The sequence below is a fragment of the Coregonus lavaretus genome (genome assembly GCF_964263955.1).
Source record: "Coregonus lavaretus genome assembly, contig: HAP1_SCAFFOLD_413, whole genome shotgun sequence".
NCBI classification, from domain to species: Eukaryota; Metazoa; Chordata; class Actinopteri; order Salmoniformes; family Salmonidae; genus Coregonus; species Coregonus lavaretus.
In genome coordinates, this window is record NW_028164202.1 from 21,196 (window position 1) to 93,284 (window position 72,089).

General features: G+C 46.1%; 2 protein-coding genes across 3 annotated transcripts in view; one reads left to right on the plus strand and one right to left on the minus strand.

Moving 5' to 3' along the window:
- The first annotated feature begins 1,516 nt into the window (after positions 1-1,516).
- On the plus strand, positions 1,517-53,861 carry LOC311117327 (NIPA-like protein 2). 2 transcript variants are annotated; one of them, XM_084192289.1, is made up of 11 exons: positions 1,517-1,830; positions 28,482-28,550; positions 28,762-28,933; positions 30,231-30,290; positions 32,025-32,146; positions 35,390-35,486; positions 35,607-35,742; positions 38,678-38,766; positions 43,614-43,677; positions 45,156-45,253; positions 53,222-53,861. In XM_084192289.1, the coding sequence occupies exons 1-11, from the start codon at positions 1,714-1,716 to the stop codon at positions 53,326-53,328; spliced, it is 1,131 nt and encodes a 376-aa protein (XP_084048415.1). In that variant the 5' UTR covers positions 1,517-1,713; the 3' UTR covers positions 53,329-53,861. The 2 variants fall into 2 exon arrangements, with proteins under 2 accessions (XP_084048415.1, XP_084048416.1); XM_084192290.1 differs by lacking the exon at positions 28,482-28,550 and having other exon boundaries at positions 1,575-1,830.
- Positions 53,862-67,034: 13,173 nt separating this feature from the next.
- Positions 67,035-72,089, minus strand: part of LOC311117332 (ribonucleases P/MRP protein subunit POP1-like) — a 21,186-nt gene continuing 16,131 nt past the window's right edge. Inside the window, exons 12-15 of the mRNA XM_084192295.1 lie at positions 71,304-71,492; positions 70,376-70,530; positions 69,855-70,043; positions 67,035-68,357 (exon numbers count right to left, since the gene is read on the minus strand). Of these exons, the coding sequence (XP_084048421.1) occupies positions 67,622-68,357; positions 69,855-70,043; positions 70,376-70,530; positions 71,304-71,492 (1,269 nt within the window). The 3' untranslated portion in view covers positions 67,035-67,621. The remainder of the gene's footprint in view (positions 68,358-69,854; positions 70,044-70,375; positions 70,531-71,303; positions 71,493-72,089) is intronic.

Here is a 72,089-nt window from a genome sequence, read left to right on the forward strand (position 1 = left end):
CTCATTAAAATGCAAATCAATTTATAACATTTTTGACATGCGTTTTTCGTTGTTATTCTGTCTCTCACTGTTCAAATAAAAATTATAGACTGATCATGTCTTTGTCAGTGGGCAATCGTACAAAATCAGCAGGGGATCAAATACTTTTTTCCTTCACTGTAGTATCATATGGAGGCTATTATCTCTACATTATGATGATCTATTCTCCATCCTCTGTCACTACATTATGATGATCTATTCTCCATCCTCTGTCTCTACATTATGATGATCTATTCTCCATCCTCTGTCTACATTATGATGATCTATTCTCCATCCTCTGTCTACATTATGATGATCTATTCTCCATCCTCTGTCTACATTATGATGATCTATTCTCCATCCTCTGTCTACATTATGATGATCTATTCTCCATCCTCTGTCTACATTATGATGATCTATTCTCCATCCTCTGTCTACATTATGATGATCTATTCTCCATCCTCTGTCTACATTATGATGATCTATTCTCCATCCTCTGTTTCTACATTATGATGATCTATTCTCCATCCTCTGTTTCTACATTATGATGATCTATTCTCCATCCTCTGTCTGCAGCTGCTGCTCTCCAACAGGACCATGAGATGACTGTTTTATTAGAAAGTACAGAGAAGTCTCCTCCATCTGGACAACAGACAGGATGACAGACAGGACAACAGACAGGATGACAGACAGGACAACAGACAAGACAACAGACATGACAACATACAGCACATCAGACAGGACTGGCATACAGGACAACAGACAGTATTGTCAGTATAACATACAGTACAACAGACAGGACAACAGACAGTATAACAGACAGGACAACAGACATTACAACAGACAGGACAACATACAGTATTGTCAGCACAACAGACAAGACAACCGACAGGACAACAGACAGGACAACAGACAGGACAACAGACAGGACAACAGACAGGACAACATACAGTATTGTCAGCACAACAGACAAGACAACAGACAGGACAACAGACAGTTTTGTCTGTTTGATATTAAATTGTTAGTTTTTTCAATCCTTATTATTTGGGTCTATACCACTACAGATTCTGTCATTAATTCTTGACAGATATTATTTGGGTCTATACTGCTATAGATTCTGTAAGAAATTATGTTCACGTTTCTCTAATTGTCCGCCAGATGGCGACTGCTATGATGTTCAATGGCAATCAGTGGCATAATGGTAGATTACGTTGATTTATTAATTAAATAAACTTGAAGCATAACTCGCTAAAACATTCCTTAGATTTCTATTTTATTATATTGTAACGATCCTCGCTATATGAGCCACGTTACAATTCCCACTAAGTGGGAAAGCCCTATTGGCGTGATGCATAGGATGTCTGCCTTTCAAGCCAGAATCCCGGGTTTGCTTCCCATTCGACACAATATTCTATTATTATTATATTGTAAAAGATTAGATTAAAATGATTCTGTCTACAAGTGACAACTGACAAGTGCGCCACTGTCTGCCACTGGTCACATCCGGGGAGCGCTCTGCTGTCTGCCACCTGTCTGTCGTTTAGAAGACGTGACCCGCAGAGAGCCATTTCGGATTCTGCCCGTTGACGGGGCATGAAACACTCAAACTCACGGATATCAAGACTGGAATCGGCCAAAGATGTGAAAAGGGGAATCTTGAGTTGCGATTAAGTAGCCTAGTTGGAAGGAAAGGCTATGATAGAGGAAAAGATGGCGAATAACTCAACTTTAGAAAGCGTGTTTTCTCACAGAACAGGACACAATTCATCTCAACCATCTCCATTCACTGAAATCCGGGAAAATCCACTAAAGGTAGGCGACTAGTATCTAACTGATTCTTAAAAGTCGGGACAATCCTTGTCCGGCAGGGAAACGTTATTTTTTATAGTTGAAAAAAAGATCCCAATTTCGAACTCTCTCAAAAAAAGTTGTAAAGTTCGAAAAACGGTCAATAATTAACATTAACTGGAAAAGGATCTTCTGTAGTTTCTTGCAATGACGTCAGAATCCGAAAGGAATCAGGTCAGCCCTTCTTCATGTCATACAGAAAGACCACTCATGTTCTGGAAGGTTCTCTACTTCTGATCCATTTAAACAAACCATATCAACATCACCATGGTCACAACCAGAAACTGTCAGCTCCTTCTCCCTGAACGATTAAGATATAATATGCATTTTGGTTCAAATATGCTTATTTTAATTAGGTTTTAGTCATAAAGCAACTGAGAAAAATCAAAAATGCAACTTTGTGTACCACTTAAATGAATAAGAAAAATGCAATTTTTGTCAACTCAGATTTTTTGTTTAACGTAAACAGGGCTGAAAGATCTGATAGAATAGTTTTGTTTTTATTGGGGATTTTTTAAATTAATCATTTTCCATATTTTACAAATGTTTGTATTTAACTTGTATTTTTAGTGGCAAAAATATGTCTGTTTTGACTATCTGTTGTCAACTCCATCAGTGGCTTGTGAACTGATGGCTAACCCTCTTAAGATAGTTCTTTTTTTGTATTTTATATTCTGAAAAATATCTGAATCACTGTTCTGCAACATATGCTTAAACTATTGAAGTATTTGCTGTGCTAAACCTAAGGGTTAATGTTTGCTAGAAAAACATACCAAATGCTAACGGAATTAGCCCTGGAACATTATATAGTGCTATACAACAAAACAAAAAGAAGTTTGGAGATTTGTATTGGGTCATTTTCATGTGAAATGACCCATGAGCACCAACATGTGAAGTTTATAGAAGCATATCAAATTAAAGCTAACAGTCTATATTTTTGAGAAATTAAGGCATAAATAAATGTTTCAACCATTGTCCATCCTAAAAATTAGGAATAAGCAAAGGCTTTGATATCTGGACAAACTGATGGAAAGGGGTCTTAGAAAACATCTACCAGAAAACGTCTTAAAAGATATTAGAAATACATCAAAAAACAGTAATGTTGAAGTAAAGACTCCTGCCAACTAAAATCAATACTTAGACATTTGTCTGCCTTCTGTAAGTTTAATAAACATCGCCTTGTGCCTTGTAATTCCGTTACCAAAAACCCACATCTTTAAGATATTTTTTAATTTCTCTCCCTCATGAGGAGGGAGGATAATGAAAGTTCACAGAAGTAACAAGTAAAGGTAGACCTACCAGTTAGTTAGTGGTTTTACTGATATACATTTTGTTTATGAACTATTAAGTGATTAAAACTCGAAATTCCGTTACGAAATCGCTAACAGAATTTCAGAAAAATCGTTAATGGAATTTCTGCAATTGAATTGGCTACAATAGGAAATCATAGTAGTCACAAACCACAGTTGGGTTCACAAGTTTGGACAGCACAGTACAGTACAGTAGAGTATAGTAGAGTATAGTTCAGTAGAGTATAGTTCAGTAGAGTATAGTTCAGTAGAGTATAGTTCAGTAGAGTAGAGTATAGTTCAGTAGAGTAGAATAGAGTATAGTTCAGTACAGTAGAGTATAGTTCAGTAGAGTATAGTTCAGTAGAGTAGAGTAGAGTATAGTTCAGTAGAGTAGAGTATAGTTCAGTAGAGTATAGTTCAGTAGAGTAGAGTATAGTTCAGTAGAGTAAAGTATAGTTCAGTAGATTAGAGTTCAGTAGAGTAGAGTAGAGTATAGTTCAGTAGAGTAGAGTATAGTTCAGTAGAGTAGAGTATAGTTCAGTAGAGTATAGTTCAGTAGAGTATAGTTCAGTAGAGTATAGTTCAGTAGAGTAGAGTAGAGTATAGTTCAGTAGAGTATAGTTCAGTAGAGTATAGTTCAGTATAGTAGAGTATAGTTCAGTAGAGTAGAGTTCAGTATAGTTCAGTAGAGTATAGTTCAGTAGAGTATAGTTCAGTAGAGTATAGTTCAGTAGAGTATAGTTCAGTAGAGTAGAGTATAGTTCAGTAGAACAGAGTATAGTTCAGTAGAACAGAGTATAGTTCAGTAGAGTATAGTTCAGTAGAGTATAGTTCAGTAGAGTAGAGTATAGTTCAGTAGAGTATACAGTAGAGCACACTAGAATGTTCTGTACTCTACTCTACTGAACTCTACTGTACCGAACTACACTACCGTTCAAAAGTTTGGGGACACTTAGAAATGTCCTTGTTTTCGAAAGAAAAGCAAAAAAAATGTGTCCATTAAAATAACATCAAATTGATCGGAAATACAGTGTAGACATTGTTAATGTTGTAAATGGCTTTTGTAGCTGGAAACGGCTGATTTTTAATGGAATATCTACATAGGCGTACAGAGGCCCATTATCAGCAACCATCAGTCCTGTGTTCCAATGGCACGTTGTGTTTGCTAATCCAAGTTTATCATTTTAAAAGGCGAATTGATCATTAGAAAACCCTTTTGCAATTATGTTAGCGCAGCTGAAAACTGTTGAGCTGATTAAAGAAGCAATAAAACTGGCCTTCTTGAGACTAGTTGAGTATCTGGAGCATCAGCAATTGTGGGTTCGATTACAGGCTCAAAATGGCCAGAAACAAATAACTTCCTTCTGAAACTCATCAGTCTATTCTTGTTCTGAGAAATGAAGGCTATTCCATACGAGAAACTTCCAAGAAACTGAAGATCTTGTACAACGCTGTGTATTACTCCCTTCACAGAACAGCGCAAACTGGCTCTAACCAGAATAGAAAGAGGAGTGGGAGGCCCCGGTGCACAACTGAGCAAGAGGACAAATACATTAGAGTGTCTAGTTTGAGAAACAGACGCCTCACAGGTCCTCAACTGGCAGCTTCATTAAATAGTACCCGCAAAACACCAGTCTCAACGTCAACAGTGAAGAGGCGACTCCGGGATGCTGACCTTCTAGGCAGAGTTGCAAAGAAAAAGCCATATCTCAGACTGGCCAATTAAAAGAAAAGATTAAGATGGGCAAAAGAACACAGACACTGGACAGAGGAAGACTGGAAAAAAAGTGTTATGGACAGACGAATCGAAGTTTGAGGTGTTCGGATCACAAAGAAGAACATTTGTGAGACGCAGACCTAATGAAAAGATGCTGGAGGAGTGCTTGATGCCATCTGTCAAGCATGGTGGAGACAATGTGATGGTCTGGGGGTGCTTTGGTGGTGGTAAAGTGGGAGATTTGTACAGGGTAAAAGGGATCTTGAAGAAGGAAGGCTATCACTCCATTTTGCAACGCCATGCCATACCCTGTGGACGGCGCTTGATTGGAGCCAATTTCCTCCTACAACAGGACAATGACCCAAAGCACAGCTCCAAACTATGGAATAACTATTTAGGGAAGAAGCAGTCAGCTGGTATTCTGTCTATAATGGAGTGGCCAGCACAGTCACCGGATCTCAACCCTATTGAGCTGTTGTGGGAGCAGCTTGACCGTATGGTACGTAAGAAGTGCCCATCAAGCCAATCCAACATGTGGGAGGTGCTTCAGGAAGCATGGGGTGAAATCTCTTCAGATTACCTCAACAAATTGACAACTAGAATGCCAAAGGTCTGCAGGGCTGTAATTGCTGCAAATGGAGGGTTCTTTGAGGAAAGCAAAGTTTGAAGGACACAATTATTTCAATTAAAAATCATTATTTCTAACCTTGTCAATTTCCTATTCATTTTGCTGTATTTCCTATTCAAACTCATTTCATGTATGTTTTCATGGAAAACAAGGACATTTCTAAGTGACCCCAAACTTTTGAATGGTAGTGTATACTGTACTGTTCTGTACTGTTCTGTACTGTTCTGTACTGAACTATACTGTGCTACAGCCACGTTGTCAGGGCCTGGGCAGAGAAGAGGTGTATTCTGTCAGCCACGTTGTCATGGCCTGGGCAGAGATGAGGTGTATTCTGTCAGCCACGTTGTCAGGGCCTGGGCAGAGATGAGGTGTATTCTGTCAGCCACGTTGTCAGGGCCAGGGCAGAGATGAGGAGTGATGTGTATTCTGTCAGCCACGTTGTCAGGGCCTGGGCAGAGATGAGGAGTGATGTGTATTCTGTCAGCCACGTTGTCAGGGCCTGGGCAGAGATGAGGAGTGATGTGTATTCTGTCAGCCACGTTGTCAGGGCCTGGGCAGAGATGAGGAGTGAGGTGTATTCTGTCAGCCACGTTGTCAGGCCCTGGGCAGAGATGAGGAGTGAGATGTATTCTGTCAGCCACGTTGTCAGGGCCTGGGCAGAGATGAGGAGTGAGATGTATTCTGTCAGCCACGTTGTCAGGGCCTGGGCAGAGATGAGGAGTGAGATGTATTCTGTCAGCCACGTTGTCAGGCCCTGGGCAGAGAAGAGGTGTATTCTGTCAGCCACGTTGACAGGGCCTGGGCAGAGATGAGGAGTGAGATGTATTCTGTCAGCCACGTTGACAGGGCCAGGGCAGAGATGAGGAGTGAGGTGTATTCTGTCAGCCACGTTGACAGGGCCAGGGCAGAGATGAGGAGTGAGGTGTATTCTGTCAGCCACGTTGACAGGGCCAGGGCAGAGATGAGGAGTGAGGTGTATTCTGTCAGCCACGTTGACAGGGCCAGGGCAGAGATGAGGTGTATTCTGTCAGCCACGTTGACAGGGCCTGGGCAGAGATGAGGTGTATTCTGTCAGCCACGTTGACAGGGCCAGGGCAGAGATGAGGAGTGAGGTGTATTCTGTCAGCCACGTTGACAGGGCCAGGGCAGAGATGAGGAGTGAGGTGTATTCTGTCAGCCACGTTGACAGGGCCAGGGCAGAGATGAGGTGTATTCTGTCAGCCACGTTGACAGGGCCTGGGCAGAGATGAGGTGTATTCTGTCAGCCACGTTGACAGGGACAGGGCAGAGATGAGGTGTATTCTGTCAGCCACGTTGTCAGGGCCAGGGCAGAGATGAGGAGTGAGGTGTATACTGTAGAAATAGGAGGAGAGACCGTTCTGCAGGATAATGGGTATACTGTACTGTAATGCCTGAACAGCTGGCCGTTGTGATAACTCAACACCCCAGCCTCCTCCCTCCTCCCTCCCTCCCAAGTCAGAGGCCACGGATCAGCCCATCTCTCTATCAATTCCTCCATCCCCAGCCAGTCACAGTTCTCCATTGTCCCCTAGCACAAAGAAACACGCTGTCCGCCCCCCTGGACACTGAGACAGTGGGGGAGGAGAACCTCAGTCTCATTCTGTTCTGTCACCTCTTCAGACCCAGAGAGAGGGTTCTGTTCTGTCACCTCTTCAGACCCAGAGAGAGGGTTCTGGTCTGTCACCTCTTCAGACCCAGAGAGAGGGTTCTGTTCTGTCACCACTTCAGACCCAGAGAGAGGGTTCTGTTCTGTCACCTCTTCAGACCCAGAGAGAGGGTTCTGTTCTGTCACCTCTTCAGACCCAGAGAGAGGGAGAGTTTTGTTCTGTCACCTCTTCAGACCCAGAGAGAGGGTTCTGTTCTGTCACCTCTTCAGACCCAGAGAGAGGGAGAGTTTTGTTCTGTCACCTCTTCAGACCCAGAGAGAGGGTTCTGTTCTGTCACCTCTTCAGACCCAGAGAGAGGGAGAGTTTTGTTCTGTCACCTCTTCAGACCCAGAGAGAGGGTTCTGTTCTGTCACCTCTTCAGACCCAGAGAGAGGGTTCTGTTCTGTCACCTCTTCAGACCCAGAGAGAGGGTTCTGTTCTGTCACCTCTTCAGACCCAGAGAGAGGGGGAGTTCTGTTCTGCCACCTCTTCAGACCCAGAGAGAGGGTTCTGTTCTGTCACCTCCTCAGACCCAGAGAGAGGGAGAGTTATGTTCTGTCACCTCTTCAGACCCAGAGAGAGGGTTCTGTTCTGTCACCTCTTCAGACCCAGAGAGAGGGTTCTGTTCTGTCACCTCTTCAGACCCAGAGAGAGGGTTCTGTTCTGTCACCTCTTCAGACCCGGAGAGAGGGTTCTGTTCTGTCACCTCTTCAGACCCAGAGAGAGGGTTCTGTTCTGTCACCTCTTCAGACCCGGAGAGAGGGTTCTGTTCTGTCACCTCTTCAGACCCAGAGAGAGGGTTCTGTTCTGTCACCTCCTCAGACCCAGAGAGAGGGTTCTGTTCTGTCACCTCTTCAGACCCAGAGAGAGGGTTCTGTTCTGTCACCTCTTCAGACCCAGAGAGAGGGTTCTGTTCTGTCACCTCTTCAGACCCAGAGAGAGGGTTCTGTTCTGTCACCTCTTCAGACCCAGAGAGAGGGTTCTGTTCTGTCACCTCTTCATACCCGGAGAGAGGGTTCTGTTCTGTCACCTCTTCAGACCCGGAGAGAGGGAGGGTTCTGTTCTGTCACCTCTTCAGACCCAGAGAGAGAGAGGGTTCTGTTCTGTCACCTCTTCAGACCCGGAGAGAGGGAGGGTTCTGTTCTGTCACCTCTTCAGACCCAGAGAGAGAGAGGGTTCTGTTCTGTCACCTCTTCAGACCTGGTCAGAACCAGAGAGATAGAGGAGATGCAGGAAGCAGCACTCACATTAGATTAGGTGAAACAGCTTGTGTTAGGCCCTATAGAGAACACTCTGGGGTAGAATGTTAGGGACAGGGTTAGAATGCTCTGGGGTAGAATGTTAGGGACAGGGTTAGAATGCTCTGGGGTAGGATGTTAGGGACAGGGTTAGAATGCTCTGGGGTAGAATGTTAGGGACAGGGTTAGAATGCTCTGGGGTAGAATGTTAGGGACAGAGTTAGAACGCTCTGGGGTAGAATGTTAGGGACAGAGTTAGAACGCTCTGGGGTAGAATGTTAGGGACAGGGTTAGAATGCTCTGGGGTAGAATGTTAGGGACAGAGTTAGAATGCTCTGGGGTAGAATGTTAGGGACAGGGTTAGAATGCTCTGGGGTAGAATGTTAGGGACAGGGTTAGAATGCTCTGGGGTAGAATGTTAGGGACAGAGTTAGAACGCTCTGGGGTAGAATGTTAGGGACAGGGTTAGAATGCTCTGGGGTAGAATGTTAGGGACAGGGTTAGAATGCTCTGGGGTAGAATGTTAGGGACAGGGTTAGAATGCTCTGGGGTAGAATGTTAGGGACAGGGTTAGAATGCTCTGGGGTAGAATGTTAGGGACAGGGTTAGAATGCTCTGGGGTAGAATGTTAGGGACAGGGTTAGAATAGTCAGGAATGAAGGTGGAACTTCTTGGGAATCTGTGAAACGACTGCAGAATCAGTGTCTGTTGAGTGGAAAACAAAACATGATCATTATCTGCTGTTACATGTGATCTATTGCTAAGATATTGACCTCATTATGGAGGTTACAAGTATCAGATTGCCTCCTCCTGTTTGATACCAAATGTTTCTATTAGTAGTGGAAGGTATTCTAACTGGGCAGACTATTGTAAGGAGCACCATGACCAGAACGGACCTGCCAGGCCAATTAGGTCATGTTTGTAATGTTTGCCAAGTAGGACACTCCCCAGTGTGCCAGCCTGCCTGTGGCCTTGGTTATGTTTCCCTTCCTGCTACACGAAAGCCAGACCTCTCTGTTCCTTCTGAGTGAATGTGACTGGGCTGATGAATACTACAGGGCATTTCCATGTAAAAGGACCCATGAGAGGCAACATGTGAAGTCCATAGGAGCATGTTCAATTGGGTGTCAAATGAAAGCTAGGAGTCTATAATTTTTTGTTATTTTTTTATTAAGGCATATATACATTTTTCAACCATTTTCCATCCAAAAATTTGGAATAAGCAAAGGGTTTTTATTTGTGGTCAAAAAGATGGGAAATGGGTCAAAAGAAGACAAAGTCTTAAAAGATATTAGAAATACATAAAAACACAATAATATTGAAGTAAAGACGCCTGCCAACAAATATCAACACATATTTAAACTGAACAAAAATATTAACGCAACATGAAACAATTTCTAAGTTCAAATAAAGAAATACGTCAATTCAAATAAATTCATTAGGCACTAATCTATGGATTTCACATGACTGGGAATACAGATCTGTTGGTCACAGATAACTTTTTAAAAAGGTAGGGGCGTGGATCTGAAAACCAGTCAGTATCTGGTGTGACCACCACAGGCACATGCACACACACACGATAACATACGCACTATACACACCTACACATGGCTTTTGTGTTGTAGATATGTGGTAGTGGAGTATGGGCCTGAGGGCTCACACTTAATATGTTGTGAAATCTGTCATTAATGTATTTTAATGTTTTTAAAATTGTAAAACTGCCTTAATTTTGCCAGACCCCAGGAAGAGTAGCTGCTGCCTTGGCAGGAACTAATGGGGATCCATAATAAACCCCAGGAAGAGTAGCTGCTGCCTTGGCAGGAACTAATGGGGATCCATAATAAACCCCAGGAAGAGTAGCTGCTGCCTTGGCAGGAACTAATGGGGATCCATAATAAACCCCAGGAAGAGTAGCTGCTGCCTTGGCAGGAACTAATGGGGATCCATAATAAACCCCAGGAAGAGTAGCTGCTGCCTTGGCAGGAACTAATGGGGATCCATAATAAACCCCAGGAAGAGTAGCTGCTGCCTTGGCAGGAACTAATGGGGATCCATAATAAACCCCAGGAAGAGTAGCTGCTGCCTTGGCAGGAACTAATGGGGATCCATAATAAACCCCAGGAAGAGTAGCTGCTGCCTTGGCAGGAACTAATGGGGATCCATAATAAACCCCAGGAAGAGTAGCTGCTGCCTTGGCAGGAACTAATGGGGATCCATAATAAACCCCAGGAAGAGTAGCTGCTGCCTTGGCAGGAACTAATGGGGATCCATAATAAACCCCAGGAAGAGTAGCTGCTGCCTTGGCAGGAACTAATGGGGATCCATAATAAATACAAATTCAAATTTGCCTCATGCAGCATGACACATCTCCTTCACATAGAGTTGATCAGGCTGTTGATTGTGGCCTGTGGAAATGTTGTCCCACTCCTCTTCAATGGCTGTGAGAAGTTGCTGGATATTGACGGGAACTGGAACACGCTGTCGTACACGTCGATCCAGAGCATCCCAAACATGCTCAATGGGTGACATGTCTGGTGAGTATGCAGGCCATGGAAGAAGAGGGACATTTTCAGCTTCCATTAATTGTGTACAGATCCTTGCGACATGGGGCCGTGCATTATCATTCTGAAACATGAGGTGATGGCGGCGGATGAATGGCACGACAATGGGCCTCAGGATCTCGTCACGGTATCTCTGTGCTTTCAAATGACCATAGATAAAACGCAATTGTGTTAATTGTCCATAGCTTATGCCTGCCCATACCATAACCCCACCACCACCATGGGGCACTCTGCTGACAACGTTGACATCAGCAAACCGCTCGCCCACACAACGCCATACACGTGGTCTGTGGTTGTGAGGCCGGTTGAACATACTGCCAAATTCTCTAAAACGACGTTGGAGGTGGCTTTACAGGGATGTAAACAAATTTGTGCACATAATTTTGGAGAAATAAGCTTTTAGTGCGTATGGCACATTTTTGGGGATATTTTATTTCAGCTCAGGATGGGATCAACACTTTACATGTTGCGTTTTTTATACACTGCTCAAAAAAATAAAGGGAACACTTAAACAACACATCCTAGATCTGAATGAATGAAATAATCTTATTAAATACTTTTTTCTTTACATAGTTGAATGTGCTGACAACAAAATCACACAAAAATTATCAATGGAAATCAAATTTATCAACCCATGGAGGTCTGGATTTGGAGTCACCCTCAAAATTAAAGTGGAAAACCACACTACAGGCTGATCCAACTTTGATGTAATGTCCATAAAACAAGTCAAAATGAGGCTCAGTAGTGTGTGTGGCCTCCACGTGCCTGTATGACCTCCCTTCAACGCCTGGGCATGCTCCTGATGAGGTGGCGGATGGTCTCCTGAGGGATCTCCTCCCAGACCTGGACTAAAGCATCCGCCAACTCCTGGACAGTCTGTGGTGCAACGTGGCGTTGGTGGATGGAGCGAGACATGATGTCCCAGATGTGCTCAATTGGATTCAGGTCTGGGGAACGGGCGGGCCAGTCCATAGCATCAATGCCTTCCTCTTGCAGGAACTGCTGACACACTCCAGCCACATGAGGTCTAGCATTGTCTTGCATTAGGAGGAACCCAGGGCCAACCGCACCAGCATATGGTCTCACAAGGGGTCTGAGGATCTCATCTCGGTACCTAATGGCAGTCAGGCTACCTCTGGCGAGCACATGGAGGGCTGTGCGGCCCCCCAAAGAAATGCCACCCCACACCATGACTGACCCACCGCCAAACCGGTCATGCTGGAGGATGTTGCAGGCAGCAGAACGTTCTCCACGGCGTCTCCAGAAGGTCACGTCTGTCACATGTGCTCAGTGTGAACCTGCTTTCATCTGTGAAGAGCACAGGGCGCCAATGGCGAATTTGCCAATCTTGGTGTTCTCTGGCAAATGCCAAACGTCCTGCACAGTGTTTGGCTGTAAGCACAACCCCCACCTATGGACGTCGGGCCCTCATACCACCCTCATGGCGTCTGTTTCTGACCGTTTGAGCAGACACATGCACATTTGTGGCCTGCTGGAGGTCATTTTGCAGGGCTCTGGCAGTGCTCCTCCTGCTCCTCCTTGCACAAAGTATACTGTTATGTTCAGCTCATAGGGTCTCCTGCTACTGTCCTCCTTCCACTGGTATACTGTTATGTTCAGCTCATAGGGTCTCCTGCTACTGTCCTCCTTCCACTGGTATACTGTTATGTTCAGCTCATAGGGTCTCCTGCTACTGTCCTCCCTTCCACTGGTATACTGTTATGTTCAGCTCATAGGGTCTCCTGCTACTGTCCTCCCTTCCACTGGTATACTGTTATGTTCAGCTCATAGGGTCTCCTGCTACTGTCCTCCTTCCACTGGTATACTGTTATGTTCAGCTCATAGGGTCTCCTGTTACTGTCCTCCTTCCACTGGTATACTGTTATGTTCAGCTCATAGGGTCTCCTGCTACTGTCCTCCTTCCACTGGTATACTGTTATGTTCAGCTCATAGGGTCTCCTGCTACTGTCCTCCTTCCACTGGTATACTGTTATGTTCAGCTCATAGGGTCTCCTGCTACTGTCCTCCCTTCCACTGGTATACTGTTATGTTCAGCTCATAGGGTCTCCTGCTACTGTCCTCCCTTCCACTGGTATACTGTTATGTTCAGCTCATAGGGTCTCCTGCTACTGTCCTCCTTCCACTGGTATACTGTTATGTTCAGCTCATAGGGTCTCCTGCTACTGTCCTCCTTCCACTGGTATACTGTTATGTTCAGCTCATAGGGTCTCCTGCTACTGTCCTCCTTCCACTGGTATACTGTTATGTTCAGCTCATAGGGTCTCCTGCTACTGTCCTCCTTCCACTGGTATACTGTTATGTTCAGCTGATATCTGTAGTACCTGAGTTTCAAGGACAAAGTAGCTGTTCTGGAAAGAGCCAAGAATTTAAGAGGAACTTATATCTTCCTCAACGAGGACTATCCTGAAGCTGTGCGCCAGAAGAGGAAAGAACTTATCCCAGCCATGAAAGCTGCCAGAGCGCGTGGGGACATTGCTTACATCCGCTATGACAGGCTCATTGTCCACCATCCCTCCCAGAAGCCTGGAAGGGATGAGAGAGCCAAGCCTATGGGTTTGTAGCTTCAACCCCGCAGCACACACACACACACTTACACACACCAACTGATCAATGGACTGCTGAATGGTTTATTTTTTCTCTTGCTTTGTTTGCTCTTTTCCATATTATGTCTATCTCTGATAAGCTACCCAGGAAAGGGCTGAAAATAGCCCATATTAATATATGTAGCCTTAGAAATAAGGTTAATGAACTCAATAACTTGCTAACATCAGATAACATTTATAAATTAGCCATTTCTGAGACTCACTTAGATCATTCATTTGCTGATACAGCAGTAGCCATACAAGGATATAACATCTATAGAAGAGACAGGAATGCTTATGGGGGAGATGTTGCTGTATATATTCAGAGCCATATCCCTGTAATGCTTAGAGAAGATCTCATGTCAAGTGTTATTGAAGGGTTGTGGTTGCAGGTTCACCTGGCACATCTAAAGCCTTTTCTTTTGGGGTGTTGCTATAGGCCACCAAGTGTTAACAGACTATCTAAATAATATGTGTGAAATGCTTGATAGTGTATGTGATGTCAACAGAGAGGTCTACTTTCTTGGGGACCTGAATATTGACTGGTTTCCATCAAGCTGTCCGCTCAAGAGGAAGTTTCTCACTGTAACCGGTGCCTGTAATCTGGTTCAGGTTATTAATCAACCTACCAGGGAGTCTACAAACACTACAGGAACAAGATCATCCACATGTATTGATCACATTTTTACTAATACTGTAGAACTTTGTTTTAACACTATATCCGTACCCATTGGATGCAGTGATCACAATATAGTGGCTATATCCAGGAAAGCCAAAGTTCCAAAAGCTGGGCCTAAAATAGTATATAAGAGATCATACAAGATTTTGTTCTTATGTGGATGATGTTAAAAATATTTGTTTGTCTGACGTGATTAATAAGGAGCATCCAGACACTGCACTTGATGGATTTATGAAATTGCTTCTTCCAATTATTGATAAACATGCACCTGTTAAGAAACTGACTGTTAGAGCTGTTAAGGCTCTGTGGATTGATGAGGAATTGAAAAACTGTCTGGTTGAAAGAGACGGGGAAAAAGGAGTGGCTAATAAGTCTGGCTGCACATCTGACTGGCTGACTTACTGCAAATTGAGAGATGATGTGACTAAACTCAACAAAAAGAAGAAGAAACTGTATTATGAAGCCTAGATCAATGATACTTTGGAGTACTTTAAATGAAATTATGGCCAGAAAGACTAATTCAACTCCATCTTTCATCGAATCAGATGGCTTATTCATCACAAAACCATTTGATGTTGCCAATTATTTTAATGATTACTTCAATGGCAAAGTGGGCAAACTTACGCAGGAAATGCCAACAACGAACAGTGAGCCATCGTATTCATGCATTTAAAAAAAAACAAATAATGAAAGAAACGCATTGTAAGTTCGAATTTTGTAAAGTTAGTGTGGGAGAGGTTGAAAAATAATTAATTGTTATCGATCAATAATGACAAACCTCCTGGCATCGACAACTTAGATGGAAAGCTTCTGAGGATGGTAGCTGACTCTATAGCCACTCCTATCTGTCATATCTCTATTCTGAGCCTAGAGGAATGTCTTTGTCCTCAGGCCTGGAGGGAAGCCAATGTCATTCCGCTACCCAAGAGTGGTAAAGCGGCCTTTACTGGTTCTAACAGCAGAACTATCAGCTTACTGGTAATGAATGGTGTGGCTGTTGAACAAGTTGAGGATACTAAATTACTTGGTGTTACCTTAGATTGTAAACTGTCATGGTCAAAACATATAGATTAAATGGTTGTAAAGATGGGGAGAGGTCTGTCCGTAATAAAGAGATAAATAAAGAGCTTTTTTGACACCACACTCCACAAAGCAAGTCCTGCAGGCTCTAGTTTAATCTGATCTTGATTATTGTCCAGTCATATGGTCCAGTGCTGCAAAGAAAGACCTAGTTAAGCTGCAGCTGGCCCAGAACAGAGCGGCACGTCTTGCTCTTCATTGTAATCAGAGGGCTAATATTAATAATATGCATGCCAGTCTCGCTTGTCTAAGAGTTGAGGAAAGACTGTTGTCACTTGTTGTTTTTATAAGAAATATTAATGTTGGAAATTCCCAATTGTTTGCTAAGTCAACTTACACACACAGCACTGACACACACTTACCCAACCAGACCTGCCACCAGGGGTCTTTTCACAGTCCCCAGGTCCAGAACAAATTCAAGGAAACGTACGGTATTATACAGAGCCATGAGTACATGGAACTCCCTTCCATCTTATATAGCGTAAGTAAACAGCAAACCTGGTTTCAAAAAACAAATAAAGCAACACCTCACAGCACAACGCCTCTCCCCCATGTGACTTACTTGTTGTGTGTATGTACTGACATGTACAGTGCCTTCGGAAAGTGTTCAGACCCCTTGACGCTTTCCACATTTTGTTACGTTACAGCCTTGTTCTAAAATGGATTTTTTATTTTATTATATTTTTTATCAATCTACACACAATACCCCATAATGACAAAGTGAAAACAGTTTTTTAGAAATTTTAGCAAATGTATTAAAAACTTAAAACGTATTTACATAAGCATTCAGACCCTTTGCTATGAGACAATTTTGCTCAGGTGCATCCTGTTTCCATTGAGCATCCTTGAGATGTTTCCACATCTTGGTTGGAGTCCACCTGTGGTAAAATCAATTGATTGGACATGATTTGGAAATTCACACACCTGTCTATTTAAGGTCCCACAGTTGACAGTGCATGTCAGAGCAAAAACCAAGCCATGAGGTCGAAGGAATTGTCCATAGAGCTCCGAGACAGGATTGTGTCGAGGCATAGATCTGGGAAGGGTACCAAAAAATGTCTGCAGCATTGAAGATCCCCAAGAACACAGTGGCCTCCATCATTCTTAAATGGAAGAAGTTTGGAACCACCAAGACTCTTCCTAGAGCTGGCTGCCTGACCAAACTGAGCAATCGGGGGAAAAGGACCTTGGTCAGGGAGGTGACCAAGAACCCGATGGTCACTCCGACAGAGCTCCAGAGTTTCTCTGTGGAGATGGGAGAACCTTCGAGAAGGACAACCATCTCTGCAGCACTCCACCAATTAGGCCTTTATGGTAGAGTGGCCAGACGGAAGCCACTCTTCAGTAAAAGGCACATGACAGCCCGCTTGGAGTTTGCCAAAAGGCACCTAAAGACTCTCAGACCATGACAAACAAGATTCTCTGGTCTGATGAAACCAAGATTGAACTCTTTGGCCTGAATGCCAAGCGTCAGGTCTGGAGGAAATCTGGCACCATCCCTACGGTGAAGCATGGTGGTGGCAGCATCATGCTGTGGGATGTCTTTCAGCGGCAGGGACTGGGAGACTAGTCAGGATCGAGGCAAAGATGAACGGAGCAAAGTACAGAGATCCTTGATGAAAACCTTCTCCAGAGCACTCAGGATCTTAGACTGGGGCGAAGGTTCACCTTCCAAAAGGACAATGACCCTAAGCACACAGCCAAGACAACGCAGGAGTGGCTTGAACCCGATCTAACATCTCTGGAGAGACCTGAAAATAGCTGTGCAGCGACGCTCCCCATCCAAGCTGACAGAGCTTGAGAGGATCTGCAGTGAAGAATGGGAGAAACTCCCCAAATACAGGTGTGCCAAGCTTGTAGCGTCATACCCAAAAAGACTTGAGGCTGTAATCGCTGCCAAAGGTGCTTCAACAAAGTACTGAGTAAAGGGTCAAAATACTTATGTAAAAGTTATATTTCAGTTTTTTATTTTTAATAAATTAGCAAACATTTCTAAAAACCAGTTTTTGCTTTGTCATTATGGGGTATTGTGTGTAGATTGATGAGGGGGGAAAAAACCATTTAATCAATTTTAGAATAAGGCTGTAACCTAACAAAACGTGGAAAAAGTCAAGGGGGTCTGAATACTTTCCGAAGGCCACTGTATGTGGAACTTCTAGATGTGATGTGTCGGACCCCAGGAAGACTAGCTGTCACCATTTGGTGTAGGCTAATGGGGAGCCTAATAAATCAAATCAAAACCCACTGAGCACCAACCGACCAGCGTCATTTCAATCACAGAAATAGAATTCATGGAACGGACGTATCCCTTCAGACCACTGCAATTTAGCTGCTACACCACAAACACCTTCGCTGATGTAAAATAGGGTCTAGGCAAGTTAATATGAATGATAAAATAGCTTGACAACCCTGTTTGTAAGCTTTTTAAGTTATATCAAACTCAACCATTTTATCTTTCAAATGATGAAGACATGGATGTCTCACGGTAGGGTGGGGTATGCAAAATAGGTAAACCTTGAGCACCTCTACCTCCTAAATGTTTTGGCATTCAGATCCAAATAGCAGGTGGGTTACTTTCTGACCTTCTACCGTAGACAAATATGTAACAGAAGTTTTTGTTTAAATCAAAATGGATGCTGTCAAAAAGAGATTGAATTCTAATGGATTTACCCTACCAGCTATAGTATCATCATCATCATCATCTGGGGAAAAGCACGAGGCAGAATGACTCTGTGCAGCAATTTAGTGTTGAGGTGTTTTGTTGGTAGTATGGTTGGCCCATTGGAACTAAGGTTGACGATCTCTTATCATTGTTATCTGACCCTCAGCTGTGAGTGGTCCAACCTGTTAATACCACTGACCCTCAGCTGTGAGTGGTCCAACCTGTTATTACCACAGCTAGCCCCTCTACCAGGACCCTCAGGGTATGGAAACAACCCTGGAGTCTAGTGTTCTCTATGGATGATGTTACTAGTCTAGTGTTGTTCTCTATGGGATGATGTTACTAGTCTAGTGTTCTCTCTGGGATGATGTTACTAGTCTAGTGTTGTTCTCTATGGGATGATGTTACTAGTCTAGTGTTGTTCTCTATGGGATGATGTTGCTAGTCTAGTGTTCTCTATGGGATGATGTTGCTAGTCTAGTGTTCTCTATGGGATGATGTTACTAGTCTAGTGTTCTCTATGGGATGATGTTACTAGTCTAGTGTTCTCTATGGGATGATGTTGCTAGTCTAGTGTTGTTCTCTATGGGATGATGTTACTAGTCTAGTGTTGTTCTCTATGGGATGATGTTCTAGTGTTCTAGTCTAGTGTTCTCTGTGGGATGATGTTGCTAGTCTAGTGTTGTTCTCTATGGGATGATGTTACTAGTCTAGTGTTGTTCTCTATGGGATGATGTTGCTAGTCTAGTGTTCTCTATGGGATGATGTTGCTAGTCTAGTGTTCTCTATGGGATGATGTTACTAATCTAGTGTTCTCTATGGGATGATGTTACTAGTCTAGTGTTGTTCTCTATGGGATGATGTTACTAATCTAGTGTTCTCTATGGGATGATGTTACTAGTCTAGTGTTCTCTGTGGGATGATGTTGCTAGTCTAGTGTTGTTCTCTATGGGATGATGTTACTAGTCTAGTGTTGTTCTCTATGGGATGATGTTCTAGTGTTCTAGTCTAGTGTTCTCTGTGGGATGATGTTGCTAGTCTAGTGTTGTTCTCTATGGGATGATGTTACTAGTCTAGTGTTGTTCTCTATGGGATGATGTTGCTAGTCTAGTGTTCTCTATGGGATGATGTTGCTAGTCTAGTGTTCTCTATGGGATGATGTTACTAATCTAGTGTTCTCTATGGGATGATGTTACTAGTCTAGTGTTGTTCTCTATGGGATGATGTTACTAATCTAGTGTTCTCTATGGGATGATGTTACTAGTCTAGTGTTCTCTGTGGGATGATGTTGCTAGTCTAGTGTTGTTCTCTATGGGATGATGTTACTAGTCTAGTGTTCTCTATGGGATGATGTTGCTAGTCTAGTGTTGTTCTCTATGGGATGATGTTGCTAGTCTAGTGTTGTTCTCTATGGGATGATGTTACTAGTCTAGTGTTCTCTATGGGATGATGTTGCTAGTCTAGTGTTGTTCTCTATGGGATGATGTTACTAGTCTAGTGTTGTTCTCTATGGGATGATGTTCTAGTGTTCTAGTCTAGTGTTCTCTGTGGGATGATGTTGCTTGTCTAGTGTTGTTCTCTATGGGAGGATGTTGCTAGTCTAGTGTTGTTCTCTATGGGATGATGTTGCTAGTCTAGTGTTGTTCTCTATGGGATGATGTTACTAGTCTAGTGTTGTTCTCTGTGGGGTGATGTTGCTAGTCTAGTGTTGTTCTCTATGGGATGATGTTGCTAGTCTAGTGTTCTCTATGGGATGATGTTACTAATCTAGTGTTCTCTATGGGATGATGTTACTAGTCTAGTGTTCTCTGTGGGATGATGTTGCTAGTCTAGTGTTGTTCTCTATGGGATGATGTTGCTAGTCTAGTGTTGTTCTCTATGGGATGATGTTGCTAGTCTAGTGTTGTTCTCTATGGGATGATGTTGCTAGTCTAGTGTTCTCTATGGGATGATGTTGCTAGTCTAGTGTTCTCTATGGGATGATGTTACTAGTCTAGTGTTCTCTATGGGATGATGTTACTAGTCTAGTGTTCTCTATGGGATGATGTTGCTAGTCTAGTGTTGTTCTCTATGGGATGATGTTACTAGTCTAGTGTTCTCTATGGGATGATGTTGCTAGTCTAGTGTTGTTCTCTATGGGATGATGTTACTAGTCTAGTGTTGTTCTCTATGGGATGATGTTCTAGTGTTCTAGTCTAGTGTTCTCTGTGGGATGATGTTGCTAGTCTAGTGTTGTTCTCTATGGGATGATGTTACTAGTCTAGTGTTGTTCTCTATGGGATGATGTTGCTAGTCTAGTGTTCTTTATGGGATGATGTTGCTAGTCTAGTGTTCTCTATGGGATGATGTTACTAATCTAGTGTTCTCTATGGGATGATTTTACTAGTCTAGTGTTCTCTGTGGGATGATGTTGCTTGTCTAGTGTTGTTCTCTATGGGAGGATGTTGCTAGTCTAGTGTTGTTCTCTATGGGATGATGTTGCTAGTCTAGTGTTGTTCTCTATGGGATGATGTTACTAGTCTAGTGTTGTTCTCTGTGGGGTGATGTTGCTAGTCTAGTGTTGTTCTCTATGGGATGATGTTGCTAGTCTAGTGTTCTCTATGGGATGATGTTACTAATCTAGTGTTCTCTATGGAATTATGTTACTAGTCTAGTGTTCTCTGTGGGATGATGTTGCTAGTCTAGTGTTGTTCTCTATGGGATGATGTTGCTAGTCTAGTGTTGTTCTCTATGGGATGATGTTGCTAGTCTAGTGTTGTTCTCTATGGGATAATGTTACTAGTCTAGTGTTGTTCTCTGTGGGGTGATGTTGCTAGTCTAGTGTTGTTCTCTATGGGATGATGTTGCTAGTCTAGTGTTGCTCTCTATGGGATGATGTTACAAGTCTAGTGTTGTTCTCAATGGGATGATGTTGCTAGTCTAGTGTTGTTCTCTATGGGATGATGTTACTAGTCTAGTGTTGTTCTCTATGGGATGATGTTGTCTAGTGTTCTCTCTGGGATGATGTTGCTAGTCTAGTGTTCTCTGTGGGATGATGTTGCTAGTCTAGTGTTCTCTATGGGATGATGTTGCTAGTCTAGTGTTGTTCTCTATGGGATGATGTTACTAGTCTAGTGTTCTCTATGGGATGATGTTACTAGTCTAGTGTTGTTCTCTGTGGGGTGATGTTTCTAGTCTAGTGTTGTTCTCTGTGGGGTGATGTTGCTAGTCTAGTGTTGCTCTCTATGGGATGATGTTGCTAGTCTAGTGTTGTTCTCTATGGGATGATGTTGCTAGTCTAGTGTTGTTCTCTATGGGATGATGTTACTAGTCTAGTGTTGTTCTCTATGGGATGATGTTACTAGTCTAGTGTTCTCTGTGGGATGAAGTTACTAGTCTAGTGTTCTCTATGGAGTGATGTTACTAGTCTAGTGTTGTTCTCTATGGGATGATGTTACTATTCTAGTGTTCTCTATGGAGTGATGTTACTAGTCTAGTGTTGTTCTCTATGGGATGATGTTGCTAGTCTAGTGTTGTTCTCTATGGAATGATGTTACTAGTCTAGTGTTGTTCTCTATGGGATGATGTTGTTCTCTGTGGGATGATGTTACTAGTCTAGTGTTCTCTATGGGATGATGTTACTACTCTAGTGTTGTTCTCTATGGGATGATGTTACTAGTCTAGTGTTGTTCTCTATGGGATGACGTTACTAGTCTAGTGTTGTTCTCTATGGGATGATGTTACTAGTCTAGTGTTGTTCTCTATGGGATGATGTTACTAGTCTAGTGTTCTCTATGGGATGATGTTACTAGTCTAGTGTTGTTCTCTATGGGATGGTGTTACTAGTCTAGTGTTCTCTATGGGATGATGTTACTAGTCTAGTGTTGTTCTCTATGGGGTGATGTTACTAGTCTAGTGTTCTCTATGGGATGATGTTACTAGTCTAGTGTTGTTCTCTATGGGATGATGTTACTAGTCTAGTGTTCTCTATGGGATGATGTTACTAGTCTAGTGTTGTTCTCTGTGGGGTGATGTTGCTAGTCTAGTGTTGTTCTCTATGGGATGATGTTGCTAGTCTAGTGTTCTCTATGGGATGATGTTACTGGTCTAGTGTTCTCTATGGGATGACGTTACTAGTCTAGTGTTCTCTATGGGATGATGTTACTAGTCTAGTGTTGTTCTCTATGGGATGATGTTACTAGTCTAATGTTCTCTCTGGGATGATGTTACTAGTCTAGTGTTGTTCTCTATGGGATGATGTTACTAGTCTAGTGTTGTTCTCTATGGGATGATGTTGCTAGTCTAGTGTTGTTCTCTATGGGATGATGTTACTAGTCTAGTGTTCTCTATGGGATGATGTTACTAGTCTAGTGTTCTCTATGGGATGATGTTACTAGTCTAGTGTTCTCTATGGGATGATGTTACTAGTCTAGTGTTGTTCTCTATGGGATGATGTTACTAGTCTAATGTTCTCTATGGGATGATGTTACTAGTCTAGTGTTCTCTCTGGGATGATGTTACTAGTCTAGTGTTGTTCTCTATGGGATAATGTTACTAGTCTAGTGTTGTTCTCTGTGGGGTGATGTTGCTAGTCTAGTGTTGTTCTCTATGGGATGATGTTGCTAGTCTAGTGTTGCTCTCTATGGGATGATGTTACAAGTCTAGTGTTGTTCTCTATGGGATGATGTTGCTAGTCAAGTGTTGTTCTCTATGGGATGATGTTACTAGTCTAGTGTTGTTCTCTATGGGATGATGTTGTCTAGTGTTCTCTCTGGGATGATGTTGCTAGTCTAGTGTTCTCTGTGGGATGATGTTGCTAGTCTAGTGTTCTCTATGGGATGATGTTGCTAGTCTAGTGTTGTTCTCTATGGGATGATGTTACTAGTCTAGTGTTCTCTATGGGATGATGTTACTAGTCTAGTGTTGTTCTCTGTGGGGTGATGTTTCTAGTCTAGTGTTGTTCTCTGTGGGGTGATGTTGCTAGTCTAGTGTTGCTCTCTATGGGATGATGTTGCTAGTCTAGTGTTGTTCTCTATGGGATGATGTTGCTAGTCTAGTGTTGTTCTCTATGGGATGATGTTACTAGTCTAGTGTTGTTCTCTATGGGATGATGTTGCTAGTCTAGTGTTGTTCTCTATGGAATGATGTTACTAGTCTAGTGTTGTTCTCTATGGGATGATGTTGTTCTCTGTGGGATGATGTTACTAGTCTAGTGTTCTCTATGGGATGATGTTACTACTCTAGTGTTGTTCTCTATGGGATGATGTTACTAGTCTAGTGTTGTTCTCTATGGGATGACGTTACTAGTCTAGTGTTGTTCTCTATGGGATGATGTTACTAGTCTAGTGTTGTTCTCTATGGGATGATGTTACTAGTCTAGTGTTCTCTATGGGATGATGTTACTAGTCTAGTGTTGTTCTCTATGGGATGGTGTTACTAGTCTAGTGTTCTCTATGGGATGATGTTACTAGTCTAGTGTTGTTCTCTATGGGGTGATGTTACTAGTCTAGTGTTCTCTATGGGATGATGTTACTAGTCTAGTGTTGTTCTCTATGGGATGATGTTACTAGTCTAGTGTTCTCTATGGGATGATGTTACTAGTCTAGTGTTGTTCTCTGTGGGGTGATGTTGCTAGTCTAGTGTTGTTCTCTATGGGATGATGTTGCTAGTCTAGTGTTCTCTATGGGATGATGTTACTGGTCTAGTGTTCTCTATGGGATGACGTTACTAGTCTAGTGTTCTCTATGGGATGATGTTACTAGTCTAGTGTTGTTCTCTATGGGATGATGTTACTAGTCTAGTGTTGTTCTCTATGGGATGATGTTGCTAGTCTAGTGTTGTTCTCTATGGGATGATGTTACTAGTCTAGTGTTCTCTATGGGATGATGTTACTAGTCTAGTGTTCTCTATGGGATGATGTTACTAGTCTAGTGTTGTTCTCTATGGGATGATGTTACTAGTCTAATGTTCTCTATGGGATGATGTTACTAGTCTAGTGTTCTCTCTGGGATGATGTTACTAGTCTAGTGTTGTTCTCTATGGGATGATGTTGTTCTCTGTGGGATGATGTTACTAGTCTAGTGTTCTCTATGGGATGATGTTACTACTCTAGTGTTGTTCTCTATGGGATGATGTTACTAGTCTAGTGTTGTTCTCTATGGGATGACGTTACTAGTCTAGTGTTGTTCTCTATGGGATGATGTTACTAGTCTAGTGTTGTTCTCTATGGGATGATGTTACTAGTCTAGTGTTCTCTATGGGATGATGTTACTAGTCTAGTGTTGTTCTCTATGGGATGGTGTTACTAGTCTAGTGTTCTCTATGGGATGATGTTACTAGTCTAGTGTTGTTCTCTATGGGGTGATGTTACTAGTCTAGTGTTCTCTATGGGATGATGTTACTAGTCTAGTGTTGTTCTCTATGGGATGATGTTACTAGTCTAGTGTTCTCTATGGGATGATGTTACTAGTCTAGTGTTGTTCTCTGTGGGGTGATGTTGCTAGTCTAGTGTTGTTCTCTATGGGATGATGTTGCTAGTCTAGTGTTCTCTATGGGATGATGTTACTGGTCTAGTGTTCTCTATGGGATGACGTTACTAGTCTAGTGTTCTCTATGGGATGATGTTACTAGTCTAGTGTTGTTCTCTATGGGATGATGTTACTAGTCTAGTGTTGTTCTCTATGGGATGATGTTGCTAGTCTAGTGTTGTTCTCTATGGGATGATGTTACTAGTCTAGTGTTCTCTATGGGATGATGTTACTAGTCTAGTGTTCTCTATGGGATGATGTTACTAGTCTAGTGTTGTTCTCTATGGGATGATGTTACTAGTCTAATGTTCTCTATGGGATGATGTTACTAGTCTAGTGTTCTCTCTGGGATGATGTTACTAGTCTAGTGTTGTTCTCTATGGGATAATGTTACTAGTCTAGTGTTGTTCTCTGTGGGGTGATGTTGCTAGTCTAGTGTTGTTCTCTATGGGATGATGTTGCTAGTCTAGTGTTGCTCTCTATGGGATGATGTTACAAGTCTAGTGTTGTTCTCTATGGGATGATGTTGCTAGTCTAGTGTTGTTCTCTATGGGATGATGTTACTAGTCTAGTGTTGCTCTCTATGGGATGATGTTGTCTATTGTTCTCTCTGGGATGATGTTGCTAGTCTAGTGTTCTCTGTGGGATGATGTTGCTAGTCTAGTGTTCTCTATGGGATGATGTTGCTAGTCTAGTGTTGTTCTCTATGGGATGATGTTACTAGTCTAGTGTTCTCTATGGGATGATGTTACTAGTCTAGTGTTGTTCTCTGTGGGGTGATGTTTCTAGTCTAGTGTTGTTCTCTGTGGGGTGATGTTGCTAGTCTAGTGTTGCTCTCTATGGGATGATGTTGCTAGTCTAGTGTTGTTCTCTATGGGATGATGTTGCTAGTCTAGTGTTGTTCTCTATGGGATGATGTTACTAGTCTAGTGTTGTTCTCTATGGGATGATGTTACTAGTCTAGTGTTCTCTGTGGGATGATGTTACTAGTCTAGTGTTCTCTATGGAGTGATGTTACTAGTCTAGTGTTGTTCTCTATGGGATGATGTTACTATTCTAGTGTTCTCTATGGAGTGATGTTACTAGTCTAGTGTTGTTCTCTATGGGATGATGTTGCTAGTCTAGTGTTGTTCTCTATGGAATGATGTTACTAGTCTAGTATTGTTCTCTATGGGATGATGTTGTTCTCTGTGGGATGATGTTACTAGTCTAGTGTTCTCTATGGGATGATGTTACTACTCTAGTGTTGTTCTCTATGGGATGATGTTACTAGTCTAGTGTTGTTCTCTATGGGATGACGTTACTAGTCTAGTTTTGTTCTCTATGGGATGATGTTACTAGTCTAGTGTTGTTCTCTATGGGATGATGTTACTAGTCTAGTGTTGTTCTCTATGGGATGATGTTACTAGTCTAGTGTTCTCTATGGGATGATGTTACTAGTCTAGTGTTGTTCTCTATGGGATGGTGTTACTAGTCTAGTGTTCTCTATGGGATGATGTTACTAGTCTAGTGTTCTCTATGGGATGATGTTACTAGTCTAGTGTTCTCTATGGGATGATGTTACTAGTCTAATGTTCTCTATGGGATGATGTTACTAGTCTAGTGTTCTCTCTGGGATGATGTTACTAGTCTAGTGTTGTTCTCTATGGGATGATGTTACTAGTCTAGTGTTGTTCTCTATGGGATGATGTTGCTAGTCTAGTGTTGTTCTCTATGGGATGATGTTACTAGTCTAGTGTTCTCTATGGGATGATGTTACTAGTCTAGTGTTGTTCTCTGTGGGGTGATGTTGCTAGTCTAGTGTTGTTCTCTATGGGATGATGTTGCTAGTCTAGTGTTCTCTATGGGATGATGTTACTAGTCTAGTGTTCTCTATGGGATGACGTTACTAGTCTAGTGTTCTCTATGGGATGATGTTACTAGTCTAGTGTTGTTCTCTATGGGATGATGTTACTAGTCTAATGTTCTCTATGGGATGATGTTACTAGTCTAGTGTTCTCTCTGGGATGATGTTACTAGTCTAGTGTTGTTCTCTATGGGATGATGTTACTAGTCTAGTGTTGTTCTCTATGGGATGATGTTGCTAGTCTAGTGTTGTTCTCTATGGGATGATGTTACTAGTCTAGTGTTCTCTATGGGATGATGTTACTAGTCTAGTGTTCTCTATGGGATGATGTTACTAGTCTAGTGTTCTCTATGGGATGATGTTGCTAGTCTAGTGTTCTCTATGGGATGATGTTACTAGTCTAGTGTTCTCTGGGATGATGTTACTAGTCTAGTGTTCTCTATGGGATGATGTTACTAGTCTAGTGTTCTCTATGGGATGATGTTACTAGTCTAGTGTTCTCTATGGGGTGATGTTACTAGTCTAGTGTTGTTCTCTATGGGATGATGTTACTAGTCTAGTGTTGTTCTCTATGGGATGATGTTGTTCTCTGTGGGATGATGTTACTAGTCTAGTGTTCTCTATGGGATGATGTTACTAGTCTAGTGTTCTCTATGGGATGATGTTACTAGTCTAGTGTTGTTCTCTATGGGATGATGTTACTAGTCTTGTTGTTCTCTATGGGATGATGTTACTAGTCTAGTGTTGTTCTCTATGGGATGATGTTACTAGTCTATTGTTCTCTATGGGATGACGTTACTAGTCTAGTGTTCTCTATGGGATGATGTTACTAGTCTAGTGTTGTTCTCTATGGGATGATGTTACTAGTCTAGTGTTGTTCTCTATGGGATGATGTTACTAGTCTAGTGTTCTCTATGGGATGACGTTACTAGTCTAGTGTTGTTCTCTATGGGATGATGTTACTAGTCTAGTGTTCTCTATGGGATGATGTTACTAGTCTAGTGTTGTTCTCTGTGGGATGATGTTACTAGTCTAGTGTTCTCTGTGGGATGATGTTGCTAGTCTAGTGTTCTCTGTGGGATGATGTTACTAGTCTAGTGTTCTCTATGGGATGATGTTGCTAGTCTAGTGTTCTCTGTGGGATGATGTTGCTAGTCTAGTGTTCTCTGTGGGATGATGTTACTACTCTAGTGTTGTTCTCTATGGGATGATGTTGCTAGTCTAGTGTTCTCTATGTGATGATGTTACTAGTCTAGTGTTGTTCTCTATGGGATGATGTTACTAGTCTAGTGTTGTTCTCTATGGGATGATGTTACTAGTCTAGTGTTGTTCTCTATGGGATGATGTTACTAGTCTAGTGTTGTTCTCTATGGGATGATGTTACTAGTCTAGTGTTGTTCTCTATGGGATGATGTTACTAGTCTAGTGTTCTCTGTGGGATGATGTTACTAGTCTAGTGTTCTCTATGGGATGATGTTGCTAGTCTAGTGTTCTCTGTGGGATGATGTTACTAGTCTAGTGTTCTCTATGGGATGATGTTGCTAGTCTAGTGTTCTCTGTGGGATGATGTTGCTAGTCTAGTGTTCTCTGTGGGATGATGTTACTAGTCTAGTGTTGTTCTCTATGGGATGATGTTGCTAGTCTAGTGTTGTTCTCTATGGGATGATGTTACTAGTCTAGTGTTGTTCTCTATGGGATGATGTTGCAAGTCTAGTGTTCTCTGTGGGATGATGTTACTAGTCTAGTGTTCTCTATGGGATGATGTTGCTAGTCTAGTGTTCTCTATGGGATGATGTTGCTAGTCTAGTGTTCTCTATGGGATGATGTTACTAGTCTAGTGTTGTTCTCTATGGGATGATGTTGCTAGTCTAGTGTTCTCTATGGGATGATGTTGCTAGTCTAGTGTTGTTCTCTATGGGATGATGTTACTAGTCTAGTGTTGTTCTCTATGGGATGATGTTGCTAGTCTAGTGTTCTCTGTGGGATGATGTTACTAGTCTAGTGTTCTCTATGGGATGATGTTGCTAGTCTAGTGTTCTCTGTGGGATGATTTTACTAGTCTAGTGTTCTCTGTGGGATGATGTTATTCACAGAGGTTTAGTTATGTTGTTCTGTTTTACTGTTTTTGTTTTGCAGACGTATCTCCTGGGAATCATCATTTCAATATGTGGGAACTTTCTCATCAGCATTTCTCTGAATATACAGGTAGGGGGTGTTTGTTTATGAGGGTGTACTATGAGAAACAATATAATCGTTTAATGATGTCACGTCATCCATAATGCTCATTTACCAGAATGGAATCAATAGTTCCTTGATGTTATGGTAGTTACTTTATTATTATTGTATTTTCCATTCTCCTTTTAACATGTCAATGAACTGCTGCCCTTGACTCTCCGCCCTTTCCTCTCTCTGTCAGAAATATGCCCACATGCGGCAGTCCCAGTTCGGGGGCTCCAAGCCCTACTACACGTCAGTGCTATGGTGGAGCGGTGTGGTTCTCATGGGGGTCGGGGAGCTGGGGAACTTTGCAGCCTACGGCTTCGCTCCAGCCTCCCTCATCGCGCCACTGGGCTGTGTTTCAGTCATAGGTAAGACACAACCCCTTTTTAGACATTTCTTTTAGTATTATTGTTTATTTATGTAGATTTTCTGTACAATTTTATATCATTTCTTGCATTAAGCATCAATATGAAACTCCTCTTATATTGCTGCTTTCCTGGTAGAATTTACCTGAATAAGCACAGGTTTAGGATTAGCTTGCCCTCCCCAATCCTGACCATAACCCTCAGGGGGGAAAAACACAAAACTGACCTCGGATCATGATGCAGCGTCTAGAAAAACGCCCTAATATACCTCCAGGTGACACATCCCCATTTAGCCAATCAGATGGCTTGCTGGTTCTGTAACCAACCAATCCCTGTGAAGCCATTCTCTACCCGGCAGGTGCAGCTGTCACCTGTTCAGTGTAAACATTCTAATGGCAGGTTAAATATTCACCTTCGGGTGCAGTCCTCTCTTTGTCCTAGCCTGGTCCCAGATCTGTTTGTGCTGTCTTGCCAACTCTTAAGGTCATTGTCGGGCATTTGGCCATAGGACCTGGGAGCAGGCTAGGGCAATATGGCCAAAATATCAAATCACTGTATTTTTTTACTTTTTTGATGATATTTTATGTTTTTGAATAATAAAAGTTCTAAATGTGCTTTATGAGTAGGTCGTGACCCTAGGGTGGCAACACATACCTTCTAAGTGATGTCAACGGGTCTCTCTCCATTCTGATTGTTTTATACTGTTCAATTCAACTTTAACCCAAAAATAATTTTCAGCATTTTCATCAATTTCTGCATTTCCTCATTTTGAGATAGTTTCCACACTGCCACGTAGGGCTGCAGGATATGGGCTAAAATAATCTAGGCCTTATTTTGAACCAAAAGTTGTAAATACGATTTGACTTGGGTGAACTGTTGGAAGATGAACAGTCTATTAGATCAATAGATCCATTTTAGAGGAGATTCTAAGGAAAGAAACAAGTTAGGAGGTTTCATTGTGTGACAAACTTCACAGTAATGTGTTGTTATTATGTGTCTCAAAGCTCATATCAATGTCAGTCTATAGATCAGATTGTATGGTGGCTTTTGAGACCATTGGGGTTCAGCTTCTTTGACCTTCCTTTTGAGTTCCTGGGAGTTAGAATGACTGAGTGACAGTGTTACTGCGATGTGCAGGTGAGGCTGTAGGTTTGTAAACCACGTATGATAGATTGATATTTCTACACTGCAGGTCACATAGTATTCAGGTGACTGAATCTATGACGGTAGACGTCATACATTACATTATGTAAAGAAAATGGGAGATCTTAAAATGTCTGTCTTTCTCTCTTTTTTCCAGCCAGTGCAGTCATCTCTGTGGTGTTCCTTAAAGAGACGCTACGAGCCTCTGATATTGTTGGTAAGTTTATACACACACCACACACACACACACACACACACACACACACACACACACACACTCATTGCCCTAATCAAACCCCTCAGGACATAATCATTGTGATATTGATAAAGATGAGTGTTCTGATTTTAGGTATGAGTTACAAAACATTATGTCTGGTTGACGTGGTGGAGGAGAGAGCAGCTGGCTAGTAACTCTATGTAAATATTAGTTCTATTAGTGTGGTTAGTCAGAGATGGAGAGCAAACATTAACTCTGAAGCTTAATACTGATTAAACAGATCCTACGCTGACATATGATGAAGCTTAGTACTGATTAAACAGATCCTACGCTGTCATATGATGAAGCTTAGTACTGATTAAACAGATCCTACGCTGTCATATGATGAAGCTTAGTACTGATTAAACAGATCCTACGCTGACATATGATGAAGCTTAGTACTGATTAAACAGATCCTACGCTGTCATATGATGAAGCTTGATACTGATTAAACAGATCCTACACTGTCATATGATGAAGCTTAGTACTGATTAAACAGATCCTACGCTGTCATATGATGAAGCTTAGTACTGATTAAACAGATCCTACGCTGTCATATGATGAAGCTTAGTACTGATTAAACAGATCCTACGCTGTCATATGATGAAGCTTAGTACTGATTAAACAGATCCTACGCTGTCATATGATGAAGCTTAGTACTGATTAAACAGATCCTACGCTGTCATATGATGAAGCTTAGTACTGATTAAACAGATCCTACGCTGTCATATGATGAAGCTTGATACTGATTAAACAGATCCTACACTGACATATGATGAAGCTTAGTACTGATTAAACAGATCCTACGCTGTCATATGATGAAGCTTGATACTGATTAAACAGATCCTACGCTGTCATATGATGAAGCTTGATACTGATTAAACAGATCCTACACTGACATATGATGAAGCTTAGTACTGATTAAACAGATCCTACGCTGTCATATGATGAAGCTTGATACTGATTAAACAGATCCTACACTGTCATATGATGAAGCTTAGTACTGATTAAACAGATCCTACGCTGTCATATGATGAAGCTTAGTACTGATTAAACAGATCCTACGCTGTCATATGATGAAGCTTAGTACTGATTAAACAGATCCTACGCTGTCATATGATGAAGCTTAGTACTGATTAAACAGATCCTACGCTGTCATATGATGAAGCTTGATACTGATTAAACAGATCCTACACTGACATATGATGAAGCTTAGTACTGATTAAACAGATCCTACGCTGTCATATGATGAAGCTTGATACTGATTAAACAGATCCTACGCTGTCATATGATGAAGCTTGATACTGATTAAACAGATCCTACACTGACATATGATGAAGCTTAGTACTGATTAAACAGATCCTACGCTGTCATATGATGAAGCTTGATACTGATTAAACAGATCCTACACTGTCATATGATGAAGCTTAGTACTGATTAAACAGATCCTACGCTGTCATATGATGAAGCTTGATACTGATTAAACAGATCCTACGCTGTCATATGATGAAGCTTGATACTGATTAAACAGATCCTACACTGTCATATGATGAAGCTTAGTACTGATTAAACAGATCCTACGCTGTCATATGATGAAGCTTAGTACTGATTAAACAGATCAGTTCCACTGTGCCATATAATCCTCAGGTGAATAGGATGGTTCAATACTCCTGTGATTCTCTTCCTAACCTACAGGTGGTGCACTAGCAGTGATGGGGACCTATCTCCTGGTCACCTTTGCCCCCCACACCTCCACCCACATCACTGCTCACCTGGTCCAAAGATACGCCGTCAGCTGGCACTTCCTGATTTACCTGGTACGTACTCGAACCAAAACCCTAACCCACACCTGGTATGTATTCAAACCATAACCCACACCTGGTATGTACTCAAACCCACACCTGGTATGTACTCAAACCCACACCTGGTATGTACTCAAACCATAACCCACACCTGGTATGTACTCCTCAAACCAGGTTTTTAGAAATTGTAGCAAATGTATTAAAAATAAAAAAACATAAATACCTTATTTACATATGTATTCAGACCCTTTGCTATGAGACTCGAAATGGAGCTCAGGTGCATCCTGTTTCCATTGATCATCCTTGAGATGTTTCTACATCTTGGTTGGAGTCCACCTGTGGTAAATTAAATTGATTGCACATGATTTGGAAAGGCACACACCTGTCTATATAAGGTCCCACAGTTGACAGTGCATGTCAGAGCAAAAACCAAGCCATGAGGTCGAAGGAATTGTCCGTAGAGCTCCGAGACAGGATTGTGTCGAGGCAAAGATCTGGGGAAGGGTACAGAAAAGTCTGCAACATTGAAGGTCCCCAAGAACACAGTGGCCTCCAGCATTCTTAAATGGAAGAAGTTTGGAACCACCAAGACTCTTCCTAGAGCTGGCCGCCCGGCCAAACTGAGCAATCGGGAGAGAAGGACCTTGGTCAGGGAGGTGACCAAGAACCCGATGGTCACTCTGACAGAGCTCCAGAGTTCCTCTGTGGAGATGGGAGAACCTTCCAGAAAGACAACCATCTCTGCAGCACTCCACCAATCAGGCCTTTTATGGTAGAGTGGCCAGACGGAAGCCACTCCTCAGTAAAAGGCACATGACAGCCCCCTTGGAGTTTGCCAAAAGGCACCTAAAGACTCTCAGACCATGAGAAACAAGATTCTCTGGTCTGATGAAACCAAGATTGAACTCTTTAGCCTGAATGCCAAGCGTCATGTCTGGAGAAAACCTGGTACCATCCCTACAGTGATGCATGGTGGTGGCAGCATCATGCTGTGGGGATGTTTTTCAGCGGCAGGGACTGGGAGACTAGTCAGGATCGAGGGAAAGATGAAAGGAGCAAAGTACAGAGAGATCCTTGACGAAAACCTTCTCCAGTGCGCTCAGGACCTCAGACTGGGGCAAAGGTTCACCTTCCAACAGGACAACGACCCTAAGCACACAGCCAAGATAACGCAGGAGTGGCTTCGGGACGACAAGTCTGAATGTCCTTGAGTGACCGAGCCAGAGCCTGGACTTGAACCCAATCTAACATCTCTGGAGAGACCTGAAAATAGCTGTGCAGCGACGCTCTCCATCCAACCTGACAGAGCTTGAGAGGATCTGCAGAGAAGAATGGGAGAAACTCCCCAAATACAGGTGTGCCAAGCTTGTAGCATCTTCCCAAGGAGACTCAAAGCTGTAATCGCTGCCAAAGGTGCTTCAACAAAGTACTGAATACTTTCTGAATGCCCTGAATATGTACTCTTCTCACCCCTACTAATACCACATATTTTAAATGTACTCTTCAAACCGCTGCTAAAACTACAATATATATGTACATATACAGTACCAGTCAAAAGTTTGGACACACCTACTCATTCCAGGGTTTTTCTTTATTTTTACTATTTTCTACATTGTAGAAAAGTAGTGAAGACATCAAAACTATGAAATAACACATATGGAATCATGTAGTAACCAAAAAAGTGTTAAACAAATGAAAATATATTTAATATTTGAGATTCTTCAAATAGCCACCCTTTGCCTTGACGACAGCTTTGCTGTAACAGTACTCTGTTACTATGATCAGATATCCATGATGCTGGCTGAGTACTCTGTTACTATGATCAGATATCCATGATGCTGGCTGAGTACTCTGTTACTATGATCAGACATCCATGCTGCTGGCTGAGTACTCTGTTACTATGATCAGATATCCATGATGCTGGCTGAGTACTCTGTTACTATGATCAGATATCCATGATGCTGGCTGAGTACTCTGTTACTATGATCAGATATCCATGATGCTGGCTGAGTACTCTGTTACTATGATCAGATATCCATGATGCTGGCTGAGTACTCTGTTACTATGATCAGACATCCATGATGCTGGCTGAGTACTCTGTTACTATGATCAGATATCCATGATGCTGGCTGAGTACTCTGTTACTATGATCAGATATCCATGATGCTGGCTGAGTACTCTGTTACTATGATCAGATATCCATGATGCTGGCTGAGTACTCTGTTACTATGATCAGATATCCATGATGCTGGCTGAGTACTCTGTTACTATGATCAGATATCCATGATGCTGGCTGAGTACTCTGTTACTATGATCAGATATCCATGCTGCTGGCTGAGTACTCTGTTACTATGATCAGACATCCATGATGCTGGCTGAGTACTCTGTTACTATGATCAGATATCCATGATGCTGGCTGAGTACTCTGTTACTATGATCAGATATCCATGATGCTGGCTGAGTACTCTGTTACTATGATCAGACATCCATGATGCTGGCTGAGTACTCTGTTACTATGATCAGACATCCATGCTGCTGGCTGAGTACTCTGTTACTATGATCAGATATCCATGATGCTGGCTGAGTACTCTGTTACTATGATCAGATATCCATGATGCTGGCTGAGTACTCTGTTACTATGATCAGATATCCATGCTGCTGGCTGAGTACTCTGTTACTATGATCAGATATCCATGATGCTGGCTGAGTCCCCCGTGTGTGTTTGGCAGAGCTCTTTACTTGAACAGATGGGGTAGACATCAGTGTTGTAAAATGAATGGATCAGGTCTGGAGAGAGAGATTATCACTTTGACTGTGAGACACTTTGAGAGGGACTGTTTATGGAAATCCTTTCAGTATTATTAATGTTTTGTCGGTTTTGTATCACCTCCCTCCCTCTCTCTCTCTCTCTCTCTCTCTCTCTCTCTCTCTCTCTCTCTCTCTCTCTCTCTCTCTCTCTCTCTCTCTCTCTCTCTCCTCTCCTCTCCCCCCTCCCTATCTCTCTCCCTCCCTCTCCTCTCCCCCCTCCCTATCTCTCTCCCTCCCTCTCCTCTCCCCCCTCCCTATCTCTCTCTCTCTCTCCCCCCTCCCTATCTCTCTCTCTCTCTCTCTCCCTCTCTCTCCTCTCCCCCCTCCCTCTCTCTCCTCTCCCCCTCCCTCTCTTCCCTCCCCCCCTCTCTCCTCTCCCCCTCCCTATCTCCTCTCCCCCTCCCTCCCCCCTCTCCCCCTCCCTCTCTCTCCTCTCCTCTCCCTCTCCAGTCTCTAGAGGTCATAGTGTTTTCTATCCTGCTCTATCTGTACAAGAGGAGGAATATCAAGCATATAACCATAGTGATGCTGCTGGTGGCTCTGCTGGGTAAGAACTCTGACAGGGACAGACATTATGGGGGATCAGGGGTGGGTTTGGTTATCACTTTTCAGAATGGGACTCCAGGAAATAGTTAGTATGTTTGTAAAGTCGTCCCTGTTGTTTTAGCCTCCCTGACGGTGATCTCAGTGAAAGCTGTGTCTGGGATGATCACTGAGTCTATAAACGGACCTCTCCAGCTCACCTACCCCATCTTCTACGTCATGGTAGTGGTTATGGTGGCCTCCTGTGCGTTCCAGATAAAGTAAGTCCAATGTTTCTCCGCTTCCCCTGACAGCAGATTTAATTAGCATTTTCCCATTTCTAAAGAGTATTGAAGAAAATGTGAAGTGTAAACGTTTATTGGACATTGTGACCTTGACAGGGCAGAACTGTGATGGGATGTATCGCCAGTATTATGGGATGTATCGCCAGTATTATGGGATGTATCGCCAGTATTATGGGATGTATCGCCAGTATTATGATGGATGAATCCACTGTGTGATGGGATGTACAGTGAGGGATAAAAGTATTTGATCCCCTGCTGATTTTGTACGTTTGCCCACTGACAAAGACATGATCAGTCTATAATTTTAATAGTAGGTTTATTTGAACAGTGAGAGACAGAATAACAACAAAAAAATCCAGAAAAATGCATGTGAAAAATGTTATAAATTGATTTGCATTTTAATGAGGGAAATAAGTATTTGACCCCTCTGCAAAACATGACTTAGTACTTGGTGGCAAAACCCTTGTTGGCAATCACAGAGGTCAGACGTTTCTTGTAGTTGGCCACCAGGTTTGCACACATCTCAGGAGGGATTTTGTTCCACTCCTCTTTGCAGATCTTCTCCAAGTCATTAAGGTTTCGAGGCTGACGTTTGGCAACTCAAACCTTAAGCTCCCTCCACAGATTTTCTATGGGATTAAGGTCTGGAGACTGGCTAGGCCACTCCAGGACCTTAATGTGCTTCTTCTTGAGCCACTCCTTTGTTGCCTTGACCGTGTGTTTTGGGACATTGTCATGCTGGAATACCCATCCACAACCCATTTTCAATGCCCTGGCTGAGGGTAGGAGGTTCTCACCCAAGATTTGACGGTACATGGCCCCATCCATCGTCCCTTTGATGCGGTGAAGTTGTCCTGTCCCCTTAGCAGAAAAACACCCCCAAAGCATAATGTTTCCACCTCCATGTTTGATGGTGGGGATGGTGTTCTTGGGGTCATAGGCAGCATTCCTCCTCCTCCAAACACGGCGAATTTAGTTGATGCCAAAGAGCTCCATTTTGGTCTCATCTGACCACAACACTTTAACCCAGTTCTCCTCTGAATCATTGATGTTCATTGGCAAACTTCAGATGGCCCTGTATATGTGCTTTCTTGAGCAGGGGGACCTTGCGGGCGCTGCAGGATTTCAGTCCTTCACGGCGTAGTGTGTTACCAATTGTTTTCTTGGTGACTATGGTCCCAGCTGCCTTGAGATCATTGACAAGATCCTCCCGTGTAGTTCTGGGCTGATTCCTCACCGTTCTCATGATCATTGCAACTCCATGAGGTGAGATCTTGCATGGAGCCCCAGGCCAAGGGAGATTGACAGTTCTTTTGTGTTTCTTCCATTTGCCAATAATCGCACCAACTGTTGTCACCTTCTCACCAAGCTGCTTGGCGATGGTCTTGTAGCCCATTCCAGCCTTGTGTAGGTCTACAATCTTGTCCCTGACATCCTTGGGAGAGCTCTTTGGTCTTGGCCATGGTGGAGAGTTTTGAATCTGATTGATTGATTGCTTCTGTGGACAGGCGTCTTTTATACAGGTAACAAGCTGAGATTAGGAGCACTCCCTTTAAGAGTGTGCTCCTAATCTCAGCTCGTTACCTGTATAAAAAGACACCTGGGAGCCAGAAATCTTTCTGATTGAGAGGGGGTCAAATACTTATTTCCCTCATTAAAATGCAAATCAATTTATAACATTTTTGACATGCGTTTTTCTGGATTTTTTTGTTGTTATTCTGTCTCTCACTGTTCAAATAAACCTACTATTAAAATTATAGACCGATCATGTCTTTGTCAGTGGGCAAACGTACAAAATCAGCAGGGGATCAAATACTTTTTTCCCTCACTGTAACTACAGTATTATGATGGATGAATCCGCTGTGTCATTGTCACCAAGGTCATAATAGCATTCACATGGCCCTCAGAGGGAGTTGGAAGGCCTCTCTGTAATCTGTCCTTCACTGTTCTCAGGTTATAATAGCATTCACATGGCCCTCAGAGGGAGTTGGAAGGCCTCTCTGTAATCTGTTCTTCACTGTTCTCAGGTCATAATAGCATTCACATGGCCCTCAGAGGGAGTTGGAAGGCCTCTCTGTAATCTGTCCTTCACTGTTCTCAGGTTATAACAGCATTCACATGGCCCTCAGAGGGAGTTGGAAGGCCTCTCTGTAATCTGTCCTTCACTGTTCTCAGGTCATAATAGCATTCACATGGCCCTCAGAGGGAGTTGGAAGGCCTCTCTGTAATCTGTCCTTCACTGTTCTCAGGTCATAATAGCATTCACATGGCCCTCAGAGGGAGTTGGAAGGCCTCTCTGTAATCTGTCCTTCACATGGCCCTCAGAGGGAGTTGGAAGGCCTCTCTGTAATCTGTCCTTCACATGGCCCTCAGAGGGAGTTGGAAGGCCTCTCTGTAATCTGTCCTTCACATGGCCCTCAGAGGGAGTTGGAAGGCCTCTCTGTAATCTGTCCTTCACTGTTCTCAGGTCATAATAGCATTCACATGGCCCTCAGAGGGAGTTGGAAGGCCTCTCTGTAATCTGTCCTTCACTGTTCTCAGGTCATAATAGCATTCACATGGCCCTCAGAGGGAGTTGGAAGGCCTCTCTGTAATATGTCCTTCACTGTTCTCAGGTTATAATAGCATTCACATGGCCCTCAGAGGGAGTTGGAAGGCCTCTCTGTAATCTGTCCTTCACTGTTCTCAGGTCATAATAGCATTCACATGGCCCTCAGAGGGAGTTGGAAGGCCTCTCTGTAATCTGTCCTTCACTGTTCTCAGGTCATAATAGCATTCACATGGCCCTCAGAGGGAGTTGGAAGGCCTCTCTGTAATCTGTCCTTCACTGTTCTCAGGTCATAATAGCATTCACATGGCCCTCAGAGGGAGTTGGAAGGCCTCTCTGTAATATGTCCTTCACTGTTCTCAGGTTCCTAAATCAAGCCATGAAGATGTTCGATGCCACGGAGGTTGTTCCCATCAACTTTGTGTTCTTCACTGCCAGTGCCATTACAGCAGGTACGTTAGTTAAGCAGAACTCTGAGCAGCAACCTGTCACCAGGAGGTTCATATTCTTTATAGATTCATGTATCCTCTTCATCATTCACAGCTGATTACCAGTGGTACCTAGTGTTAATCTTTCAGCTGAACATTTCTAGTGTTGATTTCGGAGTTAAATGAACTCTAAGTATTCAATTAACACTCAGTGGTGTAAAAAAAAACAGTGTTGGTGTTAATGACCAGCGTTGGTGTTAATGACCAGCGTTGGTGTTAATAACCAGTGTTGGTGTTAATGACCAGTGTTGGTGTTTAATGACCAGTGTTGGTGTTTAATGACCAGTGTTGGGTGTTAATGACCAGTGTTGGTGTTTAATGACCAGTGTTGGTGTTTAATGACCAGTGTTGGGTGTTAATGACCAGTGTTGGGTGTTAATGACCAGTGTTGGTGTTTAATGACCAGTGTTGGGTGTTAATGACCAGTGTTGGTGTTAATGACCAGTGTTGGTGTTAATGACCAGTGTTGGTGTTAATAACCAGTGTTGGTGTTAATAACCAGTGTTGGTGTTAATGACCAGTGTTGGTGTTAATAACCAGGGTTGGTGTTAATGACCAGTGTTGGTGTTAATAACCAGTGTTGGTGTTAATAACCAGTGTTGGTGTTAATGACCAGTGTTGGTGTTAATAACCAGTGTTGGTGTTAATAACCAGTGTTGGTGTTAATAACCAGTGTTGGTGTTAATAACCAGTGTTGGTGTTAATAACCAGTGTTGAGTGTGAGAGTGTGATTGTGTCAGTTTGACTCTGTGGAGAGTAAAACATGACCATAAATACCACACCCAGAATTAGCAAATTTCCCAGTATGCTCTACTGCAGGTAGACATTTTTAGAATTGTTTTTAATGTGTTTTTGCATGTACACTGATTGATTAATCTTATGCTACACAAAGAAAAATAACATTCATTTTTCTAAACTAATCCAATCAGTTGGTTAGATTTTATTTTGCACCTGTTACTGAAATGGTTGTTCCAGTTTAAATGGCTTAGGTAGTCTCCTCACACTGTTCCCTGACAGTCATTCTGAATGCAGGATGCAGAATATAATTCCAACTCTTGGATGTCCTAACTCTGGCAGGATTCCAATAGGCTCTTGGATGTCCTAACTCTGGCAGGATTCCAATAGGCTCTTGGATGTCCTAACTCTGGCAGGATTCCAATAGGCTCTTGGATGTCCTAACTCTGGCAGGATTCCAATAGGCTCTTGGATGTCCTAACTCTGGCTGGATTCCAATAGGCTCTTGGATGTCCTAACTCTGGCTGGATTCCAATAGGCTCTTGGATGTCCTAACTCTGGCTGGATTCCAATAGGCTCTTGGATGTCCTAACTCTGGCTGGATTCCAATAGGCTCTTGGATGTCCTAACTCTGGCTGGATTCCAATAGGAATTACACATCACTTTGCAAGCCAGCATAATGTGACTTGCAGGCCTGATGTGGCCTATAAACCAGGCCATCAAAGGCCTTATGATATATTTTAATTAGGGGTGTAACGATCCATCTACTACATCGATGTATCGATTTATATTCCTATGATCCGACTACATCGATCTGTGCTCGGCGAGTTGGCCTTTTGGACAACATATATCGATCTAACATCGTTTTAAAATGTAATAAATCGATTGTATCGATACTAGGAAATAACCCATTGGATTTAAGCACGTCAGACTTTATATGGATGTTTTTTCTTAGCACTTTTAATGATAAAGGCTTTAAACATTACTCGATTCAGTCTGCCTATCCGTGACGTCATCGCCCCACGCCAGCAGCAGCGCAAAGGCGCCAAGACAACAAAACATAGCATGGCGGACGACAGAGGAGAAGCCGACGAGCGAGAAATTATCAAGCCACCATTGCGGTCCTTACAAGAAACAGGAATCTAGGAAACTTCACCTGCACTGTCCAGTATCCAGGTATTTATTTCAGTCACACTGGTTGAATTTTTGGCTAAAAGGTTACTGAATCGATTTCAAGTCACTGAATCGTTTCGGATCGTATCGTTCTAAATGAACCAATATCGTCCTTGAATCGTATCGACAACCACGAATCGTGATACAAATCGAATTGTTGTTAAAACGAATCGTTACACCCCTAATTTTAATGTATTGTCCTAAAGAGTTTATTTAATTTTAATGATCATCTACGCCTAGAAACTCACTTGGTGAAGTCCACAGGACTGAAAATGAACGAGTTCAACAACCAATGCCTCTGTCACTAACAGATACATTCATTAGTCCACATTAGTAACTCTACAATTCACTCAAAGGAAATTATATTGGAGGCATTGCTTTCAATTAGTTGTTTTTGGTCACCCGTGAGTGGAAGTGTTGTACCCGTTTTTAAATGGTCTATGGTTATGTTAATGACATGTCTGCTGCCAGTCCTGAAGTCTTTATAAATGCTTACATAAGAGCATGTGGCAAAGATACGGACCTCTTTGCATAATGGTTATTATATTATATATGGTGTTATTGCATAACATCATTGGTACAAACTATATACACTTCCTAGTGTTAATACTACAGGATATGAAGTGTTATTTCTTAACACTGACAAAGTGTAACAGCATCAGCACTAAACACAGTCTTAATTTAACACAAAAAAGTGTGGGACCTGTATAGACATTGGCCCAGTGTTCAATTTAACACTGTCGGTGTTGATGTAACACTGGAGAATTTGCTGTGTTTCATCTTTATAAAAACAGACACTGTTTTCAACGCTCTCCAATATGCAAGGTAGTGTACCAAAACCTTCCACAACCTTTTCAGCTATTTATCCCTAGCAGCAATAGAAGAGTGGCACGATAGCAGGAGGATGATTCACCCTCTAGCCACCTCTATGACCCTGTAGACAGCATTATTATGTTCCTCTAGCCACCTCTATGACCCTGTAGACAACATTATTATGTTCCTCTAGCCACCTCTATGACCCTGTAGACAGCATTATGTTCCTCTAGCCACCTCTATGACCCTGTAGACAACATTATGTTCCTCTAGCCACCTCTATGACCCTGTAGACAACATTATGTTCCTCTAGCCAGCTCTATGAACCTGTAGACAACATTATGTTCCTCTAGCCACCTCTATGACCCTGTAGACAGCATTATTATGTTCCTCTAGCCACCTCTATGACCCTGTAGACAGCATTATGTTCCTCTAGCCACCTCTATGACCCTGTAGACAACATTATGTTCCTCTAGCCACCTCTATGACCCTGTAGACAACATTATGTCCTCTAACCAGCTCTATGAACCTGTAGACAACATTATGTTCCTCTAGCCAGCTCTATGAACCTGTAGACAACATTATGTTCCTCTAGCCACCTCTATGACCCTGTAGACAACATTACTATGTTCCTCTAGCCACCTCTATGAACCTGTAGACAGCATTATGTTCCTCTAGCCACCTCTATGACCCTGTAGACAGCATTATGTTCCTCTAGCCACCTCTATGACCCTGTAGACAACATTATGTTCCTCTAGCCACCTCTATGTTCCTGACATCGCCTGTCTATTTGCATCCCCTGACCTCTCAGCCAGCCAGACCGTTGTGTTGTCAGCCTCATCAATAGCACCATGACTAGGATAGAGTGGATGTGTTTAGACTGCAATAGGGAGGGGATGAATGAACGGCCAATACAGTAATCAATCATGTGAGGGGCGCCGTTGGATGGAGGCAGGTTTCGTCTGAAATGGCCACCTACTCCCTTTTAAGTGCACTACTTTTGACCAGAGCCCTGGTTAAAAGTAGTGCACTATATAGGGAATAGGGTGCAATTTGTGACGCACCCCAGGAGTTACAGGGGGGATCCCTGAGCCAGACATATCACCCATCCATCTCTCAGCAAGATCTATAATAATACCTTAGTAGAAAGGGAGTTTATACTAATACTCTGTGAGTATTACAGTTGAGATGTTTTGGTTCCTATAGCTCTGCTGTGATAACGGCCTGGGGTAACATCAGTCTATGGGTAACATCAGTCTATGGGTAACATCAGTCTATGGGTAACATCAGTCTATGGGTAACATCCTCAATGATGTTGACTCACTGATGTGAGCTAGGGAACCAGCACGTTTTCATCAACACTCACAAATGTTCATGTCTCTCCATTTCTTTCTCTCTCTCTGCCCCCTCTCTTTCTCCCCCCTCTCTCTCTGCCCCCTCTCTCTCCGCCCCCTCTCTTTCTCCCCCCTCTCTCTCTGCCCCCTCTCTTTCTCCCCCCTCTCTTTCTCCCCCCTCTCTCTCTGCCCCCTCTCTTTCTCCTTCCCCTCTCTCTGCCCCCTCTCTCTCTGCCCCCTCTCTCTCTCCCCCCTCTCTTTCTGCCCCCTCTCCCTCCCCCCTCTCTTTCTGCCCCCTCTCTCTCTCTGCCCCCTCTCTTTCTCCCCCCTCTCTTTCTCCCCCCTCTCTCCCTCTTCCTGGGGACTCTAGAATCACTGCTGTCCCTTTTTAAATGGTCCAACAGAATCACTCCGTCTTGCTCACTCTGTTTTCCCATCTCTGGAGGACTCATCTCTGTTACTCTGTTCTGTTATTCTGCGAGGCTGACTCCGTGCAACTCCACTGAAAACCTCAGAGCCTAAGTCTGAATCCCAAATGGCACCCTATTCCCTATATAGTGCGCTGCTTCCTATGGACCCTAGTCAGAAGTAGTGCACTAAATAACGACTAGGATGCCATTTGGGATGCAGTCAAAAGGTTTAATGTTCATGGCCTGGTGCTCCATACTAGAGTTGATCCTCCAGATATGGACAGCTGCTTCTCTCTCTCCTCTGATGTTGTTGCTGTTAAAAAACGGCTTTTCTTTTCTTTTGCAGGAATAGTATTTTACCAGGAATTCCATGGGTTGGCTTTGCTCAATATATTCATGTTTCTCTTAGGGTAAGTAGTATGCAAGACCCCAACAGTACTGTCTTATTAGGAATACAGGCCATGACGTTCCTCTGAATACAGGCCATGACATTCCTCTGAATACAGGCCATGACATTCCTCTGAATACAGGCCATGACATTCCTCTGGATACAGGCCATGACATTCCTCTGAATACAGGCCATGACATTCCTCTGAATACAGGCCATGACATTCCTATGAATACAGGCCATGACATTCCTCTGAATATAGGCCATGACATTCCTCTGAATACAGGCCATGACATTCCTCTTAATACAGGCCATGACATTCCTCTGAATACAGGCCATGACGTTCCTCTGGATACAGGCCATGACATTCCTCTGGATACAGGCCATGACGTTCCTCTGGATACAGGCCATGACATTCCTCTGGATACAGGCCATGACATTCCTCTGGATACAGGCCATGACGTTCCTCTGGATACAGGCCATGACATTCCTCTGGATACAGGCCATGACATTCCTCTGAATACAGGCCATGACATTCCTCTGAATACAGGCCATGACATTCCTCTGAATACAGGCCATGACATTCCTCTGAATACAGGCCATGACGTTCCTCTGAATACAGGCCATGACATTCCTCTGAATACAGGCCATGACATTCCTCTGAATACAGGCCATGACATTCCTCTGAATACAGGCCATGACATTCCTCTGAATGTGATATCCAGAGTAGGGGCTGTGGATACTCCATAAATTTCTGTCCCTGTATCTGGTTACTCTTAATGTAGTTAGAAGTACACCGTCCCAAAGAACTCCAGAGAACATATCACTCCGTTGAGGGTTCAGATAACTCCAGTAGAGTCAATTTAACCCCAAAAAGGTTACACTGTGATTCCAGCTCTCCTTGATTTAGTGTGATAGCTGAACATAACCCTCTCTCTGAACTCTTCCAGCTCTCCTTGATTTAGTGTGATAGCTGAACATAACCCTCTCTCTGAACTCTTCCAGCTCTCCTTGATTTAGTGTGATAGCTGAACATAACCCTCTCTCTGAACTCTTCCAGCTCTCCTTGATTTAGTGTGATAGCTGAACATAACCCTCTCTCTGAACTCTTCCAGCTCTCCTTGATTTAGTGTGATAGCTGAACATAACCCTCTCTCTGAACTCTTCCAGCTCTCCTTGATTTAGTGTGATAGCTGAACATAACCCTCTCTCTGAACTCTTCCAGCTCTCCTTGATTTAGTGTGATAGCTGAACATAACCCTCTCTCTGAACTCTTCCAGCTCTCCTTGATTTAGTGTGATAGCTGAACATAACCCTCTCTCTGAACTCTTCCAGCTCTCCTTGATTTAGTGTGATAGCTGAACATAACCCTCTCTCTGAACTCTTCCAGCTCTCCTTGATTTAGTGTGATAGCTGAACATAACCCTCTCTCTGAACTCTTCCAGCTCTCCTTGATTTAGTGTGATAGCTGAACATAACCCTCTCTCTGAACTCTTCCAGCTGTCTGCTCTCTTTCCTTGGAGTCTTCCTGATAGCCAGAGACAGACCCAAGATCAAGACTCAAGACAAAACCTTTATAGCCATGGGAAAAATCCCAGGTAACAATTCACTTCTCTTACAACCAATAGAAATGGATGAGACCATTTTTTGTAATAATATAACAAAATAAAAACATTTATTTAATATCCAAGACTATACATTTCTACAAGGAAACACATCAACCATTTGTCTAAACGAGTTGCATTTGAAATGGTTGCATTGTATTTGAACAAGGTATTTCACTGCTGTGTGTAGTCTGTTAACATGGTGTTACTGAACAAGGTATTTCACTGCTGTGTGTAGTCTGTTAACATGGTGTTACTGAACAAGGTATTTCACTGCTGTGTGTAGTCTGGTAACATGGTGTTACTGTGTGAATGTGTAGTGAGTGGGTTTGGTCTAAACTAACCTAGCAGGCGTAAAGGAAACGGCTGAAACTAGATCCCCTACATCAGTGTCTCCCAACCCTGGTCCTCCAGTACAACCCAACTGTACACATGTTTATTGTAACCCTGGACAAGCACACCTGATTTAACTTGTCAACTACAGTGGCTTGCGAAAGTATTCACCCCCCCTTGGCATTTTTCCTATTTTGTTGCCTTACAACCTGGAATTAAATTTGATTTTTTGGGGGGATTTACACAATATGCCTACCACTTTGAAGATGCAAAATATTTTTTATTATGAAACAAACAAGAAATAAGACAAGAAAACTTGAACGTGAATAACTATTCACCCCCCCCCCAAAGTCAATACTTTGTAGAGCCACCTTTTGCAGCAATTACAGCTGCAAGTCTCTTGGGGTATGTCTCTATAAGCTTGGCACATCTAGACACTGGGATTTTTGCCCATTCTTCAAGGCAAAACTGCACCAGCTCCTTCAAGTTGGATGGGTTCCGCTGGTGTACAGCAATCTTTAAGTCATACCACAGATTCTCAATTGGATTGAGGTCTGGGCTTTGACTAGACCATTCCAAGACATTTAAATGTTTCCCCTTAAAACACTCGAGTGTTGCTTTAGCAGTATGCTTAGGGTCATTGACCTGCTGGAAGCTGAACCTCCGTCCCAGTCTCAAATCTCTGGAAGACTGAAACAGGTTTCCCTCAAGAATTTCCCTGTATTTAGCGCCATCCATCATTCCTTCAATTCTGACCAGTTTCCCAGTCCCTGCCGATGAAAAACATCCCCACAGCATGATGCTGCCACCACAATGGGGATGGTGTTCTCTGGGTGATGAGAGGTGTTGGGTTTGTGCCAGACATAGTATTTTCCTTGATGGCCAAAAAGCTCAATTTTAGTCTCAACTGACCAGAGTTCCTTCTTCCATATGTTTGGGGAGTCTCCCACATGGCTTTTGGCGAACACCAAACATGTTTGCTTATTTTTTCCTTTAAGCAATGGCATCTTTCTGCCCACTCTTCCGTAAAGCCCAGATCTGTGGAGTGTACGGCTTAAAGTGGTTCTATGGATACAGTGGGGAGAACAAGTATTTGATACTGTCGATTTTGCAGGTTTTCCTACTTACAAAGCATGTAGAGGTCTGTAATTTTTATCATAGGTACACTTCAACTGTGAGAGACGGAATCTAAAACAAAAATCCAGAAAATCACATTGTATAATTTTAAAGTAATTAATTTGCATTTTATTGCATGACATAAGTATTTGATCACCTACCAACCAGTAAGAATTCCGGCTCTCACAGACCTGTTAGTTTTTCTTTAAGAAGCCCTCCTGTTCTCCACTCATTACCTGTATTAACTGCACCTGTTTGAACTAGTTACCTGTATAAAAGACACCTGTCCACACACTCAATCAAACAGACTCCAACCTTTCCACAATGGCCAAGACCAGAGAGCTGTGTAAGGACATCAGGGATCAAATTGTAGACTTGCACAAGGCTGGGATGGGCTACAGGACAATAGGCAAGCAGCTTGGTGAGAAGGCAACAACTGTTGGCGCAATTATTAGAAAATGGAAGAAGTTCAAGATGACGGTCAATCACCCTCGGTCTGGGGCTCCATGCAAGATCTCACCTCGTGGGGCATTAATGATCATGAGGAAGGTGAGGGATCAGCCCAGAACTACACGGCAGGACCTGGTCAATGACCTGAAGAGAGCTGGGACCACAGTCTCAAAGAAAACCATTAGTAACACACTACGCCGTCATGGATTAAAATCCTGCAGCGCACGCACGGTCCCCCTGCTCAAGCCAGCGCATGTCCAGGCCAGTCTGAAGTTTGCCAATGACCATCTGGATGATCCAGAGGAGGAATGGGAGAAGGTCATGTGGTCTGATGAGACAAAAATTGAGCTTTTTTGGTCTAAACGCCACTCGCCGTGTTTGGAGGAAGAAGAAGGATGAGAACAACCCCAAGAACACCATCCCAACCGTGAAGCATGGAGGTGGAAACATCATTATTTGGGGATGCTTTTCTGCAAAGGGGACAGGACGACTGCACCGTATTGAGGGGAGGATGGATGGGGCCATGTATCGCGAGTTCTTGGCCAACAACCTCCTTCCCTCAGTAAGAGCATTGAAGATGGGTCGTGGCTGGGTCTTCCAGCATGACAACGACCCGAAACACACAGCCAGGGCAACTAAGGAGTGGCTCCGTAAGAAGCATCTCAAGGTCCTGGAGTGGCCTAGCCAGTCTCCAGACCTGAACCCAATATAAAATCTTTGGAGGGAGCTGAAAGTCCGTATTGGCCAGCGACAGCCCCGAAACCTGAAGGATCTGGAGAAGGTCTGTATGGAGGAGTGGGCCAAAATCCCTGCTGCAGTGTGTGCAAACCTGGTCAAGACCTACAGGAAACGTATGATCTCTGTAATTGCAAACAAAGGTTTCTGTACCAAACATTAAGTTCTGCTTTTCTGATGTATCAAATACTTATGTCATGCAATAAAATGCAAATGAATTACTTAAAAATCATACAATGTGATTTTCTGGATTTTTGTTTTAGATTCAGTCTCTCGCAGTTGAAGTGTACCTATGATAAAAATTACAGACCTCTACATGCTTTGTAAGTAGGAAAACCTGCAAAATCGGCAGTGTAGCAAATACTTGTTCTCCCCACTGTAGATTCTCCAATCTCCGCTGTGGGTTGGGCTGTTGGGGGGGTACTGGAGGACCAGGGTTGGACTGTTGGTGGGTACTGGAGGCCCAGGGTTGGACTGTTGGGGGGGTACTGGAGGACCAGGGTTGGACTGTTGGGGGGGTACTGGAGGACCAGGGTTGGACTGTTGGGGGGTACTGGAGGACCAGGGTTGGACTGTTGGTGGGTACTGGAGGACCAGGGTTGGACTGTTGGGGGGGGGGGGGGTACTGGAGGACCAGGGTTGGACTGTTGGGGGGTACTGGAGGACCAGGGTTGGACTGTTGGTGGGTACTGGAGGACCAGGGTTGGACTGTTGGGGGGGGGGGGGGGGTACTGGAGGACCAGGGTTGGACTGTTGGGGGGTACTGGAGGACCAGGGTTGGACTGTTGGGGGGGTACTGGAGGACCAGGGTTGGACTGTTGGGGGGTACTGGAGGACCAGGGTTGGACTGTTGGTGGGTACTGGAGGACCAGGGTTGGACTGTTGGTGGGTACTGGAGGACCAGGGTTGGACTGTTGGGGGGGGGTACTGGAGGACCAGGGTTGGACTGTTGGGGGGGGGGTACTGGAGGACCAGGGTTGGACTGTTGGGGGGGTACTGGAGGACCAGGGTTGGACTGTTGGGGGGTACTGGAGGACCAGGGTTGGACTGTTGGGGGGTACTGGAGGACCAGGGTTGGACTGTTGGGGGGTACTGGAGGACCAGGGTTGGACTGTTGGGGGGTACTGGAGGACCAGGGTTGGACGGTACTGGAGGACCAGGGTTGGACTGTTGGGGGGTACTGAAGGACCAGGGTTGGACTGTTGGGGGGTACTGGAGGACCAGGGTTGGACTGTTGGGTGGGTACTGGAGGCCCAGGGTTGGACTGTTGGGGGGTACTGGAGGACCAGGGTTGGACTGTTGGGGGGGGGGGGTACTGGAGGACCAGGGTTGGACTGTTGGGGGGTACTGGAGGACCAGGGTTGGACTGTTGGGGGGGTACTGGAGGACCAGGGTTGGACTGTTGGGGGGTACTAGAGGACCAGGGTTGGACTGTTGGTGGTACTGGAGGACCAGGGTTGGACTGTTGGTGGGTACTGGAGGACCAGGGTTGGACTGTTGGGGGGGGGGGTACTGGAGGACCAGGGTTGGACTGTTGGTGGGTACTGGAGGACCAGGGTTGGACTGTTGGGGGGGGGGGGGGGGGTACTGGAGGACCAGGGTTGGACTGTTGGGGGGGTACTGGAGGACCAGGGTTGGACTGTTGGGGGGTACTGGAGGACCAGGGTTGGACTGTTTGGGGGGGGGGGGGTACTGGAGGACCAGGGTTGGACTGTTGGGGGGGTACTGGAGGACCAGGGTTGGACTGTTGGGGTACTGGAGGACCAGGGTTGGACTGTTGGTGGGTACTGGAGGACCAGGGTTGGACTGTTGGTGGGTACTGGAGGACCAGGGTTGGACTGTTGGGGGGGGTACTGGAGGACCAGGGTTGGACTGTTGGGGGGGGTACTGGAGGACCAGGGTTGGACTGTTGGGGGGGTACTGGAGGACCAGGGTTGGACTGTTGGGGGTACTGGAGGACCAGGGTTGGACTGTTGGGGGGTACTGGAGGACCAGGGTTGGACGGTACTGGAGGACCAGGGTTGGACTGTTGGGGGGTACTGAAGGACCAGGGTTGGACTGTTGGGGGGTACTGGAGGACCAGGGTTGGACTGTTGGGTGGGTACTGGAGGCCCAGGGTTGGACTGTTGGGGGGTACTGGAGGACCAGGGTTGGGACTGTTGGGGGGTACTGGAGGCCCAGGGTGGACTGTTGGGGGGGGGGTACTGGAGGACCAGGGTTGGACTGTTGGGGGGGGGTACTGGAGGACCAGGGTTGACTGTTGGGGGTACTGGAGGACCAGGGTTGGCTGTTGGGGGGTACTGGAGGACCAGGGTTGGACTGTTGGGGGGGGGGGGGGTACTGGAGGACCAGGGTTGGACTGTTGGGGGGTACTGGAGGACCAGGGTTGGACTGTTGGGGGGTACTGGAGGACCAGGGTTGGACGGTACTGGAGGACCAGGGTTGGCTGTTGGGGGGTACTGGAGGACCAGGGTTGACTGTTTGGGGGGGGGGGGGGTACTGGAGGACCAGGGTTGGACTGTTGGGGGTACTGGAGGACCAGGGTTGGACTGTTGGGGGGTACTGGAGGACCAGGGTTGGACTGTTGGGGGGGTACTGGAGGACCAGGGTTGGACTGTTGGGGGGGGGGGGTACTGGAGGACCAGGGTTGGACTGTTGGGGGGTACTGGAGGACCAGGGTTGGACTGTTGGGGGGGGTACTGGAGGCCCAGGGTTGGACTGTTGGGGGGGTACTGGAGGACCAGGGTTGGACTGTTGGGGGGGTACTGGAGGACCAGGGTTGGACTGTTGGTGGGTACTGGAGGACCAGGGTTGGACTGTTGGGGGGGGGGTACTGGAGGACCAGGGTTGGACTGTTGGGGGGGTACTGGAGGACCAGGGTGGACTGTTGGGGGGTACTGGAGGACCAGGGTTGGACTGTTGGGGGGGGGGGGGTACTGGAGGACCAGGGTTGGACTGTTGGGGGGTACTGGAGGACCAGGGTTGGACTGTTGGGGGGTACTGGAGGACAAGGGTTGGACTGTTGGGGGGGTACTGGAGGACCAGGGTTGGACTGTTGGGGGGTACTGGAGGACCAGGGTTGGACTGTTGGGGGGTACTGGAGGACCAGGGTTGGACTGTTGGGGGGTACTGGAGGACAAGGGTTGGACTGTTGGGGGGGGTACTGGAGGACCAGGGTTGGACTGTTGGGGGGTACTGGAGGACCAGGGTGGACTGTTGGGGGGTACTGGAGGACCAGGGTTGGACTGTTGGTGGGTACTGGAGGACCAGGGTTGGACTGTTGGGGGGGGGTACTGGAGGACCAGGGTTGGACTGTTGGGGGGTACTGGAGGACCAGGGTTGGACTGTTGGGGGGGTACCTGGAGGACCAGGGGTTGGACTGTGGGGGGGTACTGGAGGCCCAGGGTTGGCCTGTTGGGGGGTACTGGAGGACCAGGGTTGGACTGTTGGGGGGGTACTGGAGGACCAGGGTTGGGGGGGGGGGGTACTGGAGGCCCAGGGTTGGACTGTTGGGGGGGTACTGGAGGACCAGGGGTTGGGGGGGGGGGGGGGGGGGGGGGTACTGGAGGACCAGGGTTGGCCTGTTGGGGGGTACTGGAGGACCAGGGTTGGGGGGGGGGGTACTGGAGGACCAGGGTTGGGGGGGGGGGGGGGGGGTACTGGAGGACCAGGGTTGGGGGGGGGGGGGGGGTACTGGAGGACCAGGGTTGGCTGTTGGGGGGTACTGGAGGACCAGGGTTGGACTGTTGGGGGGGGGGGGGGTACTGGAGGACCAGGGTTGGACTGTTGGGGGGTACTGGAGGACCAGGGTTGGACTGTTGGGGGGTACTGGAGGACCAGGGTTGGACTGTTGGGGGGGTACTGGAGGACCAGGGTTGGACTGTTGGGGGGGGGGGGGTACTGGAGGACCAGGGTTGGACTGTTGGGGGGGTACTGGAGGACCAGGGTTGGACTGTTGGGGGGGTACTGGAGGCCCAGGGTTGGACTGTTGGGGGGGTACTGGAGGACCAGGGTTGGACTGTTGGGGGGGTACTGGAGGACCAGGGTTGGACTGTTGGTGGGTACTGGAGGACCAGGGTTGGACTGTTGGGGGGGGGGGTACTGGAGGACCAGGGTTGGACTGTTGGGGGGGTACTGGAGGACCAGGGTTGGACTGTTGGGGGGTACTGGAGGACCAGGGTTGGACTGTTGGGGGGGGGGGGGTACTGGAGGACCAGGGTTGGACTGTTGGGGGGTACTGGAGGACCAGGGTTGGACTGTTGGGGGGTACTGGAGGACCAGGGTTGGACTGTTGGGGGGTACTGGAGGACAAGGGTTGGACTGTTGGGGGGGGTACTGGAGGACCAGGGTTGGACTGTTGGGGGGTACTGGAGGACCAGGGTTGGACTGTTGGGGGGTACTGGAGGACCAGGGTTGGACTGTTGGTGGGTACTGGAGGACCAGGGTTGGACTGTTGGGGGGGGGTACTGGAGGACCAGGGTTGGACTGTTGGGGGGGGGTACTGGAGGACCAGGGTTGGACTGTTGGGGGGGTACTGGAGGACCAGGGTTGGACTGTTGGGGGGGTACTGGAGGCCCAGGGTTGGCCTGTTGGGGGGTACTGGAGGACCAGGGTTGGACTGTTGGGGGGGTACTGGAGGACCAGGGTTGGGGGGGGGGGGGGTACTGGAGGCCCAGGGTTGGACTGTTGGGGGGGTACTGGAGGACCAGGGTTGGTTGGGGGGGGGGGGGGGGGGGGGGGTACTGGAGGACCAGGGTTGGCCTGTTGGGGGGTACTGGAGGACCAGGGTTGGGGGGGGGGGTACTGGAGGACCAGGGTTGGGGGGGGGGGGGGGGGGTACTGGAGGACCAGGGTTGGGGGGGGGGGGGGGGGTACTGGAGGACCAGGGTTGGGGGGGGGGGGGTACTGGAGGACCAGGGTTGGGGGGGGGGGGGGGGTACTGGAGGCCCAGGGTTGGGGGGGGGGGGGGGGGGGTACTGGAGGCCCAGGGTTGGGGATTAATGTCTTCCACAGTAAACCTGTTCAGCCATCCCTCCTCCCTCTATAGCCAGTGGGAGAGGTTAGCTCTCTGTTAACATGGTGAATGTGCATTATCCCAGCGGCAGAATAACATGGTGAATGTGCATTATCCCAGCAGCAGAATAACATGGTGAATGTGCATTATCCCAGCAGCAGAATAACATGGTGAATGTGCATTATCCCAGCAGCTGAATAACATGGTGAATGTGCATTATCCCAGCAGCAGAATAACATGGTGAACGTGCATTATCCCAGCAGCAGACCACCTCTCTAATGATCTATATGTGTTGTCTCTTGTCTCTGCTACAGGGAGAAAATCTAAAGATAAGGTCCAGCCGGAGGCTAACAGCAACACATACGGATCTCTGGCAGCTAAACTCATGTGTAACAAACCTGGCCCACAGGACGACTCGTAATATCAGCCACACCTGTGTTTACCTGGACCTGTCTGTCTGTGTACCGAGATTACCTGTGTCAACACTACACACCTCTCTCCTGGGTTGCCAGACTGAATGACTGTTGTACAGGCAGGGTTACTGTATTTCCAGCAGGGTTATGACTAACGGTTGCAAAATTCCCAGATTTTCCAGAAATCCTAGTTAGAGGACAATAGGAATTCCTGCTAATTCGCTCCTGATTCCAGGAATCTTGCCCGAAGCAGGATTTCTGGAAAACCTGGACATCTTGGGAAAGTTACCAGAATTGTGCAATTATCAGGGAATTTAACTCTGGTGCTACAGATACTGAAGAGCCATCTCAGGATCCAACCCAAAATGCACTACAGGCACCAATTAAACAACTTTATTATTTCATTCTCAAGGAGGCGGCTATTTGAGGCTGTCATATTCTCTATTAACACTAAAGCAACTGTTGTTAGATCTCATTTCTGCCGAGACACTTTAATATGGTTTCTATCATTGATTTGTTAATAAACTGTAATGTGATATTTAGAGTGTTTCACGAGGTCCCTAGAAACTCTGGCCGGCAAAGCAGGTGCACCAGCGCCCTCCACTGGTCGTAACAGGAATGACTGTTTAACTACATGAGGGCATCCAGGCCAGGAGACGTCTTGGTAAATGTTAGGTGTTTCAAACGTCAGACAGAACAGCATCTGTCATTCAGAAGTTGGATATTTGTTTGCTAAAGCTAATAGCCTCAGATGCCGAGGCTTCGCTCAACAAGATGAGATTTGGAAGGATGGCCTCAACAAGACTACTCTACACCAACACATTTTAACAACTAGCGCTTCACCCTTTTTTCTTTTAAATCAAAACGTCATTTAGTGAATTGCATTTCCAAGAGCAGTGGCATGTAAGAGTTGAACTGACTGGTTTGGATCTCCCTACATCTCCATTCACCTCAGGTAACCCACACAGACGGAAAGACTGCAAAACATGGTCATCTTACGTCTATTTTCAATCATATATATTCAGTGATAATGAACTTAAGAGTTTTCTTATCTAGATAAATTAGCAGAACATTTTGCTTATTTTAACCCCCCAAAAACTATATTTTACCTTAATCGTTTTAAGATAAAATATATTAAAATGAGAAATTAATTGTATGAAGACTTTTAAAAAGGTAAAAAATGTTCTGCAAAAAATGTAGTTAGACAATTTCTTGGTAATTTTAAATTCATTATCACTCAATGTAAGATTTAGTTAAGTTTTATTAGTCGTATGTACGGGATATGCATGGTATACATCGTCCACTGAAATGGTTACTTGCAGGTTCCTACTGACAATGCAACAACAAATAGGAACATAAAGTCAATGGCAGTAGAACAGAATAAACATGTTAGCATCAGTATAATACAGAAGGGTCCAATATTTACACCTGTTTTGGGGATGGGGGGGGGGCAGTGTATAAACTGAGCAGTATAATTAGTCTGGTTCCAGCAGTTGTGCTGTTTGTGTAACAGTCATGGTCCTGTGTGGCTCAGTTGGTAGAGCATGGCGCTTGTCTTGCCGGGGTTGTGGGTTCGATTCCCACGGGTGACCAGTACGGCAAAGTATGTACTCATTACTGTAAGTCGCTCTGCTAAATGATGTAAAATGTAGCAGGAATGTACACAGTGTGTAAAACATGAGTTGGGTTGTACCCCCCCCCCCCCCCCTTTTACCCTCAGAACAGCCTCAACTCGTCGGGGCATGGACTCTACAAGGTGTCGAAAGCGTTCTACAGGGATGCTGGCCCATGTTGACTCCAATGCTTCCCACAGTTGTGTCCAGTTGGCTGGATGTCCTTTGGGTGGTGGACGATTCTTGATACACACGGGAAACTGTTGAGTGTGAAAAACCCAGCAGCGTTGGAGTTCTTGACACAAACCGGTGCGCCTGGCACCTACTACCATACCCCGTTCAAAGGCACTTAAATATTTTGTATTGCCCCATTCACCCTCTGAATGGGACACATACACAATCCATGTATCAAGGCTTAAAAATCCTTCTTTAACCTGTCTCCTCCCCTTCATCTACACTGATTTTAAGTGGATTTAACAGGTGACATCAATAAGGGATCATAACTTTCACCTGGTCAGTCTGTCATGGAAAGATCACGTGTTCCTAATGTTTTGTCCACTCAGTGTCTGTCTGTGTGGGTGGGTGTGTGCAGAGAATCAGATCAGGTGGTCAGTCCAGTAGTGTTGAGCAGTCTGATGGCAGAGAGAAACCGTCTGAGCCCGTTTGTGTCAGACCTTCTGTTCCGATACGGTCTGCTCAACGGTAAGGGAGAGAACCGCTCGTGTCTGGGGTCCTTGATGATGCTGCATGCCCCTCCTCAGGCAACGTTTTGAGAAGATGTCCTGGATGGGTGGGAGCACGGTCCCAGTGATGTCCTGGATGGGTGGGAGCACGGTCCCAGGGATGTCCTGGATGGGTGGGAGCACGGTCCCAGTGATGTCCTGGATGGGTGGGAGCACGGTCCCAGTGATGTCCTGGATGGGTGGGAGCACGGTCCCAGTGATGTCCTGGATGGGTGGGAGCACGGTCCCAGGGATGTCCTGGATGGGTGGGAGCACGGTCCCAGTGATGTCCTGGATGGGTGGGAGCACGGTCCCAGTGATGTCCTGGATGGGTGGGAGCACGGTCCCAGTGATGTCCTGGATGGGTGGGAGCACGGTCCCAGGGATGTCCTGGATGGGTGGGAGCACGGTCCCAGGGATGTCCTGGATGGGTGGGAGCACGGTCCCAGTGATGTCCTGGATGGGTGGGAGCACGGTCCCAGGGATGTCCTGGATGGGTGGGAGCACGGTCCCAGGGATGTCCTGGATGGGTGGGAGCACGGTCCCAGTGAGGTCCTGGATGGGTGGGAGCACGGTCCCAGTGAGGTCCTGGATGGGTGGGAGCACGGTCCCAGTGATGTCCTGGATGGGTGGGAGCACGGTCCCAGTGATGTCCTGGATGGGTGGGAGCACGGTCCCAGTGATGTCCTGGATGGGTGGGAGCACGGTCCCAGTGAGGTCCTGGATGGGTGGGAGCACGGTCCCAGTGATGTCCTGGATGGGTGGGAGCACGGTCCCAGGGATGTCCTGGATGGGTGGGAGCACGGTCCCAGTGATGTCCTGGATGGGTGGGAGCACGGTCCCAGTGATGTCCTGGATGGGTGGGAGCACGGTCCCAGTGATGTCCTGGATGGGTGGGAGCACGGTCCCAGTGATGTCCTGGATGGGTGGGAGCACGGTCCCAGTGATGTACTGGGCCATCTTCACCACCCGCTGGAAGCCCTTACGGTCGTGGACGGAGAAAGTACCGTACCAGGCCGTGATGCAAACCGGTCAGGAAGCTCTCGATGGTGCAGCGGTAGTATTTGGAGAGCACCAGCCGCCTTTGGAAGTAGAGACTCTGTTGTGCCCTCTTGACAGGAGTGGCGGTGGTGTTGGTCCACGTCAACTCCTCGGTGATGTGGACACCAAGGAACTTAAAACTTGTGACTATTGCAGTCCTGTTGATGTGGATCGGGGCATGTTCCCTCTGCTTCCTGATGTCAAATCCTTTGTTTTGCTGACGTTGAGGGAGAGGTTGTTGTCATGACACCACAATGCCAGTTCACTTACCTCCTCCCTATAGGCTGACTCGTTGTAGTTGATTATCAGGCCTAGAACCTTGACGTCGTCAGCGACCTTGATGATGGAGTTGGTGTCGTGCAAAGCCATGCAGTCGTGGGTGAACAGAGTACAGCAGAGGACTGAGGAAACACCTGTGTTGAGGTGTTGTTGCTAATCCTCACAGCCTGTGGTCTGCCCGTCAGGAAGTCCAGGATCCAGAGGGTGGTGTCCCAGCCTGTGGTCTGCCCGTCAGGAAGTCCAGGATCCAGAGGGTGGTGTCCCAGCCTGTGGTCTGCCCGTCAGGAAGTCCAGGATCCAGAGGGTGGTGTCCCAGCCTGTGGTCTGCCCGTCAGGAAGTCCAGGATCCAGAGGGTGGTGTCCCAGCCTGTGGTCTGCCCGTCAGGAAGTCCAGGATCCAGAGGGTGGTGTCCCAGCCTGTGGTCTGCCCGTCAGGAAGTCCAGGATCCAGAGGGTGGTGTCCCAGCCTGTGGTCTGCCTGTCAGGAAGTCCAGGATCCAGAGGGTGGTGTCCCAGCCTGTGGTCTGCCCGTCAGGAAGTCCAGGATCCAGAGGGTGGTGTCCCAGCCTGTGGTCTGCCCGTCAGGAAGTCCAGGATCCAGAGGGTGGTGTCCCAGCCTGTGGTCTGCCTGTCAGGAAGTCCAGGATCCAGAGGGTGGTGTCCCAGCCTGTGGTCTGCCCGTCAGGAAGTCCAGGATCCAGAGGGTGGTGTCCCAGCCTGTGGTCTGCCCGTCAGGAAGTCCAGGATCCAGAGGGTGGTGTCACAGCCTGTGGTCTGCCCGTCAGGAAGTCCAGGATCCAGAGGGTGGTGTCCCAGCCTGTGGTCTGCCTGTCAGGAAGTCCAGGATCCAGAGGGTGGTGTCCCAGCCTGTGGTCTGCCCGTCAGGAAGTCCAGGATCCAGAGGGTGGTGTCCCAGCCTGTGGTCTGCCCGTCAGGAAGTCCAGGATCCAGAGGGTGGTGTCCCAGCCTGTGGTCTGCCCATCAGGAAGTCCAGGATCCAGAGGGTGGTGTCCCAGCCTGTGGTCTGCCCGTCAGGAAGTCCAGGATCCAGAGGGTGGTGTCCCAGCCTGTGGTCTGCCCGTCAGGAAGTCCAGGATCCAGAGGGTGGTGTCCCAGCCTGTGGTCTGCCCGTCAGGAAGTCCAGGATCCAGAGGGTGGTGTCCCAGCCTGTGGTCTGCCTGTCAGGAAGTCCAGGATCCAGAGGGTGGTGTCCAGCCTGTGGTCTGCCTGTCAGGAAGTCCAGGATCCAGAGGATGGTGTCCCAGCCTGTGGTCTGCCCGTCAGGAAGTCCAGGATCCAGAGGGTGGTGTCCAGCTTGGAGGGAACAACAGTGTTGAATGCTGAACTGTTGAAGTGAATGAACAGCATTCTCTGTGTTCCTCTATTCCGCTCCAGCCATTACCACGAGCCTGTCCTCCCCAATTAAGGTGCCACCAACCTCCTGTGCGATGGACATAATAATATAATATGCCATTTAGCAGACGCTTTTATCCAAAGCGACACAGTCATGTGTGCATACATTTTTACGTATGGGTGGTCCCGGGGATCGAACCCACTACCCTGGAGTTACAAGCGCCGTGCTCTACCAATTGAGCTACCGAGGACATGGCATCATCTGTGGATTTGTCGGAGCGGTGTTGGAGTAGGTCCTGTGTGCCTGGCGTGCTGGTCTTGATGTGGGCCATGACCAGCCTCTCTGAGCACTTCATGATGTCCGAGGTGAGCACGACGGGGCGATAGTCATTTCAGCTTGTCACCTTTGGACAATGGTGTTCTCTTTAAAGCAGGAGGGGACAGAGAAGACGCCCGCCAGCTGGTCAGCACACACCGAGGACGCGGCCAAGGATGCCGTCTTGGCTGGCGGCTTTGTGAGTTTTCCTCAAGTCAGCCCCGGAGAGCAAAAGCACCTGGTCATCCAGAACAGCGTGGCTCAGTATTTTCTGCCTTGGAAGCGAGCATTGAATGTGTTAAGCTGGTCTGGGAGGGAGGCTTCTGTGGGCACTGCACAGCTGGATTTGCCTTTGTAGTCTGTAATCCTTGCCACATGCGACGCGAGTCTGTGTTGTCGAACATCAATTCAAGTTTGAGTCTGTATTGTCTTTTTGTATCCCTAACGGATTTGCGGAGCTCGTACCTCAGGGGCCAGGCCCACCCACCCAATCAGATTGAGTGTTCCAAACGGGACATTGTCTTTTTACCTGAGCACGATACTTGACTTGGGCAGGAGCTCACCGGAGCAGAGTACTTACACCTCAAATTGTATTCTGTTTGAGTTCCTGCACCTCTTCTAGAATATTATCTCGACAATATTGCAGAGTTCCTGCACCTCTTCTAGAATATTATCTCAACTGTATTGCAGAGTTCCTGCACCTCTTCTAGAATATTATCTCAACAGTATTGCAGAGTTCCTGCACCTCTTCTAGAATATTATCTCAACTGTATTGCAGAGTTCCTGCACCTCTTCTAGAATATTATCTCAACTGTATTGCAGAGTTCCTGCACCTCTTCTAGAATATTATCTCAACAGTATTGCAGAGTTCCTGCACCTCTTCTAGAATATTATCTCAACTGTATTGCAGAGTTCCTGCACCTCTTCTAGAATATTATCTCAACAGTATTGCAGAGTTCCTGCACCTCTTCTAGAATATTATCTCAACAGTATTGCAGAGTTCCTGCACCTCTTCTAGAATATTATCTCAACTGTATTGCAGAGTTCCTGCACCTAAATATAAACAGCACCAGAACCTATATTTTAGTCCAAGTCAAGCACTGTCCTTAACATGCATACACCATCAGATGGAATTCATAGCAAGCCGTAGGGAGGGGGTGGGAAAACGAAAGGGTCGGGCCTCCAGAACAGCCTTAATTCTCAGGGCATGGACACGTTGCTTGATTGGTATCAAGGGACCTAACATGTGCCAGGAAAACATTCCCCACACCATTACACAACCAGCCTGTACCGTTGACACCAGGCAGGATGGGGCCATTCCCCACACCATTACACCACCAGCCTGTACCGTTGACACCAGGCAGGATGGGGCCATTCCCCACACCATTACACCACCAGCCTGTACGGTTGACACCAGGCAGGATGGGGCCATTCCCCACACCATTACACCACCAGCCTGTACCGTTGACACCAGGCAGGATGGGGCCATTCCCCACACCATTACACCACCGCCACCAGCCTGTACCGTTGACACCAGGCAGGATGGGGCCATTCCCCACACCATTACACCACCAGCCTGTACGGTTGACACCAGGCAGGATGGGGCCATTCCCCACACCATTACACCACCAGCCTGTACCGTTGACACCAGGCAGGATGGGGCCATTCCCCACACCATTACACCACCGCAACCAGCCTGTACCGTTGACACCAGGCAGGATGGGGCCATTCCCCACACCATTACACCGCCGCCACCAGCCTGTACCGTTGACACCAGGCAGGATGGGGCCATGGACTCATGCTGTTTACGCCAAATCCTGACTCTGCCATCAACATGACTCAACAGGAACCGGGATTCGTCGGACCAAGGCGATGTTTTTCCACTCCTCAGTTGTCCAGTGGTGGTGATGGCGTGCCCACTGGAGCCACTTCTTCTTGTTTTTAGCTGATAGGAGTTGAACCCGGTGTGGTCGTCTGCTGCAATATACCCATCCGTGACAAGGACCGACGAGTTGTGTGTTCCGAGATGCCGTTCTGCACACCACTGTTGTACTGCGCCGTTATTTGCCTGTTTGTGGCCCGCCTGTTAGCTTGCACCATTCTTGCCATTCTCCTTTGACCTCTCATCAACGAGCTGTTTTCACCCACAGGACTGCTGCTGACTGGATGCTTTTTGTTTGTCGCACCATTCTTGGTAAACCCCAGGAGGCCGGCTGGCCAACGATCATACCACGATCAAAGTCGCTTAGGTCACTCGTTTTGCCCATTCTAACGTTCAATCGAACAGTAACTGAATGCCTTGATGCCTGTCTGCCTGCTTTATATAGCAAGCCACGGCCACGTGACTCAGTCTGTTGGAGCGAACCATTTTCATGAACGGGGTGGCCACTGTGTATATTGACAATAATAATAATAAATTTTATTTGGTAGATGCATTTCAGGACATCGTACATAACATCAATTTAATTCAGGCCTATGTAATGAATCTGAATTATGCTTGAATATTTACTGGGGGGAAAAAAACTAGAAAAACAAATTGTAGCAAATCAGCTTATCGCTTTCAAAATAAGGGGCGGGTTCTGGCAGGTGTCACTTTACTGCTACCATGTGCTGTAAACAGTAGCTATCGCTGTGCAGGCTAGGCTACGCACTGTTAGCTAGGTCTCGCTAGACAACTACCATGTGCTGTAAACAGTAGCTATCGCTGTGCAGGCTAGGCTACGCACCGTTAGCTAGGTCTCACTAGACAACTACCATGTGCTGTAAACAGTAGCTATCACTGTGCAGGCTAGGCTACGCACTGTTAGCTAGGTCTCACTAGACAACTACCATGTGCTGTAAACAGTAGCTATCGCTGTGCAGGCTAGGCTACGCACTGTTAGCTAGGTCTCACTAGACAACTACCATGTGCTGTAAACAGTAGCTATCGCTGTGCAGGCTAGGCTACGCACTGTTAGCTAGGTCTCACTAGACAACTACCATGTGCTGTAAACAGTAGCTATCGCTGTGCAGGCTAGGCTACGCACTGTTAGCTAGGTCTCGCTAGGCTACGCACTGTTAGCTAGGTCTCACTAGACAACTACCATGTGCTGTAAACAGTAGCTATCGCTGTGCAGGCTAGGCTACGCACTGTTAGCTAGGTCTCGCTAGGCTACGCACTGTTAGCTAGGTCTCACTAGACAACTACCATGTGCTGTAAACAGTAGCTATCGCTGTGCAGGCTAGGCTACGCACTGTTAGCTAGGTCTCACTAGACAACTACCATGTGCTGTAAACAGTAGCTATCGCTGTGCAGGCTAGGCTACGCACTGTTAGCTAGGTCTCACTAGACAACTACCATGTGCTGTAAACAGTAGCTATCGCTGTGCAGGCTAGGCTACGCACTGTTAGCTAGGTCTCACTAGACAACTACCATGTGCTGTAAACAGTAGCTATCGCTGTGCAGGCTAGGCTACGCACCGTTAGCTAGGTCTCACTAGACAACTACCATGTGCTGTAAACAGTAGCTATCGCTGTGCAGGCTAGGCTACGCACTGTTAGCTAGGTCTCACTAGACAACTACCATGTGCTGTAAACAGTAGCTATCGCTGTGCAGGCTAGGCTACGCACTGTTAGCTAGGTCTCACTAGACAACTACCATGTGCTGTAAACAGTAGCTATCGCTGTGCAGGCTAGGCTACGCACTGTTAGCTAGGTCTCGCTAGGCTACGCACTGTTAGCTAGGTCTCACTAGACAACTACCATGTGCTGTAAACAGTAGCTATCGCTGTGCAGGCTAGGCTACGCACTGTTAGCTAGGTCTCGCTAGGCTACGCACTGTTAGCTAGGTCTCACTAGACAACTACCATGTGCTGTAAACAGTAGCTATCGCTGTGCAGGCTAGGCTACGCACTGTTAGCTAGGTCTCACTAGACAACTACCATGTGCTGTAAACAGTAGCTATCGCTGTGCAGGCTAGGCTACGCACCGTTAGCTAGGGTCTCACTAGACAACTACCATGTGCTGTAAACAGTAGCTATCGCTGTGCAGGCTAGGCTACGCACTGTTAGCTAGGTCTCGCTAGGCTACGCACTGTTAGCTAGGTCTCACTAGACAACTACCATGTGCTGTAAACAGTAGCTATCGCTGTGCAGGCTAGGCTACGCACTGTTAGCTAGGTCTCGCTAGGCTACGCACTGTTAGCTAGGTCTCACTAGACAACTACCATGTGCTGTAAACAGTAGCTATCGCTGTGCAGGCTAGGCTACGCACTGTTAGCTAGGTCTCGCTAGGCTACGCACTGTTAGCTAGGTCTCACTAGACAACTACCATGTGCTGTAAACAGTAGCTATCGCTGTGCAGGCTAGGCTACGCACCGTTAGCTAGGTCTCACTAGACAACTACCATGTGCTGTAAACAGTAGCTATCGCTGTGCAGGCTAGGCTACGCACTGTTAGCTAGGTCTCACTAGACAACTACCATGTGCTGTAAACAGTAGCTATCGCTGTGCAGGCTAGGCTACGCACTGTTAGCTAGGTCTCACTAGACAACTACCATGTGCTGTAAACAGTAGCTATCGCTGTGCAGGCTAGGCTACGCACTGTTAGCTAGGTCTCACTAGACAACTACCATGTGCTGTAAACAGTAGCTATCGCTGTGCAGGCTAGGCTACGCACTGTTAGCTAGGTCTCGCTAGGCTACGCACTGTTAGCTAGGTCTCACTAGACAACTACCATGTGCTGTAAACAGTAGCTATCGCTGTGCAGGCTAGGCTACGCACTGTTAGCTAGGTCTCACTAGACAACTACCATGTGCTGTAAACAGTAGCTATCGCTGTGCAGGCTAGGCTACGCACCGTTAGCTAGGTCTCACTAGACAACTACCATGTGCTGTAAACAGTAGCTATCGCTGTGCAGGCTAGGCTACGCACTGTTAGCTAGGTCTCACTAGACAACTACCATGTGCTGTAAACAGTAGCTATCGCTGTGCAGGCTAGGCTACGCACCGTTAGCTAGGTCTCACTAGACAACTACCATGTGCTGTAAACAGTAGCTATCGCTGTGCAGGCTAGGCTACGCACTGTTAGCTAGGTCTCACTAGACAACTACCATGTGCTGTAAACAGTAGCTATCGCTGTGCAGGCTAGGCTACGCACTGTTAGCTAGGTCTCACTAGACAACTACCATGTGCTGTAAACAGTAGCTATCGCTGTGCAGGCTAGGCTACGCACTGTTAGCTAGGTCTCACTAGACAACTACCATGTGCATTAACAGTAGCTATCGCTGTGCAGGCTAGGCTACGCACTGTTAGCTAGGTCTCACTAGACAACTACCATGTGCTGTAAACAGTAGCTATCGCTGTGCAGGCTAGGCTACGCACTGTTAGCTAGGTCTCGCTAGGCTACGCACTGTTAGCTAGGTCTCACTAGACAACTACCATGTGCTGTAAACAGTAGCTATCGCTGTGCAGGCTAGGCTACGCACTGTTAGCTAGGTCTCGCTAGGCTACGCACTGTTAGCTAGGTCTCACTAGACAACTACCATGTGCTGTAAACAGTAGCTATCGCTGTGCAGGCTAGGCTACGCACTGTTAGCTAGGTCTCGCTAGGCTACGCACTGTTAGCTAGGTCTCACTAGACAACTACCATGTGCTGTAAACAGTAGCTATCGCTGTGCAGGCTAGGCTACGCACTGTTAGCTAGGTCTCACTAGACAACTACCATGTGCTGTAAACAGTAGCTATCGCTGTGCAGGCTAGGCTACGCACCGTTAGCTAGGTCTCACTAGACAACTACCATGTGCTGTAAACAGTAGCTATCGCTGTGCAGGCTAGGCTACGCACTGTTAGCTAGGTCTCACTAGACAACTACCATGTGCTGTAAACAGTAGCTATCGCTGTGCAGGCTAGGCTACGCACTGTTAGCTAGGTCTCACTAGACAACTACCATGTGCTGTAAACAGTAGCTATCGCTGTGCAGGCTAGGCTACGCACTGTTAGCTAGGTCTCACTAGACAACTACCATGTGCATTAACAGTAGCTATCGCTGTGCAGGCTAGGCTACGCACCGTTAGCTAGGTCTCACTAGACAACTACCATGTGCTGTAAACAGTAGCTATCGCTGTGCAGGCTAGGCTACGCACTGTTAGCTAGGTCTCACTAGACAACTACCATGTGCTGTAAACAGTAGCTATCGCTGTGCAGGCTAGGCTACGCACTGTTAGCTAGGTCTCACTAGACAACTACCATGTGCTGTAAACAGTAGCTATCGCTGTGCAGGCTAGGCTACGCACTGTTAGCTAGGTCTCACTAGACAACTACCATGTGCATTAACAGTAGCTATCGCTGTGCAGGCTAGGCTACGCACTGTTAGCTAGGTCTCACTAGACAACTACCATGTGCTGTAAACAGTAGCTATCGCTGTGCAGGCTAGGCTACGCACTGTTAGCTAGGTCTCACTAGACAACTACCATGTGCATTAACAGTAGCTATCGCTGTGCAGGCTAGGCTACGCACTGTTAGCTAGGTCTCACTAGACAACTACCATGTGCTGTAAACAGTAGCTATCGCTGTGCAGGCTAGGCTACGCACTGTTAGCTAGGTCTCACTAGACAACTACCATGTGCTGTAAACAGTAGCTATCGCTGTGCAGGCTAGGCTACGCACTGTTAGCTAGGTCTCACTAGACAACTACCATGTGCTGTAAACAGTAGCTATCGCTGTGCAGGCTAGGCTACGCACTGTTAGCTAGGTCTCACTAGACAACTACCATGTGCATTAACAGTAGCTATCGCTGTGCAGGCTAGGCTACGCACTGTTAGCTAGGTCTCACTAGACAACTACCATGTGCTGTAAACAGTAGCTATCGCTGTGCAGGCTAGGCTACGCACTGTTAGCTAGGTCTCACTAGACAACTACCATGTGCTGTAAACAGTAGCTATCGCTGTGCAGGCTAGGCTACGCACTGTTAGCTAGGTCTCACTAGACAACTACCATGTGCTGTAAACAGTAGCTATCGCTGTGCAGGCTAGGCTACGCACCGTTAGCTAGGTCTCACTAGACAACTACCATGTGCTGTAAACAGTAGCTATCGCTGTGCAGGCTAGGCTACACACTGTTAGCTAGGTCTCACTAGACAACTACCATGTGCTGTAAACAGTAGCTATCGCTGTGCAGGCTAGGCTACGCACTGTTAGCTAGGTCTCACTAGACAACTACCATGTGCATTAACAGTAGCTATCGCTGTGCAGGCTAGGCTACGCACTGTTAGCTAGGTCTCACTAGACAACTACCATGTGCTGTAAACAGTAGCTATCGCTGTGCAGGCTAGGCTACGCACTGTTAGCTAGGTCTCACTAGACAACTACCATGTGCTGTAAACAGTAGCTATCGCTGTGCAGGCTAGGCTACGCACTGTTAGCTAGGTCTCACTAGACAACTACCATGTGCATTAACAGTAGCTATCGCTGTGCAGGCTAGGCTACGCACTGTTAGCTAGGTCTCACTAGACAACTACCATGTGCTGTAAACAGTAGCTATCGCTGTGCAGGCTAGGCTACACACTGTTAGCTAGGTCTCACTAGACAACTACCATGTGCTGTAAACAGTAGCTATCGCTGTGCAGGCTAGGCTACACACTGTTAGCTAGGTCTCACTAGACAACTACCATGTGCTGTAAACAGTAGCTATCGCTGTGCAGGCTAGGCTACGCACTGTTAGCTAGGTCTCACTAGACAACTACCATGTGCTGTAAACAGTAGCTATCGCTGTGCAGGCTAGGCTACGCACTGTTAGCTAGGTCTCACTAGACAACTACCATGTGCTGTAAACAGTAGCTATCGCTGTGCAGGCTAGGCTACGCACTGTTAGCTAGGTCTCACTAGACAACTACCATGTGCTGTAAACAGTAGCTATCGCTGTGCAGGCTAGGCTACGCACTGTTAGCTAGGTCTCACTAGACAACTACCATGTGCATTAACAGTAGCTATCGCTGTGCAGGCTAGGCTACGCACTGTTAGCTAGGTCTCACTAGACAACTACCATGTGCTGTAAACAGTAGCTATCGCTGTGCAGGCTAGGCTACACACTGTTAGCTAGGTCTCACTAGACAACTACCATGTGCTGTAAACAGTAGCTATCGCTGTGCAGGCTAGGCTACACACTGTTAGCTAGGTCTCACTAGACAACTACCATGTGCTGTAAACAGTAGCTATCGCTGTGCAGGCTAGGCTACGCACTGTTAGCTAGGTCTCACTAGACAACTACCATGTGCTGTAAACAGTAGCTATCGCTGTGCAGGCTAGGCTACGCACTGTTAGCTAGGTCTCACTAGACAACTACCATGTGCTGTAAACAGTAGCTATCGCTGTGCAGGCTAGGCTACGCACTGTTAGCTAGGTCTCACTAGACAACTACCATGTGCTGTAAACAGTAGCTATCGCTGTGCAGGCTAGGCTACACTACAGTAACTCAGTGTCTGACAGGGAATAGGCTTTAGATAACTCAGATTGGAGTAGAGGGATTTTATTGTCAACCATTTAAACTAGAGCTCTCAAATCCAACAAAGATCTGTTTTCACAACAATGGGAATCGAGGCAAACCAAAGAATGATTGATGACTTCTCTACAGAACCAGTACACAGGCAGTCCCTTAGGTGGAAACAATATTGAACTTAAAATAACTGTCATCTCAACTCAAATGAAAACTCCCAGAAATCCTATGGGGAATTATTATCAAGCAAAAGTTAATCCACTCAAACAATGCATAATGTGACATTCAATATGTGTAATGTTCTGTGTGCATGCCATGCATGCCATACATGTTATATCTAGTCCCCCTAATAGGGATGAGGTGAAGGGACTCGCACAAGGCACAATGTTTTTCTCAGAACAAAGTCTGTGGCTTTACATAGCTGGGTCCAAGCGAAGCGGGACTGTAGCGATGTGGGGTTGAACCTGCATTACTCCACAGACCTCTGTTGATCTTAGCGAAGAACCAGTCCTCAGACCTCTATGTTGATCTTAGCAAAGTGGTACTGCATTGACCCAGGGTTCCGTAGCAGCACCAATCCTCTCTGGCTGTCAGGCTGTCTGAGCAGGGTGTGTAGGAGGCCAGTGAGGCTGAGGAACCCAAGAGCCTCCCCACAGCCAGCCGACAGGGAGAAGTCCCCCTGGGTCACCCAGCCCAGAGTCACCCTGGAGCAGTGGGAGGTGACGCTGGGCAGGGGCTCCGGCCAGAGACCCAGGGTCAGGGCTGAGGTACAGGAGGAAGAGGGGGTGGTGATGTCTGGACCCAGAGTGAGGCTGGAAGAGGAACTGGGCTCAGGACCAGGGTTGACACTAGGGGCTGGGGCGGAGGCAGGGTCAGACTGCTTGTTTTCAGGCTTGGCGGAGGACGATGCTCCAGGTTTGTTGTGGTCCTTCTTGTGTGGGCGTTTGACACGGCTCTTGAAGTGGTCAGTGTGGAGAGGCTCCTGGGGGCCGGTGCAGCCCGGCTCCTTCCGAACCAGCTGGAGGTCATCTGCGGTGGGGACGCACACCAGAGCGTGCTGCTCCGGTCGGCCCTTGGTGAGGAGGGAGAGACGGGTCCACACCAGGCTGCCTCCACCGTGGGCTGAGAGGAGAGACGCTGCAACGTTACGGTTGAGTGGTGGCGTTGAGCCCAGATTACGTGCCCTCTGACATTTAGAGGAAGTGGGGCGACACCAAGCTGACAGCTGCCTTAGAGACTTCCTGTTCCTGAAGAACACAGAGACAAAAAAATAAAATAAAATCAGGGATCAGTGTTCATACTGCGGAACACAGAAACACCCAATCACAGCTCAGCGTTTATATAATACGGCCACGACTTCTAGGAAAGCCACTTTGTACCCTCAGTGAACCAACAAAGTGGTCTTAAAAAGGTATGAAATGTTTTTTGTTTTTTTTAACCGCCCAGTGATTCCCAGCGCCACAAAATGGATGCAGCCAAAACGCAGTAAAATCTAATAACATTTGAGCTCATGAAGTCAGCCATTACTCTAGGCTGCTGATTTTACGAGGACAATCTCTGATGTATGGCAGTAATTAGGGTCTGGATGTTCTCATCATCATCAAAGGTAGGCTGGGGAGGGGTTATGCATGAGAGCTGTCAAACACTACGCTACACTTTGGGGAAAAAAAAGATAGTCATTATTAAAACAAAAATAGGGGTCTTTATAAAAGGTGAAACGCAATTATTAAAACATGATGAATTAATACTATTAGTTATGCAGAGGAGAGGATGTAACTAATAGTGGATATAATGAAAAACACTTTAATGCTGCGATTCAGGGCTCTAGTCAATCAGTAAAGCTAAAACGCTACAGATTCCGCTATAGAAATGTAAAGGTAATTTCCTATTGAGCCGACGTATGCAGCGTTTACCGTGAATGCAGTCTCCGCTAAAGCGGGAACGTTGCCTTTAAAATGTCAATCACGCTGTAAAGATGAACTTCCACGACACGGATTGAATTGAGCCCTAACAGAATATGAGGAGGACATCGGACTTAGGAACTTTCCCTTACAAAACATGTCGTTTTTGTGATGTGAAAACACGGGCTAAGCAGGATACTATAAGCTAGTTAAGATGTGTCTTATAGACAGGTTAGCTGACAACGTCACGAAAATGAAAAATAAGTGCACGCTTCAAAATGGGGCAGAAGGCCGTGTGTCGTAATGATTCTGGATGGTCAGATCGCTAGCAACAATGACCAGAAGCTGCCTTGTGGGGAATCGTAGGCGTCTCGTTTCAGCTAGTTATCTTGTTCTTGATACCAAGTCTTGTTTTGAGATGTTTTGACTGATGTCATGTCTATGCTAATATGGCAAACATTCGCTAGCTTACCAACAACAACTGGAACGATGGATTTGAGAGACAACGAGTGCTCATTTTGCAAATGTATTTCTGTTTTCAATAAACATTGGAGACGAAATATAGTTGACATGTCAACAATCTAAGCCAACCCCGTCTGTTTTGTTGAATACTCGATTCTGATTGGGTAGAAGGGCATTCTAGAGTGTGCATTAACTTCAGATATACGGACAGTTGAGAAGATATTGGACACCTCTGAAGTAGTTCCAACAATAGATGCCTCATAACGTTCTAAATATCACTGCACCAAGCGGCCCTACCACATGGTCCATTATTTACAGATGATGTTCAGAGCTCAGTGTTTAACCCTTACATATACAGCATCATCCATAAGTGGCATCTACCTCAAGACTGTGAAGTTACTCTGGGGTGATGTCACTTCCTGTTCCATCGGTGCGACAGCCTCCTCTCCTCCTCTTCCTCCTCCCTCCTTCACGATCAACTCCCACTCCTCGGCCAGCTGTTGCCAGGGACAACGGAACGGAGCCAGGCAGCCGTGTTTGATGTAATTGGTCCGTTTGGCTGGTGGGCGCCTACAGAGGTCAGGGGTCATGTTCTAGTCAAACTGTTTCAGGGTACAAGGAGCAGCCCAGCCGTTTAAATAACAATAATCCATAACACAGTCATTAGCCTCCACTGGAAATTAGCTCAATATCAAACTCAAAAGGATAGTTTTATATTAAAACTCTCACCAGTAATCTGACTTGAATCTCAATAACAGTGTTATTACAGATCCTTTATTAATACGTTGGTTACATTATGGAACATCCAGAATACCAGTGAGTTGGACTTTCTTTATCAAACATTGACTTTTTCCCTCAATACACCTGGAGTTACATCAGGTGATGCCAAACCCCCTCCTCACCTCCTGAACTTGGCCAGCAGCTCAGCCTCCTGCTCTTCCTGGAAGCGTGCTCCTGCAGGGCAGTCTGGGTAGTCGTGGGGAAAGTGAGGCTCTCCTTTATTCTGGGCGTGTTTCAGACTCATCCTCAGCCCTCCGATTCGTACTCCTCTATACACCTGAAGGAGAGGAGAGGAGGTGGAGAGGAGAGGAGAGGAGAGGAGGTGGAGAGGAGAGGGGGTGGAGAGGAGAGGGGGTGGAGGTGGGGTGGAGAGGAGAGGAGGTGGAGGTATAGGGAATAAGTTGCCATTGGGTCCTGGTCTAAAGTAGTGCACTATATAGGGAATAAGTTGCCATTGGGTCCTGGTCTAAAGTAGTGCACTATATAGGGAATAAGTTGCCATTGGGTCCTGGTCTAAAGTAGTGCACTATATAGGGAATAAGTTGCCATTGGGTCCTGGTCTAAAGTAGTGCACTATATAGGGAATAAGGTGCCATTGGGTCCTGGTCTAAAGTAGTGCACTATATAGGGAATAAGGTGCCATTGGGTCCTGGTCTAAAGTAGTGCACTATATAGGGAATAAGGTGCCATTGGGTCCTGGTCTAAAGTAGTGCACTATATAGGGAATAAGGTACCATTGGGTCCTGGTCTAAAGTAGTGCACTATATAGGGAATAAGTTGCCATTGGGTCCTGGTCTAAAGTAGTGCACTATATAGGGAATAAGTTGCCATTGGGTCCTGGTCTAAAGTAGTGCACTATATAGGGAATAAGGTGCCATTGGGTCCTGGTCTAAAGTAGTGCACTATATAGGGAATAAGGTGCCATTGGGTCCTGGTCTAAAGTAGTGCACTATATAGGGAATAAGGTGCCATTGGGTCCTGGTCTAAAGTAGTGCACTATATAGGGAATAAGGTACCATTTAAGCTGCAACATCAGTGTGTAGTCCATACCAGAGGTACCCAGAAGGCCATGCCCCAGGCCTTGGGTAGCAGCAGGTCCCAGCCCGTACCCCAGGACCCCATCTCTGTGCCCTGGCTCTTCCCAGACTGCTGCACCAGTAGGACGGGTACTCTACCCTGCAGGGGGGTGGGTAGTCTGGAGCCTGGGACCAGAACATCATTACGCAGTCTGTTTAGTTCCTGCAGACAGAGAGAGGAATGATATGGGAGACACAAACCACGTTTCCAACCAAAGTTTTTATGCAAGTCACAGCGTATGATAATGAACCACCACAGGTGTGACCGTATGATAATGAATCACCACAGGTGTGACCGTATGATGATGATTCACCACAGGTGTGACCGTATGATAATGATTCACCACAGGTGTGACCGTATGATAATGAATCACCACAGGCATGACCGTATGATAATGATTCACCACAGGTGTGAACGTATGATAATGATTCACCACAGGTGTGACCGTATGATAATGAATCAGCACAGGTGTGACCGTATGATAATGATTCACCACAGGTGTGACCGTATGATAATGATTCACCACAGGTGTGACCGTATGATAATGAATCACCACAGGCGTGACCGTATGATAATGATTCACCACAGGTGTGACCGTATGATAATGATTCACCACAGGTGTGACCGTATGATAATGATTCACCACAGGTGTGACCGTATGATAATGATTCACCACAGGTGTGACCGTATGATAATGAATCACCACAGGTGTGACCGTATGATAATGATTCACCACAGGTGTGACCGTATGATAATGAT

Excerpts from the sequence above, each read along its gene's own strand:
- LOC311117327 (XM_084192289.1), top strand. The coding sequence starts at position 1,714 with ATGATAGAGGAAAAGATGGCGAATAACTCAACTTTAGAAAGCGTGTTT. Across the intron at positions 32,147-35,389 it reads GGCACTTCCTGATTTACCTG|TCTCTAGAGGTCATAGTGTT; the intron begins GTACGTACTCGA and ends CTCCCTCTCCAG. Across the intron at positions 38,767-43,613 it reads TGCCAGTGCCATTACAGCAG|GAATAGTATTTTACCAGGAA; the intron begins GTACGTTAGTTA and ends TTTCTTTTGCAG.